Raw genomic sequence first — 71,855 nt, forward strand, 5'->3', positions numbered from 1 at the left:
GGCATGTTTTTCAATTAAAATGTATGTGCTGTGTACAGCATGCCTGTTGGGGAAAGTGTAGTGACACGGACCCACAACAGGCGGCGCAAATGAACGGTCAATAGATGAGCCAAAATATACAGACAATCTCAGAATCTGATAGCAGTCAATACACAAAGGTGACGTGTGGGCAGGCTCGAGGGTAGAAGACGTCTGTCCTGAGAAGAGCCGGAACCACACGATTTCCGCCGCCACCGAACCTGGTGAATACTGGAGCCGCCAAGTCCCGAATTCCCAGGTGATCACCGTCCCCGACTGTCGGATCTGGTACTGCTGGCGAGGAGCACAAACAGTGAGATGTGGGTGTGTGCACACCCAGTAACCAAAACAGTCAGAAGGTGGAAAATCACCTCCACCCCTAATCACACACTCGTGCAGCTCCTGTTAACCACTTATCTGGTTGGGGTATGAAGCGAAGCCGTCGCTGTTCACACCAAATGCCAATCCAGCAGATAAGGCTCACAACAGGAAAGCGGCTGCAAAAAGAGTTGACTATGACACAGTTTTCAGTACAGCAGAGAATTACCTTCACAGGTAGATGATATCTCGGCAGCGAGGTGGAGATGACATCCGGCTTTTATGGAGTGATGAAATGATGGGTGACAGCTGTCATGAGTTGATGTGTGACAGCTGTCACTCCCGGTTGTGTCCGTGGCGGCAGCGCCCTCTCGTGCCTGAAGCCCGCACTTCAGGTAGGGCGCCCTCTGGTGGTGGGCCAGCAGTACCTCCTCTTCTGGCGGCCCACACAACAATGCCAGAACATTGCAGTGATATGACATACTATCACCTTTTAGTCATCATTCATTTCAGTCTCATGAATGTCACTCAATGTAAATTAATGACATATAGACAATACAATGCAACTTACTATACCTTAACTAAAGTGACATGAAATATACAATGACATGGCTAAAATTCATCTCTATTACCCGTACGTAGAATGGGTAACTCAGCTAGTCTATAATAAACATAACTTTACAGATACATTAATTAACTCATAAGAAGGAATTAAAATGCAACTGTTTTAAAAATCCATTACAATATATAGTATAAATAATTACCTTTGAGACAAGATTCCATTCCAAATGCATTCTCCACCATACAAAGAGCATGAGACAACCTGTAGCTGCAGATAACTTCTCTGTGATTCTGGGACCGATGAGAGAATGGTTTCATCAGCCAAGTTCTGAGAGCAAATGATTCATTTGGTCCGAAATGATATGGCACAGGCTTTACTTGATATAGTGTGGCATCAAGTGGGACAAAGCAGGACACATTGGCACAGCGAATTGTGCGTCAGTCTGGGCATAAAAGTCATGCAATTGTCAAGGTGGCTTAAGAAAGGCTGACCTCTCTGTCACTGCCAAGATAACTGAATGTCCATACAAGTTCAACACGTTCACCATATACAGATATACTTCTGATGAATCAGTCCAGGAAGTCATTAAATGCCTGGGCCCATATTCACAAAGAATCTCAGAGTCCTCTCAGAGAGCTGTTTGGACGGCGTTTGGATGAAAACAGCAAAACAGCACAGAACAGTTCAAAATTAGCGCACAAAACATCGCGCACGAAACATTGCACCGACGGGCAGGCATGCACAAACCCGGTGCGAGAGTTCGTGCATGCGCCGGTGTCTGTCATACAGGAACAGTGCCTGGTGCACCACGTGGCGCCGCTTATGTGGAAGAAATAAAAACCAGCCGGTACCTGTGGGACTACATCATGCCGCTTATGTGGAATAAATAAAAAAAAAGAAAAGAAAAAAACACACCACCTAGGACGTGAACTCGCGTTTTTCAAAACACGCCTTTCGTGTGTACATCATACAGATAAAGTGAGGAATTTTGGGGTAATTTTTAATCCTATGTTGTCTTCTGACCTCCAACTTAGAGACATTACGAGGACTGCTTTCTTTCATTTGCGAAATACAGTGAAGATTCGTCCCATCCTGTTTATGGCTGATGCTGAGACTTTGATTCATGCATTTGTCTCTTCTAGATTGGACTATTGTAATGTTCTATTTTCTGGTTTACCGCAGTCCAAGATTAGGGGTCTTCATCTGGTTCAAAATGCTGCTGCCAGATGTTTGACACAAAGCAGAAAGTTTGACCACATTACGCCTGTTTTGGCATCCTTGCACTGGCTTAAGTCACTGCAAGATCGGATTTTAAGGTTCTGTTATTAGTTTATGAAATTGTTCATGGACTTGAGCCTCCCTATCTGGCTGACCTGGTAAGCCCCTATGTACCAGCTCGGCCCTGCGATCGCAGAGTGCAGGACTTTTATGTGTTCCCAGGGTGAATAAAAAGTCTGCCGGTCACAGAGCTTTCTCTTACCGTGCCCCTGCTCTGTGGAACGATCTCCCGGTACACATACAGTAGTCGGATACTGTGGAGACTTTTAAATCATGTTTAAAGACTCATTTGTTTTCCTTGTTTCATTATTAGTGTTATGATGTGTTTTTATTCTTGTATTCTTTTATGGTTTTGTCTTTTTATTGTGTTTTTAATTTTTTAATTGTTTTTCTGTTATTATTACGAGGTCTATTAGAAAAGTATCCGACCTTATTATTTTTTTCAAAAACCATATGGATTTGAATCACGTGTGATTACATCAGACATGCTTGAACCCTCGTGGGCATGCGAGAGTTTTTTCACGCCTGTCGGTTACGTCATTCGCCTGTGGGCAGTCTTTGAGTGAGGAGTCGTCCACCCGCTCGTCGATTTTTTCATTGTTTAGGAATAGCTCAGAGACTGCTGCTTTGTTTGATAAAATTTTTTTCAAAACTGTAAGGCACAACTGAGTGGACACCATTCAATAAATTCAGCTGGTTTTCGGTAAAAATTTTAACGGCTGATGAGAGATTTTGGTCTGGTAGTGTCGCTTTAAGGACGGTCCACGGCGCCTGACGGCGATCTGCGCTTCGAGGCGGCAGCGTCTCGCCGTTTCAAGTTGAAAACTTCCACATTTCAGGCTCTGTTGACGCAGTAAGTCGTCAGAGAACAGAGAACTTTCAGAAGAAGTCGGCATGAGGAGTTTATTCGGATATTCCATTGTTAACGGTCATTTTGTAATGAAAGAACGTGCGGGCAGAGTCGCATGTCGGGCTGGACCCGACCGCGGGGGGTCGCGGCAGGAAAAACACCTCCGTTGGAAATCTTAACGGGCAAGTTGGAACATGCCCAAGCTGTTAAACAATTTCTCAGTTACTCACTTGTTGAAAGCCATTAAAAGCCGCCTGAATTCTACAAATGGTTTTCAACACGGAGGTGTTTTTCCTGTCGCGGCGCACACAGATTTGCCGAGTCGTCACGGAAACGACTCGGCGAATTTGCGCGTACGTCTTTCATTAAAAAAATGTCCTTAAACAGTGGAATGTCCGCATAAATTCCTCATGCCGGCCTCTTCTGAATCTTCTCTGTTCTCTCACGATGTCCTGGGTGAATTAAGCCTTAAATTAGGATGTTTTCAGCTCGAAACAGGCCGACGACAGCGCCTGGAAACGCTGCAGGACGTCCAGCTCCGTGGGAAGTCCTTACACCAACAGAAACACCCCATAATCTCTCATCAGCCGTTAAACTTTTCACAGAAAACCAGCTTAATTTCTCGAATAGTGTCCACTCGGATATTCCTCACAGGTCCAGAAAAAATGTTGATAAAGCAACGCGCGCCGTCTCGAGCAGCGTGTGAAACAAAGGAATTCAGCCGAGAGGGCGGGACCACATCTCACTCAAGGCCTGCCCACAGGGAAATGACGTCACCGACACGCGTGAAAAAACTCACGCATGCGCACGAGGGTTCAAGCATGATTGGTGTAATCGCATGTCATTCAAATCCATATAGTTAAAAAAATAAATAAAAGGGTCGGTTTATTATGTAAGAGACCTCGTATGTTGTGTGAAGCGCCTTGAGATGATCTCATCGTGAATTGGTGCTATATAAATTAATAAATTTGAATTTGAATTTGAAAACCTCTGATTCGCAGGCAGAGACTTTACCACTGAGCTACGGAGCTGTTCTTTAAAAGCTGCCTCATATCAGGAAGGACATGGAAGTATTACCAAAAAAAAAAAAAAAATGCATTAAGAAATGTGTAATTGTGAAAATAATTTAACGTCATGATGATGAAACTTTGTAAAATTAAATGAACTGATACACAGCTTCAAAATGTTTGAACATACCTCATTCGCATGCAGGTTATTATATTGATTAGCTTATTGTTATGTTTACCCTCCATGCTGGTAATTATGTGAAAGCAACACGTGAGAAGCGCTGATACGTGCTGTAATCCAAAGTGAGAGCAGAGATTGCAGCACACAAGCGACATTCTTCTCAAACAGGTGAGTGTTGTAGGCTGCTATGGCTGCTGACATCACTTACTTTGATGTTAATAATTGTATGAATGTTATAGAATTTACATGCAATTTACATTTTTTCCCATAGCCAGGTATCGCAGTGTTGTGATGACCTTTTTCTCAGGTGTTATTACGTTACTGTGCTGGGTGGGAAAAGTAAGCTCATTCCTGATGAGGTCATCCACAAATATTATCTCTGCACCATCAAGCTGGCAGCATCTTACTGAATCACTGTCATTCAACATAAAGAGAATATCTCTCCTTCCTCCCTGTCTTTCTGCCATCCTGTCTGTTTAAGACACTCTTAGGCTTCTTAAAAGTCCTGCCCCTCCTCTTAATAATTTTTCACCTTAGGAGCTCTCTTAAGGCCTAAGATGCTTTGTGAATAACTTTTATCTTACCAAGGGAAAATTCTAAGAAATGTCTTAGAGTTTGAGAAATTTTAATATTTTTCTTGGAATGACATCACAAGGAGCTACTTTTAGCCTCAGGATGTTTTGTAAATGCGGGTCCTGGATCTTAGTCTTGTTCCAGGACCATCACAAACCCAAACACTCTGATTCTTCACTCAGCTTCTCAAGTCCTGCTAATAGAGCATCCATCAATTTCACAAAGATCACAGCATTGTCCATGAAGTCAAGATCAGTAAACTTTTCCTCACCAACAAAAGCACCTGAGCCACTGGTTTCCACAACCTTACCCAACACCCAGTTCTTTCAAGCACTGAACAATGTCAGAGCCAGAACATATCCCTGAGGAACACCAGTTTTCACTGGGTAAAACTCAGTCTCCGTCTCCGCTCATGCAAAAGTATCTGTGCATAGGCTAGCTATTATGTCCAGCAACTTCTTGGGGATCCCACAAAATCTGCAGGATGTACCAGAGAGCAGCCAGGTCAACTGAATCAAATGCTTTGCAAAAATCAACATAGGGTGTGAAGAAGCATAGTTGATCTTTTAAGAAACATTTAATCCAATGATTTTTTTTTTTTACATGTTATCATTAATAACACTATGTAACAAATTTTTATTTTTGTTTTGTTCCTGGGTACACAGTGTGTTTTCCGAACCTGTTATGCCTTAAATAAATAGAAAATAGCTGTTATTCCACAGAAACTTTGCTTCAGTGATCAGGACAATGATATTTTGAAATTTGTCTGTTTTCAAGAATATTCTCGATTCGCCTTCACTACTACTGAGTAGTCTTCTAGAATATTCTTTAACTGCTAGAACTGTCCAGAATTTTCTAGAAGTTTCCAGAATTATGTAGAAATTTCGAGAAACTTTTAGAACTTTCTAGAACGTAAAAAGAAAATAAAATCCAAGTTTGTGCTGAATGTAGTCATTTTTCCATAGACTTATGGAAACAATTATATATATATATATATATATATATATATATATATATATATATATATATATATATATATATATATATATATATATATATATATATATATATATATTATAAATAATTACCTGTGAGACAAGCTTTCAAACGTGTTCTCCACCGCACCACATACACGAGACAACCTGCAGCTGGAGATGATTTCTCTGTGATTGTGGGAGTGATTAGAGAATGGTTTCATCAACCAAATTCTGAGAGCAGATGCATCATTGGCTACGAAATTATTATTTTATATAATGTGGTGTCAAGCGGGACAAAGCATGGCATCCAGTGTCAAGGTGCCTTATTTTTTTAAAATATGAGAAACATATTGGATTTATACATAAATAAGCTGTTTTGAAGTATTTTCTGCCATGTTGGATTATTTTGTTTGAGAGAGCATGGTGACATCACCATGCATCTGTACTCTGATTGGCTGTCACCATTTCCTTCCCAGCATCCCTCGCACAAGTCAGGGGAAGCCCTCACGCGTTCTATGATATCACTATCATCGACTGTATGGGTGACTACCGAAAGTAGTTCAAGGTCCTCTGTTCTTTTGAAATTTTCCCCTTCAAGTGAACAATTTTTTTTCTTTTTTGAGACAACACAAATTTTAATCATATTGATAATGTGATATTATGAATCCCTTATTTAAAGCCTATTACAATAGTGTTCAGAATAATAGTAGTGCTATGTGACCAAACAGATTAATCCAGGTTTTGAGTATATTTCTTATTGTCACATGGGAAACAAGGTACCAGTAGATTCAGCAGATTCTCACAAATCCAACAAGACCAAGCATTCATGATATGCACACTCTTAAGGCTATGAAATTGGGCTATTAGCCTGCTTTCCCGGCTGCTCGGGATCTGCCAGCGGGGAACTAACTCAGTCAGTGAGTTCGTCAATTTTGTGGAACAAACAGGTGTGAATCAGGTGTCCCCTATTTAAGGATGAAGCCAGCACCTGTTGAACATGCTTTTCTCTTTGAAAGCATGAGTAAAATGGGACGTTCAAGACATTGTTCAGAAGAACAGCGTAGTTTGATTAAAACGTTGATTGGAGAGGGGAAAACTTATACGCAGGTGCAAAAACTTATAGGCTGTTCATCTACAATGATCTGCAATGCTTTAAAATGGACAAAAAAATTGTTCTTTTTGGGTCCAAGGGCGGCAGACAGTTTGTGAGACAACCCCCAAACTCTGAATTCAAGCCACAGTTCACAGTGAAGACAGTGAAGCATGGTGGTGCAAGCATCATGATATGGGCATGTTTCTCCTACTATGGTGTTGGGCCTATATATCTCATACCAGGTATCATGGATCAGTTTGGATATGTCAAGATACTTGAAGAGGTCATGTTGCCTTATGCTGAAGAGGACATGCCCTTGAAATGGGTGTTTCAACAAGACAATGACCCCAAGCACACTAGTAAACGAGCAAAATCTTGGTTCCAAACCAACAAAATTAATGCCTCGCAGATGTGAAGAAATCATGAAAAACTGTGGTATACAACTAAGTACTAGTTTAGTGATTCAGAGGATTGCTAAAAAAGCAGTTTGAACATAATACTTTTGAGTTTGTAGCATCAACAGCAGATGCTATTATTATTGTGAACACCCCTTTTCTACTTTTTTTTTTTTACTAATAGCCCAATTTCATAGCCTTAAGAGTGTGAATATCATGAATGCTTGGTCTTGTTGGATTTGTGAGAATCTACTGAATCTACTCGTACCTTGTTTCCCATGTAACAATAAGAAACATACTCAAAACCTGGATTAATCTTTTTAGTCACATAGCACTACTATTATTCTGAACACTACTGCAAATAAAGTTTTAGTGGTAACAAAGAAAAATGTTTTTTTGACTTAAATCATAAAAAACCCAAAGGCTGTACACTTTTAAATACTAAAAAATGTGGGATTTGAATGTTTATGTTAATTTGTATGTAGAAAATGAAGCTGTGTATATTCTGTTGTTAATTTGATTATTTTTTCACCAAAAAGTAATGATAAGAACATCGCTAAAGTACAGGACCAATAAGGAATACTGCTAAGAGTAGCTGTACAATTAAAATCCTAGCAATACCCAATCCTAATCATGACCAGCGACATCAAAATGGAAACTGCAACCTCATTATTAAATGATTGCGCTGAACTAAATTCTGATGCATCATAGCAAAGAGTCTGAAAATATGTGTGATAGTGTAGAATTTTACTTTTTTTTTATAATTTACAAGTCATCTTTTACCTGAGGCTATCAAATATGGCCATTGGGGATTGTGAAGTTTTTGCGTCTGTCCACCTGTCTGTACTCAGCATAAGTCCAGTCCTATTACTGCCACAGTGTTAAAATTAACAGGGAAAACTCTTGGGACAGACCTTGGACAAGTTCAAAGATCACTAACCTTGACCTATTTTAAGAGAAATTTTAAGAGGTTAAAAAGTCACATTCTGTTTCAATCTGTTCAGTTTAGCTTTTGAGTGGCGAGGGTGACAACCCATCAAAGTAGAGCTGCACTGTCATAGTCTGGTTGCTCCAACACAACACAAACTCCAACACTTCTAAAACTGAAACACTGTTTTTGGAAGCTAATAACACCTCTGAAGTGATTTAAAAAACATTTAGCAGACGTTAGTGTGCACGCTAACGTCTGCTAACTCAAAGCTAACTTCTGCTCTTTTCAAAAGCTCATGTTCATATATTATATAAAAGTTAGCTACAAATAAATACTTATAAAATAGAAATGATGTTTTGTAACCTTATAACACACCTATTTTAACTTATTTTAATACAGTAGCTATATATAGCGGCTGCACTCTGCCTTGTGTTGTTATGACTCCGCCCATTCACTCATCTTGGGATGCGAACTCACGATCCTTGGCACGGAAGTCTGACTTTCTAACCAGAAGGCTAAAACCTAGGGCTCTTGCCTTGTGACCATAAAATCCTTTTGAGCTGTTGGGAGTGAGGTTTTGCTAACTACATATGCACAGTGACACCTGCTGGCCACCGTTACACTCACGCCCCCCCCAAACTCACTCCCATTCGGGTTACGACACCACTGTAACAGCTGCACTCTACGTTGTGTTGTTATGACTCCACCCATTCGCTCCCCGCGGGCTGCGAACCCACGATACTTGGCATGGAAGTTGGACTGTCTAACCAGAAGGCTAAAACCCAGGACTCTGGCCTTGTGACCAGAGAATCCTTTTGAGCTGTTGGGAGTGAGGTTTACTAACTACATATGCACAGCGACACCTGCTATATATATGTATATATATATATATATATATATATATATATATATATATATATATATATATATATATATATATATATATATATATATATATGTAGAGAGAGAGAGAGAGAGAGGGGTTTCTGCATCATTATTGAACATGTACAAACTGTACATAAGACAATAGGATCTTAATAATTACTTAAACAACTGAAAATTATAAAGAACACAATGCTCATATGGTGGAGGGTATTTTAGCATTGCGTTATATCTTTTAGTTCTCTTGAATGTTATACAAATAATGAATGTTTATGAGTTCAGTGGTACAAATATTTCATGAGGTGAAGCCAAGTTGAATGGTTTGTTCCAGCTTTCACCGCATTAAATATTCATTCCATTGAAAGAATGTAAAAACATACATTATTTGTTTTATATAACAGCTAAAATAGATCCTTGTCGTTTGATATTTTATTAATTTATAAACCACAACAAAGCATCACTGGTGCTTTGACATCAACAGTCCAACACAAACTTTAAATAGGAGTCCAAAGTTCTTCTCAGTCAACATAGAAAAACAGTTAGATAGTTCAAAAATAGTCCTTGCACTAACTTAGTGTACTTCCAAAAAAAAAAAAAAGATTTTGTGTACTTCCTCAGTCCAGCAAAAAATCGCATCAGAAATTTGTCCAGTTTTTCATCGTAACTTCATCCTTTTCATCCTAACAGGTCTTCATGCCTCCATATGGCTTACAGCATCAATTAACATCGTCAATTAGCTTGTTCAAATCATTGTCCGTCAGCAAAATAAACTCCACCATGTTTAGCTAAACGCCACCACTAGTATGTGCATGGGCAGGGTTCACAACATGCAATGTTCCAAAACGTATGGAACCAAATTTGCACAGTAAATGCAACGCAAGACAAATGGGATGAATAATCCATGTCACATGACATACAAAGCACCAATCAAATGATAAGGATCCACTCAGCCATTATATAATACAGGGGTGGCCAAGTTCGGTCCTCGAGAGCCACCTTCCTGACCCTCTTAGTTGTCTCCCTGCTCCAACACACCTGAATCCAATGAAAGGCTCATTAAAGAGTCATTAAAGAGTACCGAGTCTTTCATTGGATTCAGGTGTGTTGAAGCAGGGAGACAACTAAGAGTGTCAAGAATGTGGTTCTTGAGGACCAAACTTGGCCACCCCTGATATAATAGTTTCTGGAAAGCAATCACTTGAATGGATTCAGATTAAATAAAATGTGACAAAACTGAAATGGTTCTGAAGTGTTCATCACACTGCCACTTCTTTAAAATGAAAGAAACGTTATGTCTGGAAAAAAAAATTCAATCTTAGGAAAGTATGACTTTTATTTCCCTTGATGGATGTGCTGTGTAATTTAAGTCGTCATAGGTGATGTGTTTAGGTTCTTTCGAAGTTCTAACTTTAACTTGCACTTCCCCATTTTATTGGTAAATAAAGGAAGCGGTTGCTCTTAGTCCTACACATTTTTCCCACCGACTTGTTTCCTGTAAAGACAAGCTGTTTACATTCATTCATAATATTTTGCTCTGTGTTGTAGGGCACAATCAGACTCATGAGTGGTGCCACAGAAGGGTTTGAGGGGTCACTGTTCTCGCTTGTCTTGTAAAACTTTTAACATGAGTTTTTGGTCAGTGTGAATATCATGTTTTATGTCACTTATCACAACAGACACATCACTCTTTTTAAAAATCAAGTCATGTAAGTGGCTTTGTTAAGTTCAGAGGTGGGTTAACACAAACAGTACTCAAGAAAAAGCATTGTTTCTTTATAATTACTCAAGTAAAAGTTGAAGTACGCTTAAAGTATAAATATTTGAGTAAGAGAAAAAAAAGTATTGCAACCCACATCTCCTGCAGGACAATGGGAATTCTGTTGTAAACAACCTTTGTTTTAAACTGCAAGATTGGTATAATCTCTACAGACTACATGGAAAAGTCATGCTATCCCACTCTGGAGTGGAAACACTGCTCACCTGGATTGCAACAGCTAGCAGGGTATGACACTGCTGTCTGTGTGCAGAAAGGTGCTTGCAAGTATTATTCTTCAAAGGATTTCTAGTTAGATGTTATTCAGTGAATGGAAGAGTCTGACTTTGCACCCAAGAACTCAAGAATTGATCTACGAATACTCGCTGATTGCAAGCGCAAATACCGGCAGTGCTTACAGCGCATTTGATTACGTTGATCAGGCTGCTCTCTGGGACATCCTAAAAATTTGTGTGACCCCAAGAAGTTGCCGGCACATCCCAACTTGACCTGTACACAAGTGCTGTGAGTGCTGTGTGCAGTGGAGACGGAATCTCTCTGACTGTTTCTCAGTGAGTGCTGGTGTTCATCAGTGGTGCTGCTGCTACATGGTTCAGTGCTTGCATGTTTGGGAGAGTTATGGAAACCTGTGGCTTTAGTGCCATTGTCAGGGAAGAAATGTTTACTGACCTTCACTTTGTAGACAATGCTGTGATCTTTGTGGACTCAATGAATGTGCTGATTGCAGCTCTTAAGAAGCTCAGTGAGGAGTTAGTGTCTTGTTTTGTGATCATCCTAGAATAAGAGGACTGTTATGTGCCGACGTGGGTTGAGGAGCGGACCTGCGTCTGACTGAACCCAGCGCTAAATAACCAGAAAGCGGTTCCAAAAACAAAACAATTTTATTTCCCCTCTTGTGCAATACTTGGTGTACAACATAAAAGTGCATTTGTCTGGTGGAGTGAAGGACGGCGCGCTCTCCAGCGCCCAAAGGGATCGAAGCCCAGCGCTTCTGGACTCAAATTCACCGCCAAACACCCCCCAGGTGGACACGACAAACTGACTCTCTGATGTGTGCTGACAGCATGTGTCCCTCACCCGTCCTCCTTCACAGGCACGATGTGTCAAACCCAGGCGCGGTCCTCAGCGTCTCACAAACGAACGTCACAAGGTCGAGTTCCCGGCAATTCTGCTTGAATCACTCATGGCTTAAATGCAGAATGCCATCTCATTATCTGCTTCAGCTGAAAGTCTTTAAGTCTGCACGTGAACATCCTCCACAAGTGCAGCCAATAATGTTGATGAGGGTGAAGGATTCTTCTGCCAGCACCTTCTCCACAGACAAAAACCAGTTTGCATACCACCTGGAGAGCAAAGAAAAGAAAACAACACAAAAACATCCAGCCAAACCCCCCAACACACAACAAGGACTATCTAGACTCAGCCATCATAAGTGATCTGCATGCAGTGAAAATGTAGAATTTACAGGGATTCACTTCTCTCTGTCGTGACATTCATGTCTCTGGGTCCTCTGCACATGAGATCGGGAGATGTCTGGGAAGAGCTTATGGAGACATGAGCTCACTGAACAGAGGTGGAGATTATATTTTTGTTAAAGTCTTTAGGGTCTTGATGCTTATTGTCTTACTGTGTGGTTGTGAGACTTAGATGCTCAGTGCTGTTGACAATCCATCATACTCTCATGTTTCCAAATTGACAATGATATATTCAGTGTACTTCATATATTATCAAAATATTTTTTATTTACATAAAGGCACAGGACATAGTACACGCCCCAAAATCCAGAGAAAAGAAGTACTGTGATATATTGTGATTGTCCAAAATGTGAGAAATACTGTGATAATTTAAGGTCATATTGCCCACCTGTAACAACACAAATAAAGGTATTCGATTTCAGCGTGAAGTAAATTTTGTCAATTTTGTGAAAAATCAAAGAGGATGGCACCTTTAATAGGGCCCTAAATTGACATTAGAGGCTTTTAACAGGTCTAATTGATCTCTATGTGGGGAAAAAAATCTGATGTATGTGGATTCTTGTCTGAGCATGTTCTACATCAGAGGTAATTTTAACCTTGTGTGAGTTTTACACATATTTCTAGAAAGTATCTGATTTGAATGGTGTTAGAAAAAAAATTAAAAAGCTATGCAGTGAGTACTGAGTACTACTGCTGTATTTTTTTATAAATGCAAAGGACAGAACTCACTGTGTACTAAATGCACATATGAGGAAATGATATTTCATGCATGCATGGCCAGACTGACAATGTAAACAGGGGACAGAAAAGCTTAGAGCACAGAGGGAGTTTTGCTTCATTCTCTGCACATGACGGCAAAATCTTTACTTCAAAAAGTTTTTGGCTGCTATATTAATGTTAACTATGCCATTTAGAAGACATTTTAAAAGGCTGGTAATTGTTCACCAACTATTAGATAAGATGATCTGAAATCCAAACAACAGTTTCAGAGAAGTGTGTGAGAATGTAATGAGAACAGTTAGATCTCTAATGTTTTATTACTTATACATATTGTTTGCTGATACTTTGTTTCGGAAAGTATGAATCCAGATTACACTTGGCTCATGTCCAAGGCAGGAAATAGCTCCCCCGTCTTTTATAGATTCCATTTCATCCAGTTTATTTTTAAGTCACTTCACAGAAGGTTCTCAGTCATCATGGTAGGAGTTATTGAGAAATTTACTCGTAAGCAGTTGGACTTCTTGTTTTCAAGATGTTTCATAAGTTTCCAATATTATTAAATATTACTTTTTTTTACAGCCTGTTGTCTAATTAGTGAGCATCCATACCCTAATCTGGGACACCAGAGTCTTGATCCCTTTGAGAGCACCCTAAACCGAATTGTGGTGACGGCCACATACACACAACTATCCACACACAGAGACCTAGATTACAGCTAAATATCCGATCACTACTATGGCTGGTGTGTTGGGCCAAGATAAAAGTACAGAACCTTACCATGTGACATGGACTACTCTGACACGTCAGAAGCCATACAGCCAACTGCACGCAACAGACGGAAATGGGTCCAAGATGCAAGGCCCCAGGAGAAACCAGGAGAAGAAGGGCAGCGGAATGGCACAGGGGCCAGGAAGGGCAGCCACCAGAGCCACCGGGGCAGTCTGACGAACCACCAGGGGGACGGCCGGCGGTATTACTTTATGTTGTCAACCTTATCATTGATTAGATAGAAATAACTAATCAACAGGAAGGATCTGGTGTGTGACTGACTGCCATACTAAGAAGTGTGAATGCATTCTTTGTGCGTTCTTAGTAACAAGAAAATCACCAGAACTTCCACAATGATTTCACATTAAAGATGAGCAAGGGCTGGAGTCCTCCTCTGTGCCTGTGTGGCCATCACAGAAGACCCACAACATCCTCCTGCTTCTTACAAACAAACAAACAAACAAACAAACAAACAAACAAACAAACAAACAAACAAACAGATCAACAATAAAATCTATGACAGGACTGTGATATCTTTAATTTAAAGCTTTGCAAACATAGAGAAAGAATGTCACTATGGCAGTATGTATGGTAAATTGTTGAATAAACAATTTTTAAAAAGTGAGTAAGTATTCAGAATAGTTTATATTATTTCTTCTAAATCTTCCTCCCACAGGTCTCTGCCCAGATCTGAATGTGGTCATACGAGGTCTGTCAATAAAGTAACGGTCCTTTTAATTTTTTTTTCAAAAACTATATGGATTTCATTCATATGTTTTTACGTCAGACATGCTTGAACCCTCGTGCGCATGCGTGAGTTTTTCCACGCCTGTCGGTTACGTCATTCGCCTGTGAGCATGCCTTGGGAAGGAGTGGTCCCGCCCCCTCGTCGGATTTTAATTGTCTGGAAATGGCGGAATGAAAAGGACTTTTTTTCCATCAGAATTTTTTCAGAAGTTGTTAGAAACTGGCACCTGGAAACCATTCGAAAAATTTATCTGGCTTTCGGTGAAAATTGTACGGGCTTCACAGAAAATAAGGACTGTTACTACAGCTTTATGGACCCCTTTAAGGATGCTCGGCGCGCTGCGCTCCAAGCTGCGACGACGAGGCACAAGCCACCGGACGATTTCTAAACGGATGGCTCTGTGGATACGAGACTGTCGTGTGCTCTTTCTCTGGTTATCACAAGAGCTGGACATCAGCCATTTTCCGGTAGATTTCACGTTTAACAAGAGATTTTGTCATGGAAAGCCGCTCGGAGGCTTCGCGCATAAAGATCGATTCGCTTTGGAAGCGAGACAACAGAACACCTCTGTTTCGGCATGTCAGAGGACAAGTTTGGACATGCCTATCTCAGCTTTCAATGCTTACCAGTCCAGTAAGTATCAGAGAAATTGTGGAGAGCTGGACATGTCCAAACTTGTCCTCTGACACGCCGAAACGGAGGCGTTCCGTTGTCTCGCTTCCAAAGCCAATCACAAAGACAATAAATACCAAAATGTTTGGCCTCTGTGATTCATCATCAGCTTTCAATGGAAGCTATACTCCCCCCATCTCATCCTCTATCCATCCATTCACTAGCCAGACAGTATTCACTAGCCACTCATTATTTTAATTGATGGAGACAAACAATGGGTAAGAAAGGAGATAACCAGAAGGTCACTGTCACATGCAGGTAAACTGTCATTAATTCACCTGCATGTGTTTGGAAGATCACTTGGGAAGAACACAAATCAGGTTTGAACTCACCATGTTCTTATTTGAGGTGACAGTGATAATAATATAATAAAATGTAGGATAATATAATATATCATATAAATAATGAGTTCAAAAAACAACCAGCCACAATAACCATTTCCTCCAACAGGCTGTCATCCTAATGACACATGTAGAGCAGCTGAGCTACACAGAGACGCTACAAACATGCACCTCACTCATCATTGTTATATGTACATTACTGTGAGTACTATATGTTGCTTTTTGCAAAACATCCAAATTTAATGTTTGCCAATAAAGTACAAGGACATCTGTGATAAACGTGAGACAAATTCCCTGTAAGTGCATACAGTGCATCCAGAAAGTATTCACAGTGCTGCAGTTCTTCCATTTTTTTTATGTTATGCCTGATTCCAAAATGAATTAAATTAAGTTTTTCCTCAAAATTCTACACACAGTATCCCATAATGACAGTGTGAAAATGGGTTTTTTGTTACATTTTTGCAAATTTATATAAAAAAAACATAAGGGCTTCTTCACACATACCATGAATACGTTGGAATAAGTTGGAATCAGGGCGAATCACGGTGAAACATCCCAAATGAGCAAACCACAAAAACATAGAGCAGACGTCAGACACAAATGGTCGGACAGGTGTGAACGATCCCACTGCGCAGCAGGAACACAGTGCGAGCAGATGGAGTGTGTGGAACGACATTGTGCAGCTGTGGAAAAAATAAAAATAAAAAATATATGCCACCTGCGGGATTCAAACCTGCAATTGACAAAAGCTTTGATTAACAGAGAGAAACTTTACCTGTTGTGTGGGCCGCTGAAGAGGAGGTACTGCTGGCCCACCACCACCAGAGGGCGCCCTGCCTGGAGTGCGGGCTCCAGGCACCAGAGGGCGCTGCCGCCTCACAGGAGCAGCCAGGGTGACAGCTGTCACCCATCACCTGAGACAGCTGACAGCAATCATCAGAGGGGTATATCAGCAGGACGGCATCTCCACCTCATTGCCGAGATATTGTTTCTACCGAGGAGGTAACGTATCCAGCCGACTATATCAACCTTGAATACTTTTTGCCTTTATACAGAGAGAGAGAAGAGCAGCAGGAGACAGTGTTGGATAAGTACTCACACTCCTGCACTTCAGTGTTTACTTGACGAGAGGGGGAGGTGGTGTTACCACCGTCCGTGTTGCTGGGTGCAGCACACCCACCTCTGACTGTTTTTGTTCCTCGCCAGCAGTACCAGATCCGACAAGCGGAGGCAGTGGTCACCTGGGAGTTCGGGACTTGGTGGCTCCAGTATTCCCGGGGTTCGGTGGCGGTGGAAATCGAGTGGTTCCGGTTCGACTTGGACAGACGTCTCCTACCTTCGAGCCTGCCCACACGACACCATTGGAATTCGGCTTGTTCCCGAAATTGTTATCTGTTGTGTTTGTTGTGCGAGTTTCACAACAGTAAAGCTTTGTTATTTGACTTACTCCATTGTCCGTTCATTTGCGCCCCCTGTTGTGGGTCTGTGTTCCTACACTTTCACAACAGGATATCTCGGCCAGCGTCATGGATCCCGAGGGGCGTCAACCGGCTGTTGAACGGCCAATGGAAGAACAGGGCGCACAGGCGTCCGCAGGAGGGGTGATCGGTGAGTTGCAGCGGATCCTCACCGCTTTCACGACTCGGTTGGATTTGATGACCAAGCAGAACGTCCTCCTGAACCGCAGGGTGGAGGCTCTCGCCGCGCAGGTGGAAGCGCGCCCTCCGGGCGCCGCTGCGGCTCTCCCTCCCGTCGACCCTGTGCGTAACAGTGACGTTCCACTGGTCGTTCAACGACCCCTCCTACCTTCCCCTGAAGCATACATAAGCCCCCCAGAGCTGTACGGAGGCTGTGTGGAGACGTGCGTGGATTTCCTTATGCAGTGTTCGCTCGTCTTCGCACAGCGTCCCGTCATGTACGCGACCGACGCTAGCAAAGTAGCTTATGTGATAAATCTGCTTCGTGGTGAGGCACGCGCTTGGGCTACAGCGCTCTGGGAGCAAAATTCACGGCTCCTTCAGACATATGATGGGTTTGTGAGGGAGTTCAGAACAGTGTTCGATCACCCTAATAGAGGAGAGACCGCTTCAGCCGTGCTGCTGTCAATGAGACAGGGGCGCCGGAGCGCAGCTGCCTATGCAGTCGACTTCCGCATTGCGGCTGCGAGGTCCGGCTGGAATAGCACTGCCCTCCGCGCCGCCTTTGTAAACGGACTGTCGTTGGTCCTCAAGGAGCACCTGGTGGCTAAGGACGAACCGCGGGATTTAGATGGGCTCATCGATCTTGTCATACGATTAGACAATCGGTTAGAAGAGCGCCGTCGGGAACGAGACGAAGGGCGTGGCCGGGCACGCGTCGTCCCTCTCCCTTCCGGTTCCGACCGCGTTCCGCCCTCCCCACGCTCCACGGCCCCTGCGCTCCGTGCGGTTACAGCCCCCCCTGCTGACGAAGCTATGGACACGAGTAGGGCAACATTTAGGGCACCGGTTACACAAAGGAGGCTGGTCCACGGGGCGTGTTTTGTTTGTGGCTCGATTGAGCATCAATTAAGAGACTGCCCCGAGCGGTTAAACACCAACGCCCGCCCCTAGAAACTGGGCTAGGGGTGGGCCGAGACATTCACGTGGGACACACCCACATCGCCACACGACTCCCAGTTACCATCCTGTATGAGGATTTAACCCTGAAGGCCCCAGCACTGGTGGACACGGGCTCAGAAGGGAATTTGCTAGACAGCAAATGGGCCAGGGAGATAGGGTTCCCTCTGGTGGCGCTTACCTCGCCTGTGCAGGTACGGGCGCTAGATGGCTCCCTACTCCCTCCAATCACTCACAAGACACCACCAGTAACTCTGGTGGTGTCAGGGAATCACCGGGAGGAGATCGAGTTTTTTGTGACTCCGGCCACCTCCCGTGTGATTTTAGGGTTCCCTTGGATGTTGAAACACAATCCCCGGATCGATTGGCCGTCCGGGGTAGTGGTTCAGTGGAGCGAGACCTGCCATCGGGTATGTTTAGGTTCCTCGGTTCCTCCCGGTTCCCAGGCCAGGGAGGAGGTCAGAGCCCCGCCCAATCTAGGGACGGTTCCGGTGCAGTACCATGACCTTGCGGAGGTGTTTAGCAAGGATCTGGCGCTCACCCTTCCCCCGCACCGCCCGTATGATTGTGCCATTGATTTGGTTCCAGGTGTTGAGTTCCCGTCCAGTAGGCTGTACAACTTCTCACGACCTGAACGCGAATCAATGGAGACCTACATCCGGGACTCTTTGGCTGCCGGGTTGATCCGGAATTCCACCTCCCCGATGGGTGCGGGTTTCTTTTTTGTTTGGAAAAAGGATGGCGGATTACGTCCATGCATCGATTACAGGGGGCTGAACGAAATCACGGTTCGTAACCGATACCCCTTACCCTTGTTGGATTCGGTGTTCACGCCCCTGCATGGAGCTAAGATATTCACCAAGCTTGATCTTAGGAATGCGTATCACCTGGTTCGGATCCGGAAGGGAGACGAGTGGAAGACGGCATTTAACACCCCGTTAGGTCATTTTGAGTACCTGGTCATGCCGTTCGGTCTTACAAACGCTCCTGCGACGTTCCAAGCATTGGTTAATGATGTCTTGCGGGACTTCCTGCACCGATTCGTCTTCGTATATCTTGACGACATACTCATCTTTTCTCCGGATCCTGAGACCCATTTTCGACATGTACGTCAGGTCCTGCAGCGGTTATTGGAGAACCGGCTGTTTGTTAAGGGCGAGAAGTGTGAGTTTCACCGCACCTCTTTGTCCTTCCTGGGGTTCATCATCTCCCCCAACTCCGTCGCTCCTGATCCGGCCAAGGTTGCGGCGGTGAGAGACTGGCCCCAACCCACAAGCCGTAGGAAGCTGCAACAGTTCCTCGGCTTTGCTAATTTCTACAGGAGGTTCATTAAGGGCTACAGTCAGGTAGTTAGCCCCCTGACAGCCCTGACCTCACCAAAAGTCCCCTTCACCTGGTCGGATCGTTGCGATGCCGCGTTCAAGGAGTTGAAACGGCGCTTCTCGTCTGCACCCGTTCTGGTGCAGCCCGATCCTAGTCGCCAGTTAGTGGTTGAAGTGGACGCCTCGGACTCAGGGATAGGAGCTGTGCTGTCCCAGAGCGGGAAGACCGATAAGGTCCTTCATCCGTGTGCCTATTTTTCCCGCAGGTTGACCCCGGCCGAACGGAACTATGACGTCGGCAATCGAGAGCTCCTTGCGGTGAAAGAGGCTCTTGAAGAGTGGAGACATCTGTTGGAGGGAACGTCTGTGCCATTCACGTTTTTCACTGACCACCGGAACCTGGAGTATATCAGGACCGCCAAGCGGCTGAATCCCAGGCAAGCCCGCTGGTCACTGTTCTTCGGACGTTTTGACTTCCGCATCACCTACCGGCCCGGGACCAAGAACCAGAGATCAGATGCCTTGTCCCGGGTACACGAAGACGAAGTCAAAACGGAGTTGTCGGATCCACCGGAACCCATCATCCCGGAGTCCACTATCGTGGCCACCCTCACCTGGGACGTAGAGAGAACCGTCCGGGAGGCCCTGGCACGAAGCCCGGACCCCGGGACTGGACCGAAGAACAGACTTTACGTCCCACCAGAAGCCAGGGCTGCAGTCCTGGACTTCTGTCATGGCTCTAAGCTCTCCTGTCATCCAGGGGTGCGAAGAACTGTGGCAGTTGTCCGGCAGCGCTTCTGGTGGGCGTCCCTGGAGGCCGACGTCCGGGATTATATCCAGGCCTGTACCACCTGCGCCAGGGGCAAGGCCGACCATCGCAAGGCTCCGGGACTGCTACAGCCGCTGCCCGTGCCTCATCGCCCCTGGTCCCACATCGGCCTGGATTTTGTCACGGGCCTCCCGCCGTCCCAGGGAAACACCGTCATCCTCACGATAGTGGACCGATTCTCCAAGGCGGCCCACTTCGTGGCCCTCCCGAAGCTCCCAACAGCCCAGGAGACGGCAGACCTCCTGGTCCGCCACGTCGTCCGGCTGCATGGGATTCCATCAGACATCGTCTCCGATCGCGGTCCCCAGTTCTCCTCGCATGTCTGGAGGAGCTTCTGCCGGGAATTGGGGGCCACGGTCAGTCTCTCGTCCGGATACCACCCCCAAACCAACGGGCAAGCAGAGCGGGCCAATCAAGAGATGGAGCAGACCCTGCGCTGCGTGACAGCCGCGCACCCGGCGGCCTGGAGTACCCATCTGGCCTGGATCGAGTACGCCCACAACAGCCAAGTGTCATCAGCCACCGGCCTCTCCCCCTTTGAGGTGTGTTTGGGGTTGTGTTTCCGGTGGTTGAGGGAGAGGTCGGTGTGCCCTCGGTCCAGGCCCACCTACGGAAGTGCCATCAGGTGTGGCGTGCCGCCCGCTCTGCTTTGCTGAAGGCCCGGATGAGGACAAAGGCCCATGCAGACCGTCGGCGAACCCTGGCCCCTACGTATCGTCCCGGGCAGGAAGTGTGGTTGTCCACCAAGGACATCCCACTACAAGTGGCCTCCCCGAAATTGCAAGATAGATACATAGGTCCTTTCAAGATCCTCAAGGTCATCAATCCAGCCGCAGTGAGGCTTCAGCTTCCGGCCTCACTGCGGATCCATCCAGTGTTCCACGTGTCGAAGATCAAGCCCCATCACACCTCGCCCCTATGTACACCCGGTCCGGCACCACCTCCTGCCCGGATCATCGACGGCGAGCCGGCTTGGACTGTGCGCCGGCTTTTGGATGTCTGACGGATGGGCCGGGGCTTTCAATATCTGGTGGACTGGGAGGGGTACGGTCCTGAAGAACGCTCCTGGGTGAAGAGGAGCTTCATCCTGGACCCGGCCCTCCTGGCCGACTTCTACCGCCGCCACCCGGACAAGCCCGGTCGAGCGCCAGGAGGCGCCTGTTGGGGGGGGGTCCTGTTGTGTGGGCCGCTGAAGAGGAGGTACTGCTGGCCCACCACCACCAGAGGGCGCCCTGCCTGGAGTGCGGGCTCCAGGCACCAGAGGGCGCTGCCGCCTCACAGGAGCAGCCAGGGTGATAGCTGTCACCCATCACCTGAGACAACTGACAACAATCATCAGAGGGGTATATCAGCAGGACGGCATCTCCACCTCATTGCCAAGATATCATTTCTACCGAGGAGGTAACGTATCCAGCCCACTATATCAACCTTGAATACTTTTTGCCTTTATACAGAGAGAGAGAAGAGCAGCAGGAGACAGTGTTGGATAAGTACTCACACTCCTGCACTTCAGTGTTTACTTGACGAGAGGGGGAGGTGGTGTTACCACCGTCCATGTTGCTGGGTGCAGCGCACCCACCTCTGACTGTTTTTGTTCCTCGCCAGCAGTACCAGATCCGACAAGCGGAGGCAGTGGTCACCTGGGAGTTCGGGACTTGGCGGCTCCAGTATTCCCGGGGTTCGGTGGAGGTGGAAATCGAGTGGTTCCGGTTCGACTTGGACAGACGTCTCCTACCTTCGAGCCTGCCCACACGACACCATTGGAATTCGGCTTGTTCCCGAAATTGTTATCTGTTGTGTTTGTTGTGTGAGTTTCACAACAGTAAAGCTTTGTTATTTGACTTACTCCATTGTCCGTTCATTTGCGCCCCCTGTTGTGGGTCCGTGTTCCTACACTTTCACAACATTACCACTACCATAGCTGTCCTGTAAAAGGTGTGTAAAATGCCTGAAATCAACAAGGAGATAAATGTATTTTTAAAAAGGAGAAATCAGACCATGGACACGAAGAGGAAGTCTTTAATTACGGTGAAAAAAGTGCTGCCCCTGTTGTGGAGAAAAAAAAAAGCAGCTGTATCATGTACCACATCGCACCTCTGCTGTGGAGGAAAAAATTAAAACCACACACCATAAAAAACACTGCGTTTTATTGAATCCCTCTTAACGAGCGGACATTACATGTATGAACTGTTTGTTCCTCTGTAGATGACCCATGGTCATAGACGTGCAGTCATGAAATGACATGAATGAAGCAGTGCACTCCTATCATGTCCACATGTGCTGGCCCAGCGTGTCCAGCCGGCCCTACGTGGGTGTCCGGCCCGACGTGCTTGTCCTGCAGGAGAGACACCGCATCATGTGGAACAGATCTGACGTGTGAGTGACGTGACATTCAGATTGCCCGCTGTGTGTTATGATCTGACAGTCCTTTTCACCTGGGACAGCCTGTCAGTGTGTGCGCCATGCGCTCACTGCAGCCCGTCACAATAGCGATATATGTTTTAATGTATGACCACATAAGCAGACACACGCGCATCACAGTGGACAATTGTAAGTTCATGTCCGTCAAAACACGGTACGTGTTTCCCAGCTGGGATGTCCAGAACCAGAGATCTCAACAACTGCTGCTGTTGGCAGCCACACCCCCTCTCCATCCAGCACACACACCAACGTGTCACTCTGTTTCTGTGTTATGTGATCCTTTTTTCGTTATTTGTTATGTAGGTAGTGCAGTACTTATTAATATACCTGTCCTGGTTGTGGTCTCTGTGCTTTTAATGTGACACGTTGTTTGCACTTAGCCCATCGTTTCCAGCTCTCAGTGTGCTGCGATCAGCTGAAAGGAGGCTCGTCGTGCTGTGTGTGCTCAGATGTGGCTGTCCGGCCCCCATATGATCATGTTTGTGCATACATATTAGCATTTTATGTAAGTGTGCCCCCCCCGGCATGCCACGTGTGTTGGGGGGAGCGGGGAGCGTGAAACACATGCATGCCAAATATGTGTTGCTTTTTGCAATGCCACATGCTTGGGGGCACTCAGACAAATTCCACATCCAGCTGGAAAGTGATCATCTGCTCACTGTTTTTGTGCTAACAGCGTGAATGGTCAAACATTTTCTAAGTGTCAAGAGAGTGGTGCTGGATGTTCGTGTGTCACCTGGAATTTGGCCAACACCTGCCGAGAGAGGGATCGAATGGGCTCTCACAGGGCACACTCTGTCTTTTAGCCGCTGGTGTGTGCAAATAAGAGTTGTAGCGACAGGTATATGAGCTGTTGGAGGCAGCTCCGATTTTTCATGAATGGCATGCAGTTCCTCCTTCGTGTGCTAGTCGGCTTCCCGTGTTATGTGTGAAGGGGCCCTAAGAAATCACGTGTACATAAGTATTCACAGCCTTTGCCATGAAGCTCAAAATTGAGCTCAGGTGCATCCTGTTTTCAGTTATCGTCTTTGAGATGTATCTACAGCTTAATTAGAATCCACCTTGTGTAAATTCAGTTGATTGGACATGATTTGGAAAGACACACACCTGTTTATGTTTACATATATGGTCCCACAGTTGACAGTGCATGTCAGAGCACAAACCAAGCATGAAGTCAAAGAAATTTTCTGTAGACCTACGAGACAAGATTGTCTTGAGGCACAAATCTGGGGAAGGGTACAGAAACAAGTCTGTTGCCTAATGAGCACAGTGGCCTCCATCATCCATAAATGGAAGAAGTTTGGAGCCACCAGGACTCTTCCTAGAGCTGGCCACCCGTCTAATCTCAGCGATCGGGGGGGGAAAGGCCTTAGTCAGGGAGGTGACCAAGAACCTGATGGTCGCTCTGTGAGAGCTGCAGCATTCCTCTGTGGACAACCATCTCTGCAGCAATCCACCAATCAGGTCTGTATAGTAGAGTGGCCAGACAGAAGCCACTCCTTATTATAAAGCACACGGCAGCCCACCTGGAGTTTGCCAAAAAGCACCTGAATTACAAATAACAAAATTCTCTGGTCAGATGAGACAAAGATTGAACTCTTTGGCATGAATGCCAGGGGCTATATTCACGAAGCACCCTAATGCTAAAAGTAGTTACTAGTGATGTCATTCTAAGAAAAATCTCAAAATTAGTTGAATTTGTAGACATTTCTTATGGCCCCTTCACACATAGTGCGAAGTCTGGACGGCATTTGAACGAAAACGGCGAAACAGTTCGAAATTAGCGCACAAAACATTGCACCGACAGGCAGGCGTGCACGAACTCTCGCAAAGAGTTCATGCACGCCTGCCCACTGGTGTCTTTCGAGCAGGAACAGTGCCAGGTGCGGCACATGGTGCCGCTTATGTGGTATAAATAAAAAATAAAAACTATCCGGTAGCTGTGCAACCACATCGCACCGCTTATGTGGAATAAAAAAAAAAATTATAAAAAACAGCCGGTACCTGTGTAACCACATCGTGCCGCTTATGTGGAATAATAAAAAAAGAAGAAGAGAAAAACACACTACCCACTGGACGCAAACTCGCACATTTCAAAAGCTCTGATTCCCAGTCAGCAACTTTACCACTGAGCTCCGGAGCTGTTCTTTGAAAGCTGCGGGAATCTGCCTCATATCAGGAAGGACATGGAAGTGTAACAAAAAAATAATTAAAATCATACTCCATATAAAAACACCCTATCTATCAAGCGAGCAATACAAATATGATTGGTCTGTTCCTCTGTAAATGATCCATGGTCACAGACATGCAGTCATGAAATGACATGAATGAGAAGCAGTTCACTCATCTCATTCATGTCCACATCTGCTGGCGCGTCTCCAACTGTCCGTGTGCGCGTCTTGTGGACAACACCGCTGGACACCGCATTGTGTGGAACAGAGCTCACGTGGGTGACATGACAGTGAGATCGCCTGCTGCGTGTTCTGATTTGACGGTCCATTACAACCTAGGAGCAGCATGTCCATGTGCGTGCCGTGCACATGCTCACTCGCTGCAGCACGTCACCACAATGATATATGTTTTTATTTATGTCCACCTGATAACAGAAAACAGACACACGTGCGTCACAGTGGGGAGTTGTTAGTCCATGTCTGTCCAAACACAGTACGTGGTGTCCAGCTGGACTGTCCAGATCCACAAATTTCCACAGCCACTTCAGTGGGAGGACACACCTCCTGTCATCTCAGCGCACACACCAACGCCACACTCGTGTGGGACTTAGACAAATTTCTCTGCGAGTACGAAGGTGATTGTCTGCAGTCTGTTATCGTGCTAAGAATGGGACTAGCCACACATTTTCTAAGTGCCATGTGAGTGGTGTTAGATGTTCATGTGTGACACCTGGAATTTGGCCGGCACTTGCCACGAGAGGGTGGGATGTGTTCGCACAGCGCAGACTTTGTCTTTCAGGCACTTGTGTGCGCAAATAGTTGTAGCAACAGGTGTACGAGGCGTTGGAGGCAGGGACGATGTTACACAGTTTGCACACGATTCCTGTGTAATTTTAGGCTAAGTTAGGAACTCTTTGAGAGGGCTTTGAGTTGCGCCGGGGATACAGGCCCAAGCATCATGTTTGGAGGAAACCAGGCACCATCCCCACAGTGAAGCATGGTGGTTTATATATATATATATATATAGGAACAGGTGGTCATATTGTTGATAACTAAGTTGAGCCATTCGTTTCACACTGACACTACAACTCCACCTGCTAAAGCTATCATCAAACAGAAGTGTTACATTTAACTTCCCTGTTTTAACTCTTTGTGTTCCACATTTTCACAGTATGCTTCACAGTAAGTATAGTCAGTACAGACGTAATACACAACCCAGTCTCACGGCAAATCGTGATTCAACAGCACGAAATATACATTAATCTATTATTTTGTGATATTCTGACAAAAAGCACGTCATTTTCCTCACAGCAGCACAAATTCATTCTAATTCATTCCATGATGGCTGCACGAAATTAAAAGTGAAGCGGAGGGTCGGGTGGTTATGGTTAGGGTTTGAGGGTAGGAATAGGGTTAGTAATAGTGAGTTAAAAAAAAAAAACCCTGTCACAAAAATTTGAATCATTTCGTAACGGGAGCACGAAAAAAAAAGTGAAATTAGGCTGTAATATGAGGTACGCTGCTGTGGGCCCTGTGATGTTCTGAGAATGACACAAAAGTTGTACTGAGCTGAATGTAGGATGCGGACATGAGTAATACATATTCCTGTAATGTATGAAGTGCCCACTGAATGCTGCTTACTGTACTGATCATGTTGATTACAGCAGGACACAGAAACATGTTTTTTGAGAAACTTCTTCCTTCCAGGGAAAGGGCCTGGGAAAGTAATTAGGGCAGAAACTCAGCAGAAAGAGTGTTTAGCCAGAGAGCAGCAGAGACACTCACTGAGCTCATGCACTGTGCAAGTATATGTCAATGTCATGAAGCAGTCTACCAGAGAACAGACTTGTCTGTCCCGTCCACTTAAGAGCATAGGATACCTAAATATTTGGGAATGTTTTCTCAAAGGTAAACACTGGTGTGCCAGCAGTCGTGCATGAGGCTTTATTCTAGCACTCAGTTCATTCTTCATCAGAGCTCACTGCACACCATTATTCTGGAACATGTACAGATAAACACAAAAAAAGCACTGGAAAGAATATGATGTGACAAAACCTCAGTGCCTTCACTATGCATGTGCACTTTGTATTTTCTGAAGTATTTTAATTATTTCTGCAACAGTTTAGCAATTACTTAATCAACAGGAAATGTAAATTTCAGTATTTTTGTTCTGCAACAGTTTAGCAATTACTTAATCAACAGGAAATGTAAATTTCAGTATTTTTGTTCTCATTCATCAAGCAATGATAAAAACTATATGGTTGTATATGTAGGACAGCACTCTGAGAGTGCATATTTTTACCACCAAACCAAATGTCACCTGTTCTGAGATATTAGCACTGTGCATATGCCTAATTTTATTTATGCGTTTGTTAGCAGGATTACGTAAAAAGTCCAGGACCAACCTTGCTGAAACTTGGTGATGGGGTGTTGTATGGTCCTTTAGGGCCCCTTCATACATAATGCGAATTTGGTCGATTTGTGCATAAAGTGCGCACGAAGCAGGAATCGTGTGCACAACGTGTAAAATTGTAGCTGCATCCAATGCCTCGTACACCAGTTGCTAGACAGAGTATGTGCTGTGCAAGCCCATCGAAACCCTCTCAAGGCAAGTGTCGGACAAATTCCAGGTGACACACACGAACATCTAACACCGCTCACATGGCACTTAGAAAATGTGTGGCCATTCGTACTATCATCACGAAAACAGTCTGCAGATAATCACTGTCGAGCAGGATGTGAAATTTGTCTAAGTTCCTCATGAGTGTGGCTTTGGAAACAGTCACAGTGACACGTTGGTGTTTGCGCTGAACTGACAGGAGGTGTGGCTGCCGACAGGAGCAGCTGTAGGGAGCTGTGGATCTGGACGTCACAGCTGGGGATGGTTGTCCTGCGGAGCGCTGTCCACAAGACACGTGTGTCGGGTGGGCCATGCACGCGGGGCTGGCTGCACACGCTAACAGCAGATGTGGACATAAGAGTGCCCTGCTTCATCATTCATGTCATTTCTTGACTGTATGTCTGTGGCCATGGGTCATCTACAGAGGAACAACGGATCATACTTGTATTGTCCACTTGATAAGAGGGATTCAATACAATGCAGTGTTTTTATGTGGTGTGTGGTTTTATTTTTTAAAAATATGTCCATGTCCTTCCTGATATCAGGCAGTTTCCCGCACCTTTCACAGGACAGTGATGGTAGCTCAGTGGTAAATTTCTGACTGGCAATCAGAGCTTTTGGAAAGTGTGGGTTTGATTCCCGTGGGTGGCATGTAATTTTTTTTTTTTTAATTTTCACAGCAGCTGCATGATGTGGTTACACATCGCCCAGCTGCTGTGAAAAGCTGCTGTGGAAAGCTGCTATGTTCCCACATGCACAGAACCGTCACAGCATGTTTTTTTTTATTTTTTTATTTATTGTTCCACCACAGTGCCAGCTGTGTGGATACCAATCTATCACAGGTTAGTTCCTCAGACAAGGCTGGTGCACATTTACAGGTTGGTGGACTGAGACAACGCATGCAGTTGAAGTGGCCCTTCCAAAGACAGAGGAAATGTGATGAGGAATCAAACCCAGTTCAAAATATCAGGTGATGGGCTAGTGGTTAAGCGTTGGGCTTGAGACCAGAGGATCCTCGGTTCAAATCCCAGCATGACCGGAAAATCACTAAGGGCCCTTGGGCAAGGTCTTTAATTCCTTATTGCCCTGGTGTGTCAAATCAAGTCGGGGTAAATGTGAGACATTAATGTGTAAAGCGCTTTGACCGTCTGATGCAGATGGAAAAGCGCTATATAAATATATAAAAGTCCATTCACCATTTAACAAAATGGATGGAACTGCACACAAGTCAATGTTCACTGCAGGTCTCAAGTGCACAGTGCAGCTGCACAGTGCAGTGCAGGCAAGTCCATGTCAATAGCATTTTCATGTGCCCCTTTATTCATGTCTGCACTTTCTTGTGTGCGATGCAACCAAAAAGTACAAGATAAATCATTTGTAGGGCTTTGTGGATGAGAAAATAAATGGCTCATAACTTTTAATGTTCACACAAAAGTAAACCTTTAGGAGAACCACTGCACAGTCCCCAGAAAATAGGACCTAAACACCTGAACCGAGGTTAGCCTTAGCTTAGGTGGTTTGGACTCAAAGAGAAGAGCATGTTCAGGCTTCTTTCATCACACACAGAGCCACCTACATGCCACCACTTTATGCATTATAGAGGAGTAGCAGACAGCCAAAAAGGGCTCTATTTTTCGAGATACCCCTCCCGGAGTTATAACAAGATGTATTTGGTATCAAAATTTCCGGTAGAACCTTTACTTTTCAGATCTGAGGTTGAACTTTGAGAAAGTTTATTACAACATGGTCAATTAACCCCTTTTTTAGAATTGAGACCGTCATAGGCCCACAAAACATTTCGCCCTATTGATACAAAAATGTGTTAAACGCCCAACTAAACATGTTTCCACATCAGCAAGGGTCTGTAGACATCACTCTGACACATTCAGGGGTATCCAAGGTTCAGGGGGTGGTCTTCAGGCCCCCCAAAATAAGATTTTTAACCCCTTTTCTTCATTTTGGGGAGTTTGAGACCTAATTTAGCATGAGTAAAGGGTATTCCATAATCATATGAAGGCAGAGGGGTCCCTTGCAAGCAAAAATTGATTTGTGTGCCACAGATAACAAATTCAGCCAGTTTAACCCTTTCACATTGGAACTAAAGCACCATCCAGAATTTGATGTTTGAGCGCATGATGGTTTTTCATATGAAGATCTTTCCTAGATCCTTTCCTTTGTCCAAAAGGCTTGTAATGAATAACTGACTGATTGGTTGATTGATTGTAAAGATGTCCTCTGGGTGTAGGAGTGGGTGCCATTTTGGTGTCCAGGACTATGATTAGGGTCATCCAGCAATCATTAAGTGGTCGTGCCTCAGCCTCTAGGCCATTAGGCTTTTCAAGAATCTCTTAGGTTTGGAATCTTATCAAAAAGAGGAAAGTTCTCCATCACCATCTGCACTATCCTGCTCAATGTGGAGATTATTTGGGCAGTCACTGCATTTGCATGCATCAATGCCTGGAAGGCCAACCTGGAGGCAGGGGCATTTAGCCCCGTCAATGCTTCCAAGTTACCCGAGACCCGTCAGCGGTAATTTCCTTCACAGTCTCTGGGTTTGGGTAACCGCCAGCAATGACCAGTGTTTTATCAGGTGCGATCCACTGTGGTGCTTTCATCTCCAGGTACTGACTTAGGAAATAAACCAGTGCCGTCTTGTTCTGTGCAGACTTCAGGAACAGCTTGCAATTGGGAACCTTCCTGTTTCCTATGACCTTATGAGAAGCTCCGTTTGTATTGATTTCACCACGGTGCTGCCTCTCACTCCCTTTGATGTTCAAACTTGCTTCTACATCATAGCGGTCGAACACCAATGTTTCAACTTCATTATCTAAGACAGGATTTTTGAACACTCTGATCAGTCTTTTCGAAATAATCTGTCCAAGATCATCAAATGCTTGGAAATGTGCCTCATTAACACCCTGGACAAGACTCATTCCATCAATAATGAATGCAGTGGGTGTGTAGGCTGCTGTTTCCAGTGTGGTCTCCTTTTGAACACATTCTTCAAGTTTGGTAGCAAGATCCGACTTGGTGACCTTTCGCATAGAGCCATCATCATGGAACAATGCTGGGGGAACTGCCGTCAGCTCGTGAGAGAGGACTTCCTTCAGGTTGATTTCCCTATGTCTTGCGACACAAAGCAAGCGGCGAAACAACACCTCCGGATCAAGGACAAGCTCCTTGTCTTTGTCAAATGAAAGGGCTTTCTTCATGCTTTCAAATGTAGTTGCAACAGACTTGGGTATCATATCCCAGAAGTCTCCCTCCTTCCACAAGTCTTTCAGAGATGAAATTGTCAAGGAGCTCCTTGCACTTTTCAGGGACAGATGTAAGTGACTGCTTAACTGGTGTGGCGCAGTCTGTCCGCTGGATATGTTTACCAGCTCCCTTGGAACGCTATCCACGTCAAATGGATTCTCACAATCTTCAGTTATGAACTCAGTGATGGACTGGACATCACTTCTGTCCCTGGCAAGTCTTGCCTGGCCTAGATCATCATGCTTCCTACCCTGCAACTTTCCATTGCACAGCTGCTCGAAACTCTTGGAATATTGGGCCGTGGAGTGGCTTACAAGCCACTCCACGTTACAAGCCATGGGAGGAGTGCAGCCTTTCGTCTGGTGAACCCAATGATTCCGCCTGTAGTCTTTGTGTCTCTGTTAATGGATTGCTCCAAAGCTTGATCTATAGGGACACTGTTGAACTTTGTCTCACTTGATCGCCTCACGACAAATCCACCCTGCTCTAGAAATTTTAACATTTCTGGTTCTTTGGTTTCCAACTGTCGCATCTCTGAAACATACACTGGAGTGTACCGTGCATAGTTCTCTCTCCCTGCCAATATGAAGTACAGAACAGCCTCCATTGCTGCATCAAGGTGTAGCTGGAAGTCTGCTTCCTTGTCAGCCCTGATAAGGTGAAGGAGAACATTGCCAGCCTGCAGGAAACTGCACCAATACCTGAACGTTGCCGACTGCTCACTACCAGCTGACTGGAAATGGGACAAAGTCTCTGTTACTTGACTGAGCTTTTCCTGAAGTTGCTGGCACTTTTCATGGCTTGGCTCTTCCTGGAGACATATCACGAGGCTATTGAGCTCTTTGTCAATCCAAGGCAAATCCTTTTATATTTTGGGGGGCTTAAGACCACCCCCTGAATGTTGGATACCCCTGAATGTGTCAAAATGATGTCTACAGACCTTTTCTGATGTGGAAATGTTTAGATGGGCATTTAACACATTTTTATATCAATAAGGCAAAATATTTTGTGGGCCTATGATGGTCTCAATTCTTTGCGTGATTCGGCAAAAAAAAGGGTTAATTGACCACGTTGTAATAAACCTTCTCAAAGTACAACCTCAGATCTGAAAAGTAGAGGTTCTATTGGAAATTTTGATACCAAATACATCTTGTTATAACTCCGGGAGGGGTTTGGTGATTTTTCATCCCTGCTGCTACTCCTCTATAATGAGTTAGGCATGCCGCTGCTGTGAACATGACAACACCCAGACAATGGCCCAGACATGGGCTTCATATTGGCTGTTCCGGTGTCACAGTTTTTCCAGTCAGTGAAAAGGTTTTTAAAAATTGTATGTATATTTTTTCATGGCTGTGAGTGATTTCCCAGTCACAGAAAGTGAACGTTGCCAGTATGACGTCAAAATGACTGTCTACAGATCATCTTTCTGTTGATTTCTGCTGCGCGCTCACACAGTGTGTGTGAAAAAAAATCAGCACCAGGAAGGTCACAGAGGTGTAGCTGTTAAACAGTTTAATAAATGTGTAGTTGAAGAAAACTGTGTGAAAGGTTTTAGTCAAGATGTATATAAACGTATGACCACAGTAAAACTATGTGTGAAAGTCTAATGGGAGCCTTTAATTCAGATGGCTGTCTGTCCATTTAATTAATGCATGTCATATATATTTTTAGTTGGAAAAAATTATACACTTTAAATGCTGTCAATATTAAAAAAGATTCTTCACATTATCTCACTTTTAAAATGCCCTGTTTGAATGTCTGTGAGATTACGTAAGCTGTGCTTTTATACACAGAAAGAAAAGAAGTCCTGGGTTTGCATTCAGCCTTTCCCGGCAGTACGCTCCTTAGTATTCAAAGCCACAGTGTACTGTGCCTCTGCCGGGTAGGGCTGGGGGCTGTGGAACAAGGTCTGGCATGGTGCCAACCACCCGAACCAAATGTACTAATGCCACATCTGCCACGGTTTCATCATTTTGATGTGAAAAATCACACTAAGTATAATTTATTGTTTGTTTATATATTGTAAATACCTCATTTTAACATGGATTTACAATCATAACAGCAAAGGCAAAATAATCCAATATTTTCAGACATAATGTGGCTGATACTTTAAGCACTTCATACCAGAGTATAAAGTCAGACGGATTTGTGGAAAGTGAGCGTAAAAGAAGCTGCTAATGCTTTGTGATGAGTTTGGATCTCCTGAGTCACCCACTTAGCTGTCGTGCCACTTACTTCCATAAAGGCCCGACCAGGCTTCTCAGCTATGCACTGCATCCATGATGTCATCCATAAATGTGGTTCTGCGCTCATCAATTCTTAATGGTGGGACTGCGCCAAACTTCAGTCTGAGTCAGGAATGCTCCAAATGGGACCAAGACGGCCTAAAAATGTCTCTTCTGTTACAATTTTCCACTCTTTTTTTTTTATCTTTCCTCTTATATCTTCTATTAATTGTAACATGTACACAAATAAACTTTAAGATTTGTTGTGCACCACACGAAGTGAATAATCAGAAAATCCAAACTTCCCAAAGAAAAAATATATAATATGAAGTAAACCATTCAAAAACCTTCAGAAACAAACAAACAAAAAAACTTTATGAATGAAAACTTGCAAAAATTTTAAATCAACATTTCAGTTCCTGTGGTAAAACAATTGGATCAGTTTTCAACTGAGAAAGAATTATGTACTTAAAGAAAAGAACATTCTCACCAAGATAAGTCCATTTTTTTTACCTTAATCTTTTTGTTATTTATATCTTCATCCACCAAGAATCATTTTTAAAGATTAAATTCTGTCTCCAAGGAAATGAGTTCATAAATACACAAAATTATTTACTGAATGTAGGAAAGTTTTCTTGTATGAAGAGGTTATTCCTTTGTATTGACAGTGATTTATGCTGAAATTAAGAATTACTGCATGAATAAATCAATTTTTAGAATGTACCTGCTTTTTTTTAAGGCCAGAATTGTAAAGTCCTATTTAATCAGGGTTTCTCCCACTGGATATTTAAAAATTTGAACTGTTGAATATCCAATTATGATGTTTGAGAAGGAAAGAGCAATCTTCTCTTGTCTCACTCATGTGAACAAAGCGCAGGGCTGTAGTACAAGCACAGGCACAACGCATGTGAGTGCAGTTTAAATGCACCTCCAATACTGGGCTACTGAATAGGATTTAAAAACTTCATTCACCTCATTTATGCACCAAATGCAAGTACAGGCTAAACATTGTCTTGAGACTGTTTATTTATTATTGTTACCAGCAGGACACACAACTCCTACTGAACGTGAGTGATACACAATGGCAAAATTTACCATTTCTTTCACTCTCTTCTAGGACCTTCTGTGGTCCTTGATTAAAGAACTGCTGTATATCCATCTTTTAGTTCAGCAGTTTTTTCATTTCTCACTCTCTTCCACAGCTTGGTCCTCAGTGGCGGTCCTAGAGTGATTTACTCCCCGGGCGAAACCCCCTGCGTGCCCCCCCCCGCACACTAACATGGCCACCACCTCCGCCCCACCACCCATGAAAACACTAACTTCGTCCAGAACACCCACAATCCCACAAATTAACTCACAACAGCTATTTTCAAGAACAAATTTCCAGTTTTAATGACTACTGCAATAACAAACACAAAGAAATTGGCACAGTCTGTGTCATCATCCATGGACTTATCTGCAATGATCATCTCAAAGGTTTGCAGGAGGCATCATAGTTGTTTGCCACAGTGCTCACTATCCGTGATGTGAAATTCCATCGAGTAGGAGCATTTCTGGGCAACCTTGAGCAGCCTGCAGACTCAAGAAAAGACATCCTCTTTGTGGATTTTGAGAAAAATGTGGCAAACCCAGAGAGTGATGCAAAAAATATTCTGCACTCAGATAAGCATTTAGCCCCCTGAGACAGAACCAGATTCAGTCTGTGTGCATAGCAATGCACAAACATTGCACTGGGGGCTATTACTTTAACTTTGGCCTGCAAACAATTGAGAGCTGAAGCCATGACAGCAGCCATGGCTTCTTCGTAAGGAAGACTATCAAATGGCTTCGCCAAAATCCGGTCCACAACATTCAAATTGTCTGCCATTATGTGCAGCTTGCTACCTAGCTAGGTCGCTAGCTTGGTCTGGCGTGAGGCTAGTGTGAAGTTTGTCCACCTGTGAGTGCTTTGTGACGGTGGAGGAGCTCAGCAGCACCCGCTGCTCAGTCGGGACAGAAACTGCGATAGAAGTCAGAAAGAGAGATAGAAGTCAGTCTCCAAACACAAGCAGCTACAAAAAAACCCCACCAGAAATAGAAGCTCGATTTGTCGCTAGTCATTTTTAATAAAGAAAATGCCGCTAAGAGGATTAGGAAAGTCTCCGGTTAAACTCAGAACAGAATGAAAATTAAAAAAATGCTCCCACGAATGTTTACACCAAAAGATCGCTGATTCGCTCATTTCGCTGTCAATCAAAAAGGGATTCAGTCTCAGACAGATCATCCAATCATCATGCAGAAGCTGAGCGTCCGGGCCAGCCGAGGCCAGCCCACTGCCCCATAGACCCCAGACACGCTGAGCGTCCAATGGGCGGGACAAAGCCCAGCATTTATCCAATGACTCGTCTCGTTTCGCTGCATGCTTTGTGTCGCTATTGAACTTCGTGGACCGTTTAAAGCACTGTGAAGCTGCGGGAATGAGTGAGGGGAAAGCCGCGTCGTTACCAGTGATAAGAAGCTGATTCTGAAAAAAAGTTGAGCGCATTGTAACCACAAACCTCCCCCGTCAGGACAACCCCCCCCACCCTGTTTTTTTATTTTTTTTTTTTTTTGGACACGGTTTTTTTTTTGTTTCCCCCGCACGGTTGTGCCGCCCCCCCCCCCCCCCCCCCCCGCAATGCTGCCCTAGGCGGCTGCCCAGTCGGCCCGCCCCCAGGACCGCCCCTGTTGGTCCTGCAGTCAACACTACATGTTTCTGTTTTACCCAGACCATTTCTTGAGCCAATCGAATCATTCATTTTAGTAAAAATCAGATAAAGCACAGTGTGTTTATCAATATTATGATCACTAAATCACTTATATTGGAAATTTGTACAACTTGTAATCGTGCTAGCCTGCAATATTTTATGTTATTTTATTTTTTGTGGTTGGCGGGTGACTGACAGGCTCATCCGTCCAGGGTGGGCCCAACTGACTCCAAAGGCGAGGAAGGCACCCTAAGGCCTGCCCATGATGCTGGGTATGCTAAAAGTTGACCTCTGACCTCGGCCTGTGTCTGAGCACTGTTCATTTTACATCCAGCTGCAGAAACTGTGCTCTTTGTACTTACTGCCGTGTTCACTGATTTCCAACACATGGATGTGAAGAAAAACCACTTACATTTCTCCACCTGAGTCATCACATTGCTTTAAAAAATCATCAGCCCTCACAAACATGAGGTTTTTGATGACTTCACAGTGAATAGGTCATGCAGAGTTCTATCAGTGAGCTTCTGTTCTGGCATCAGCTACGTAGAACTTTAAATCAGCATTTTTAGGATTTCACTTGTGATCATTTGTTCGATAAATAACCTATTGTTGTTTTCTGAATATACTCCCATTGTGAGTTCACTGTTCCAATAACTCTAAGTGTATATTTAGATTTAATATTATGAAACCATAAATACTAATGTGGATGATTTTGATCATTGCATTTTCTATTAATGTTTTATTCAAACTATTTTGATCAATTTACTTATGTTCATATTGTGACTCATTTATCAGCTTTGTGACACGCAGTGTTCTGTTACACTTGTCTACAACCCCTGGCAAAAATTATGGAATCACCGGCCTCGGAGGATGTTCATTCAGTTGTTTAATTTTGTAGAAAAAAAGCAGATCACAGACATGACACAAAACAAAAGTCATTTCAAATAGCAACTTCCTGGCTTTAAGAAACACTATAAGAAATCGGGGAAAAAATTGTGGCAGTCAGTAACGGTTACTTTTTTAGACCAAGCAGAGGGAAAAAAATATGGACTCACTCAATTCTGAGGAATAAATTATGGAATCACCCTGTAAATTTTCATCCCCAAAACTAACACCTGCATCAAATTAGATCTGCTCGTTAGTCTGCATCTAAAAAGGAGTGATCACAACACGAGAGATGTCAACTGAAACAAAGGAGAGGATTATCAAACGCTTAAAAGAGGGTAAATCATCACGCAGTGTTGCAAAAGATGCTGGTTGTTCACAGTCAGCTGTGCCTAAACTCTGGACCAAATACAAACAACATGGGAAGGTTGTTAAAGGCAAACATACTGGCAGACCAAGGAAGACATCAAAGCATCAATACAGAAAACTTAAAGCAATATGTCTCAAAAATCGAAAATACACAACAAAACAAATGAGGAACGAATGGGAGGAAACTGAAGTCAACGTCTGTGACCGAACTGTAAGAAACCTCCTAAAGGAAATGGGATTTACATACAGAAAAGCCAGACAAAAGCCATCATTAACACCTAAACAGAAAAAAACAAGGTTACAATGGGCTAAGGAAAAGCAATCGTGGACTGTGGATGACTGAATGAAAGTCATATTCAGTGATGAATCTTGAATCTGCATTGGGCAAGGTGATGATGCTGGAACTTTTGTTTGGTGCCGTTCCAATGAGATTTATAAAGATGACTGCCTGAAGAGAACATATAAATTTCCACAGTCATTGATGATATGGGGCTGCATGTCAGGTAAAGGCACTGGGGAGATGGCTGTCATTATATCATCAATAAATGCACAAGTTTACGTTGATATTTTGGACACTTTTCTTATCCCATCAATTGAAAGGATGTTTGGGGATGATGAAATCATTTTTCAAGATGATAATGCATGTTGCCATAGAGCAAAAACTGTGAAAACATTCCTTGCAAAAAGACACATAGGGTCAATGTCATGGCCAAAATTAAACAACTGAATGAACATCCTCCGAGGCTGGTGATTCCATAATTTTTGCCAGGGGTTGTATAATTTTTTGTTTCCATAATATCAACAGCAACAACATTAACAACAACAATAACCACAAAGTACTACTGCTAAGAAGTAAGCTAGTAAGGCATCTCAATGTACAAGTATTTTTATTATTATCACTGGCGGAGGTTAGGTTTTTGCCCGTTTCTTTGTCTGTTTGCTTGTTTGTTAACAGCCTGGAGCCCATTTTTCAAATATTGTTATGAGACTTTTACTGAAAATTCACATCCTGATAGGCAAGAACTGAATAAGTTTTCAATGTCAAAGGGCAAAGTCAGGAAAAACTCAGAAAAGTGGAAAAATCCCTATGTTTAACTTTGAATTAATTTTCAAAAATTCATAACTCTGTCAAAAAAAGATTTCATTTCTTTCATATTTGACAGCATTATGTAGGATGGTACCCTTTATTGACTAACAAAGTTTGATCCAGATCAGATCCAAATTACAGATTTTGTGGCCATTTAAATTTGACATTGAAAACCCCATTTAATGTATATTTTTACATTATATGTTAATCAAACATGCCCCAGTCGCTTTGATATTTGAAAGTGAGGTGTAGAATGGCACTCATTATCACCTGACAAAGTTTGATCCAGATCTGATCCGGTGTCGACGACTGAACGGTCTCCCCCCAAAAAATCAGTCTGCTCTGACGTCACTGCACATGCGTCACCATTCTGAGCATCACCAGCAATTCACTGATTGTCACCTTGTTTCTGCTTATATCTGACTTTAGAATGATTTAAGAGGTTTTACTTTGTCATCTGATGGTTAATAATCACATTATTCCCTTTGATCGCTTTGGGTGTAGAGAGTCCATCTCAGAAGTGCTGCTGTGGTCCCAAATGATGCATGCGCAGTGAAGGCAGGACGGACCAATTGTCAGGGAAGGACCATTTGGTTGACGACACCGGATTGTGGATTTTGTGGACATTTGAATTTAATATTGAAAAGCCCAATTTGGTGTACATTTTGCATTATGTCTCAATCAGAAGTGCCTTAGTCACTCTCATGTGTGACCATGCGGTGCAAATGGGCACTATCAATGAACAGACTAAGGTTGATGTGCATCTGATCTGTATTGTATTGGGGATTTAGCAGATAATTGCTTTTAACATTGAAAAGCCTTTTTGATCTATATTTTGTAGTATATTTTAGCTTATGAAAAGCCACTTCTAACAGGACTTTGACTTTGCAATTTTTTTTTCCAAGGTAAAAATTTGTGGAAAGTGTCGGTGGAGATTTGCGCTCTACAAGCACGATGCGCCAGTTATTACTATTACTACTACTACTACTACCAATAATAATAATAATAATAATAATATGAATAAAGCATTATTATTGAATACTACTGGTATTACAATATCACTACTACTACTACTGCTGCTATTATTATTACTACTACTAATAATAATAATAATAAAAATAATAATAATAATAGTGTGAATAAATAATTATTATTGAATATTTGCACTGGTACTACACTTGCAGTGGAACTACACTACTACTATTACAACTACTATAACCTTTATTTAACCATATAAAAAACCCCACTGAGATTGAAACCTCTTTTACAAGGATGACCTGGCCAAGAAAACATGAAGAAAACATTAAAACAAATCAAATACAAGCAATTTTTACAGATAAAACAATCAACTTGGTCACAGTAAAAGTATATAAGTAAAAACTGTTTAAAATGTAAAAACACAGGTACTACAAATAAGAAAAAGAAGAACAACAACATTGTTTTGTTGTATCATAAATATATTTAGGTATATTTTACTGCATGTGTGTCACATCTGGTATATCAGATGAGTCTGTCTATGGAGTTTAGGGTTCACTGAGATTTCGTCTGGGCTGCTGGAAAAAGTTTTTTTTTTTCTTAAGTTCTGACAGCAGGGAAACTGTATATGATAAAAGAGTGCCGTAAATGATTTTTTTTAGCTTTGACAAATGCGCAACAGAACAATACAACAACACAATGCAACAACAGAATACGACTTTACAAACCGACAAACATAATGCACAATATGACAGTAAAGTTAAAAAGTAAAATTCACTGTACAGCAGACGAGCAGTGTAAGAAAAAGAATAATAAATAATAAAATAAAATAATAAACTATTTGATAATTAAACAAAATTGAAAGTAAGTAAATAAGTAGAAGTGCAGGCGAAGACTGAAACAGCATATGGTTAGTTTATAGGCTGGAGGTGGAAAAATATCATGTACTTCCAAAAACTTAATTACTTTTTTCCTTAGTAGAGTGAGCATGTTTCTCTTTCTCTTTTAAGGGGCTACTGTATGACGTAAGCACCACAGGCACGCGCAGCCTCACGGAGCAGTCACTGGTATGAAAACGCTGTGGTGACGTCGCCGGCGGACGCTCCTTATATGGGCATGAGTGGCGCGGTGATATTGTATTAAGCAGCGGTCGGAGGCAGTGAGAACACAGAGTGGATTAACCGGACACAGAGCTCGAACCCGAACCCGAAATCAGCATGCCGAGCAGCAGACTGCCAGCAGCCTTTGTGGCTGTGTTGTTTGTGTGTTCACAGTCAGTCTCAGGTGGGTCCGTCTACACTCCAACATTTCACTGCACAAATCCACGGCCGTGGGTACACAATATACAGGTATACCACTGAAAACTGAGGGGAAATGCAGCGTGCAGTCTGTGGGGGATGATATTCCCACTAATAAATTATTTTTCATTCTTTTGTTTATCCAAACTTGTGTCTGGTTGTGAGCACTTTAGTGATGTCATCATGCATGCAGAGCGCGCGGGCATCTTTTTCACAATAGTCTCTATGGAGCCGGTAAGAGCAGAGATCTGGGCCGGATTATCCATGTCCGGGAACGGAAAGTGTCCAGGGACACCAGCCAGTGGGGACACAAACATTTAAGACTACACATTTAAAGTATTTGTCATATCTTTCTATATTACTGACTGAGATGCAAATAGGTAGAACATTCACAGGCAATATTATTTTTATGTCAGTATATTTACAAAGAAAATAAGTGCAAATGTCCATGAGCACCTCAGCCTCAATAACAGGGTAGTGCAGCGGGTCTATCGGACAGACATCAGCTACTGCGCTAAACAACGACAGAAAAGGATTACTTTTGTAATCGATTGCTCTTGTTGTTGTTCATCTAATTACTCTAACAATTTTTTTAGTAGTCTATTGTTATTTTTTAATTTGTCAATTGTCTTTTGGTTAATTTACCAGTAAATCATAACCATGATAAATTTCACCATTAACTTTGAACCTTGCATTCAGTTTAATGTTTAATTTAATGTTTTGTATTTATTGTAATTGTTGTTTGTTGTTGTGTGTCTGAGGACTACAGATGGAAAGTAGCTTTTAGCTAAATCTGGCATATTTACACTGTGTAATGAAAATGTACAAAGTATTCATTAATGTGCATTGTCCTCATCAAATAAAGCAAGAAAAAAAAAGAAAAACGTTTGTCATGAAAGTAGTTATTTTAGAAATCTTTTAAAATCCCAACATACATAGGATATAAAGAACAAAAAATTAATAAGTTAAAACAGAGACACAAAAAGACAGAAATATATATTTCATGTGGCTGCAGCTATCATTTGGTTTCTTTATCAGTTAATCTCTTGATTATTTTCTGTATTAGTTATTTGAATTAGTTATTTGATCCATACAATGTCAAGAAATGATAAAGAATATTGACCAATGTTTCTCAAAGGTCAAGATGACATCCTCAGATGTGTTCTCTCCAACCCAAAGATATTCAGTTTAATGTCAGAGAGGAGTAAAGAAAACACAAAATATTCACATTTAAGAAGCTGAAATCCCAGAAAAAACAAAACAATTAGTTAATTCCTAGAATAGCTGGTGGTTAATTTAATAATCAGTTAATAATCAAGTAATTTGGAGTTGCACGGCATTTTGTTTGGAAAGAAGCAATGACACCCCAGCAGGAGGCACGAGCAACAAAGTTAACATTTCTGCTAGTGACACTTCATATTCAAACAATACCAGAGATTTTTATTTTGCATTTGAAAACACATTTTTTATTATTATTACCCAGAAATGAGCCTTTTTTATTTGTTACTTTACATTGTACTGATTTTATAGAGCTGTAAATTCTAACTAAATCGTTTTGATCAAACACTGCTCCTTGTGGTTGGATTATGTCTGACTGTAATTAGGGTTATTTTAAATGCAGAGGAAAAAATTCATTATATACAGTATCCATAGATGTACAATGACAATAAAGGCTCTGCTTCTTCTTCTAATTACAATTAATCAGTTGTTCCATTAGTAGGTCATTTACTTTACATACTTCAAAACAAGTTTTACAAAAATTTCAGAGTTGAATTTTCCTCCCCCAAATTTTAATTTATTAAATTGTTACATATGAGGACATGTACACAGTGTAAAACACTGTAGGAAAAATGGACTGAGATTGTACAAAATAAATATGATTAAATATAATTATTTTTAAATGTTTTTAACCATTGCTGCCTTTGGGTGACACATGCTGTTTTTCTTATGAAGATTTCTGTGTGTAAATGCAAGACAGACTAATTGACCTTAGTTGACCTGGATATGCACGTGTTTCATTCAGGCTTCATGCAGGTGTGTCTGTGTTATAATGTGTCTTGGTGCCTCATACAGCGCGTACTTCTTGATTACTGTGTGGACTTTACATCTAATGAAAACAGTCACATTTTCAGCAAAATAAAACTTCTTTTTTTTTTTTGCCTTTTCTGCTGGAATTCCAAAGCAGGTCTAACTTGACATGATCTGACTCTGAGTTTTGGTACATTCGTGTTGCAGGCTCGTATCCCAAAGCTCAGAATGTCACATGGGAATCCACCAACTTCAAAACTCTGCTGACCTGGGAACCCAAACCCTCAAAGGATTACTCCTACACTGTGGAGTTCTCTGCGTAAGTGTCAGCACACAGACCTGAAACAACACGCACGCCCTTTATGATGTGGATGTTAACCTGTAACAAACTCTTGGCAAAGTTTGTCAGAGTTCTTCTCAGTCACATTGTAAGAAGATTCTTTGCTGCAGTGCGTGCTAAGAATTCACGATTGTTCCACAAAAAGCCTTTGCTGGAATGTTAGTTTTAGGCCAGGAGTCTTTAATCAAAAGAGATTACTGAAAGGTGCATTCATGACTGAATGAGAGGAAAAAAGGGAAAGAAAATTAGTGGCTCTTCTCTAAAATACATTTTCAGTTATAAAAGTTCAAAAGCTGTGAAATAGCTTATATTTACAACATTTTGAAATATTTGTAAAATGTGTACAAAGATTCACCTTTAAAAACACATCATTTCTTTTCATTGATAAAATTACATTTTTATTTACCTGGTCTAATTCAAATTCTCATAAAAATCTGTTTGTATTTAATCAGGTTTACATGAATTTTATTACTGAGTGATTATCAATAGCTGTCATTGTGTCATTTTGTACCAGAGAGTACACCAAGAAAGAAATTCAGGTTTGTTTTTGTCCCTTAAATGAATAATTTATTTACTGAAGTAAAAAAAACAACAACAAAACTTAAATTTAAGTTTTATTGTAATTTTAACATTTCAGGATGTTTTCTGTCAAACTCTGACCTGGTCTTCCTGTTTTTGTGTGTTAAATGTGGTTTGTTGTAAATACATCTACCTCCTTCAGGGTGTTCTTGACTTGGTGACATGCTATGAAGGCATTTTTCTTCACCAAGAAAATACTTTTGCCATCATCTGCTTTAGTTTTCTGAGGTCTTCCAGACCTTTTGATGTTGCTGAGCACGCCTGTGCATTCCTTCTTCTTAAGAATGTACCAAATTGTTGATTTGGTCACTCCTAAAGTTTCTGCTGTCTCTCTGATAGGGTTTATTTGTTTACAGAGAGGAATTTTAACCATGTCAGTGTACATTTCATGTCAGTTTAGTTAAGGTGTAGTAAGTTGCATTACATTGTGTGCATGTCGTCATCATTAAATTTCATAGAGCAATTTGTGAAATTCATGAGGCTGAAGTGAATGATGATAACAGGTGACAGCATGTCATGTCACTGCAATGCAGCAGGTACATTTTAATTGGAAAACGTGTGCTTTAACTGGCACATGGCACGCGCTGGCCCGTTTGGATTGTGATTAAAGTGCACCCTAGCCACCCGCTACTACATAGTAAGTAAAGTCTGAGGCTTGTTACCTGACCTGACATGAACTGTGAAAATAAGGGCTGCAGTGAGCAGGTCGTGATCTAATATATAAGGCTGACGGTGTGTGTGTGTGTGTGTGTGTGTGTTCACGCACGTACACTTTCAACCTAACAGCCCCAGTGACCTCCCCCTTGGTGCCCCCAGTCACCATAGCAAGTTTGGTGTGGATTGCTTGATTACTGTGGCTATGCATAGTGAGCACACACACACACGGTCAGCTTTATGTATTAGATTTATTTATTTATTGTAGTCTAATTATGGCCTGTTTCTTTTGTATCAACACCTTTGGACCTCACATTGAGTGTTTCAGTGAACAGCTACCGAATGTAAATTCTGCATTTGTAATAAACAACAGATCTTTTATCTGCTTAATTTGCCATAATGAGGCAACGAGCCACACCAGGCCAACTGGCCAGCTGCGTATGGACTCTGAAAAGGTCTGTAGTTCCCAAATGGTTACACCCTTTGAAACTGAAAATCAACATAACAAGCACATCTTGCGTGCTTCATTTAGAATCCAACTCTTAAGGCAAAAAAATGTGTCACAGTCCACATGCGTATGTACACAAGTACATTAATATATTATATGTAGGTGTGTGCTTGTGCTTTTGCTTGCTAGACTTGCAGTTTTAATTCAGGGGAGTTGGCAAAATTATGGCATTAACTGCTTGGGAATGTAGTGCCTACATTTTGAGAGCACATAACTAATTGGAAAAACTAAATATTCGGAATATAAATCATCACTTAGCCAGTTTACTTTAGACAACCCAGGGGATGGATATGTTAACAAGTCACTGAATATATCTTGGACCTAATTTACATCAAAGATTAAGAAATACAAACATTATGGTAATGGATTGTAAAGCTGTTTGGAATAGGCAGTTCTCAAAAACAGAATGACCGTGAAAGAAGGAGACTAGTGAGGGAAGCCCCCAAGACACACAGCCCACTCTGAAGTAGTTAAAGGCTTCTGTGGCTGTGATTAGAAAAAACTCTACCTTGTACAGCTTTTGTCTGTTGTATACCCAGTTATACAGCTTCATATTGGGCCGGTGTTGCCGACTGAACGGTCCCCCCTAAAAATTGGTCTGCCCTGCCTTCACTGCACATGCGTCATTTCAGAGCTCAGCAGCAATTATTCACTGATTATCACCTCGTTTCTGCTTTAAACTGCACTCCAGTCATCATCTGTGTTGGCGACAGATATCTGAAGCTTTTGTACAACAATCATTTCCACATAAATTCAGCATTATCTCATCATAAAAGATGGCGGACTGATCAGTGCGTCACAGCTGCAGCTTTGCCTACATCATTTCCGAGCCTCAGTAGTGACTCACCAATTATCTCCTCGTTTCTGCTTAAAATAGCCTCATTTCTGCTTAAAACTGATTTTGCAATGATTTAAGAGGTTTTACTTTGTCATCTAATGATTAATAATCACATTATTCCCTTTGATCGCTCTGGGTGTAGAAAATCAGACTTAGAGAGTCAGACTCAGATGTGCTGCTGTGGTCCCAAATGATGCATACGCTGTGAAGGCAGGGCGGGACCAGTTTTTAGGGGTGGGGGGTGGGGGGACCGTTCGGTCTGTGACATTGGCACAAAGAGCCATATTTCCAAAATGGTTAATGTGCTGTTTCTCTTGAATTAAATTAAAGTTAACATGCTGCACAGCAAGCATATGTTGATTGTTTTTCAGTTCCATTGTGATTGCGTACCAATACAAAATTACAAAAATGGTTACTGCCCATTCTGTTGTGTTTTTATGCATTGAGGAATGACGTGTCTTTGTTTGTTGATGCAGCATTGGTGAGAACAGACACAGAAATCCACACTGCATCCGAACCCCTGAGACGAGTTGCGACCTGACCAGGTCCCTCACTGACCTAAAGGCAGTGTATTCAGCTGACGTGTTGTCTGAACCCCCGCTGGGGGTGACCTCTGACCTCATCGAGTTTCCTCACACCAGCTCACCAAAATTCTGCCCCTATGAAGACAGTAAGTCTATTTTAATGTCACCTTCAGCAGCCTGTCAGAATAAAGTGTTGTGGTCAGCCCTGTTTCTTGCACACAGTCACAGTCGTGTCATTTCTAAAGCACTCTGCACAGTTTGTAGTGTCCAGACACGTTAACCTTAATAACCCCGCCTCCTTATCCATCAGCTGTTATCGGCAAACCTGATTTCAAACTGGACGTGAGCGAAGACAAAAAGAAGACCACCCTGTACGTGTCTGACCCGGTCACAGCGCTGTTTAAGGACGGACGCCAGCTGACCATCAGGGACATCTTCTCTGAAGAGCTGCAGTACAAAGTGACCTATCGGAAAGCTAAGAGCTCTGGCAGGGTGAGCCGTGCTGCACGTCCCAATATGAGCCACAAGCACGATGTAAGATATCTAAACCTCTAACCTTCTGTTGTCCTCAGAAAGAGTACTTCTCCAAGAACAGCACCATAGAGCTGACCAATCTGGACCAAAGAGAGAGCTACTGCTTCTATGTCCAGGCCTACATCCCGAGCCGCAGAGCTGACAAACAGCTGGGAGACTTCAGCCAAACCCAGTGTTCCCGTAACGAAGACGCCTCCATCTTTGAAAGTGAGCCCCAGCTGATGCATGTTTAGACACAATGCAATAGAAACACTTTACCGACAGTGGCATTTTATAAATATACTTGTCAAAGTAAGGATGGCACTGAGGGCAACACACTGATTAAAGAGGGGGAACTGACAATAAAATGTTTGAATTTTATGCCTCAAACATGTTAAAAATATAACAGCACAGCAAACCAGGCTCAGCAAAGTCACGGCCACGCTGATCTGTGCACATCTGATCAGTTCTCTGAAGTGAACAAAAGTAGGTTCTGTCTTGGAAAGACCAAGAGCTCTGAGTGTGTTTCTCCAAGTAGAAATGGAGTTGCATCAGGAAGGGCATTTGATCCCAATGTGAATCTCTAATGGATCCAGTTTGACAACTGCCACCGCACTGTCAACAGTTTTCAAAGAGTAAAACCCTCATTTGTAAGTAACAAGCAATTAATTTGATGACAGAGCAGGTGGCTCAGTGGGACAAGAGTTAAACTACCAACATACAGATGAGGGTTTGATTTCAGGTGTGTACTTTAGGCTACTTTTCTGTGCTCTTGGGCACAACTCTTCATCTTTATTGTCTCAGTCCACACAGCTGTAAACAGATTCCCGGTCTTGGTTGGGGAAGTAACCTGTGATGGACTGGCATCCTGTTCAGGGCAGTTGTCAACTCATGTCTGTTTCACGCTATGGAATTCAGGGATAAGCACCAGACCTTCGGGGCCTGCACAGGACTTAGTTCTCCTTATTATTCATAATCAACAGTGATTTCACAAGTTAGAATTTTGCGGTGGGTCAGGGATGTCTTCTTGCTCCAAATGGGTGTTGGGTAGGATCCTGGACTCCAGTGACTTTGGTGCCTTTGTTGGTGAGAAAAGGTTTGTTGACCTTCATTTCTTGGATGATGATACTGTTATATTTGTGGAATAGATGTCCCAGTTGCAGCACTCGAGAAGCTGAGCGAGTAGTCGGCATGTCTGGGTTTGTAACTGTCCTGAATTCAGGCTAAGATCCAGGCTTTCAGTGACTTCCTGGATTCATTCATCAACAGGACACCTGCATGTAGTGAAAGTGTCAAACCAGTTGAGAGATTCACTTGCTGTATCCTTGAAATAAACGTTTTCTGACAGTAAGCCAGACGGTGACAGAAAATATAGAGCTGCAGACTGCTGTTGCTTATGTAGGAAACATCTAAAACTGCTTCACGAGTTTAAAGTTTTCTAACATTTTATAAACATGTCACCATATGTGTAAATTTGAATGCAGTCTGTGTCAAAAGGACAAAACAACGGAAACAGTGGATTGCTGCAGGTTGTTTTTACCCGTTGTGGCATTCTGTGTTATTGAGCAGTTGAATGAGCTGACTGAAAACTGATGGTGTGTGTGTGTTGCGTGAGCATCCAGCACCGAGCAGCTCCCTTGTGGTATTTGTAGTACTGACAGTATCCACATTGTGTTGTGCTGCTGCTTTGTTGTTGTGCGGGCACAGACCGTATGTACATGTGGTCAGTCAGCTGGAATGCTGCTCTGGATTTGTGCTGTTTAAGTGCAAAATCAGACACCACAACTTTTAGTTTTTGTCAACAGGACGTCTTTGTCAGCTTGCTGTGTCACAGCCTAAATGTGATGTCCCCGTCTTGCACAGCCAGGTTCAGAAGTATTTGAACAGTGCCACTTTTTTGTATTAGTGTATCTGTACACTGCCACCAGTGTTGTTTCATTGTTGTAGTATTGTCATTTTATTATTGCATTGTGTTGGTATTGTTTTGTTGTGTTGTTGTAAGTGTTGCTGTATTGTTGAAGTGTTATTGTATTGTGGTGTTGTGTTGTTGTCTTGCGTTGCTGGTACTTTATGGTGCAGCCATAATTACTGAGGTTTTTTTTTTCTTTCTCTTCTTGGTTTTCAGTGACATGTGATGTGCTTGTCCAGATGTTTGCGTTGTCACAGACACACATCCAGCCTGTCCTGCTGTTTGCAGTGACAGCTGTAGTCCTATTTAATTTGTGGCGATAACAAAAGTCAAAATCAGTGTTATGATGAGGGCTCAGTCCTGCTCTATTTTGGGAGTCGAGCTTCACCGCTGTTTATGTGAAGATATTAAACAGATGGGGTTTGGTGCCAGCCACAGGAGCCTACAGTCAGCGGACTCATGTGCTAAAAGTCCTTTCATTGCATGTCTCATTGTGATGGGCAGCAGGACTCTAAAGCCTCGGTCCCACCGAATAATAAGCCATGAATAATGAGCCACGCATGGGTGTGTCAGCGATTATTCAAAGAATGATCCACATTTTAAGCCATCACGTATCCGCTACTAAGGCGCCTCTGTGTGCCTCTCTGTACCTCACATGTGCCAGGTATCAGCCTCTAGTGAGCACCGTCCAGTCTCGAATGGCTCGTGTCACCGCATATGATCCACGTCAAGCCACATATGATCCATGTAGCGCCATATAACACCATGTTGGCACACGTTTAGGCATGGGTTTGGTCCAAACCTCCAGCCCTCCCACACTTGGTCCCTTTAAAGTGTGGGTTTTCACTTCACAGCATCCATTCGAGATGTCACATTTTTTAAACGCAGTCCAAAAAAACACGCCCCTGTACAGTCTGGCCTGTGTGCGCATCCGTGCGTCAGGCTGCTGTCATTAAATGCAGCAGTTCACGCAGCTCTCTGTGACCAAAAAAAAAAGGACACCACAATGAGGTGGCCGCTTTAATTATATACACCCACAACTGTGTGGATCACCCCTCCGTCCCCCAAAAAAACCCACAACACAAATCACATCCATAACCAGACCAGCTCGAACGAAACCTTGGGTTCCTGGACAGTTGCCTCTACGTTTCTTCTCACTAGCTTTATTTCTTTTGCGGCTTACAGTAATTTGGACACCAGTGATCCAACTTTTAACTTTGTGTTCATCCGTTTTATTGTCTGCAAAATCACTCGTTTGCGTTCTGTATAAATGCCGGTCTTGAGTGAGAGTCATTGCATCAGCGCGCACAGAGTGTACCTTATCTGATCCATTATAACAAGATGTTAAATCTATCATACATACTTTTACAGCTGCTTATAAAGAAGGAATGAACATGCAACTGTTTTACCAAGCTATTACAATATAAACATTACAAATAATTACCTTTTAGGCTGTTCCAAATATGTTCTCCACCTCAGCGCATGAGAGAGAGAGGAAAAAAAGCTCCAAATGTCCTCTGTGATTCCAGAAGTGATTAGAGGTGTTTTCAACAACCAAACTGTGACAGAAAATGATGACTCTGCTACAAAATAATTATTTTATAAGCAGGTGGGATTGTAGTGCACAAGAGGGCTGAGCCAAAATAGCCTGTCCAAAATAGCCTGTCCCGTCCTCGTAGCCACCAGGTGCTCAGATAATGGGATTTTAACAGCATTGTACTCACCACAAACATACCTGTAAATTCCTCGTTTATCCTCACAGACAACACAGACTGCCCCACACTGTTGCTAAATTTTGAACTTCTTGAAATTAGCGGCATGCTCAGAGATGAGCCTCGTTAGCTGAATATTCTGCCTCTAAGAGCCACTATTCTCCCACGATTGTTGAATAACTGGACTCGTACCAAAAAAAAAAACATCCTACGTGGCTCATTATTCATCTTTCATTATTCGGTAGGACCAGGGCTTAACCTCAGTGTGAATCTTCTTCAGATTTTTGTTTTTTGAAACCCATCATCACCATCTTGAGGATGACTGGAGAACAGCAATCTAATTCAGCGCTCTGGTGAACAAAACAGGTTCAGGCACCTGCTGCTAGATTTAATGTGGTTTTATTTAATCAAAGTTAGAGTGAATTTGGTCTTGTTTTCGTCTGGCAACTTTTTGTGGAATGTTGTGAAATTTTAGTTTGAGTCTTTTTTTAAAATGTCTCATTGATTTATGTTTATTATATAAACCTTTACAATTGCATTTTATCTCATACTAATACAATGTGAATTTGAATTCATTTGCACTCTGACGAACATTTAGCAGCAGAATAAATATGCATTATGTATTAAATTTGTATGGGAGGTGATGGTCTAGTGCAGGGGTGCTCAAATTCGGTCCTCGAGAGCTAACTTCCTGATACTCTTAGTTGTCTCCCTGCTCCAACACACCTGAATCCAACAAGCTTTTCATTGGATTCAGGTGTGTTGGAGCAGGGAGACAACTAAGACTATCAGGAAGGTAGCTCTCGAGGACCGAACTTGAGCACCCCTGGTCTAGTGGTTAAGCATTGGGCTTGAGACCAGAGGATCTTTGGTTCAAATTCCAGCCTGACCAGGAAATCACTAAGGGCCCTTGGGCAAGGTCCTTAATCCCCTAGTTGCTCCCGGTGTGTAGCGAGCACCTTCAGCAGCATCCTGACATCGGGGTGAATGTGAGGCATTATTGTAAAGTGCTTTGAGTGTCTGATGCAGATGGAAAAGTGCTATATAAATGCAGTCCATTTACCAAATAAAATATCCCTCAGAAAGGCTGAAAACCTTATGGGCTTTTTCTGTGCAGTACTTTCTGATTGTGTTGTGGTACTCAAGATCAGTTTTCAGACCACCTTTTGAAGATTCCAGTCTCTTCTTGGACTTGGTCGCATTTTTATTCATTATTGACATGGCAGAAAGGACTCAGGAGGACTTTATTTCAAGAATATAACAGCAGGATTTCGCTAACTTACGTGAATGTAAATCACAGCTAATTTTGACAGTATATTTTGGTTTAGTTTTAGTCATATTCAACTAAAATATCATTTAGTTTCAGTCATAATTTAGTCATCTGAATGGTTTTAGTTTTAGTCTACTTGTAGTCGATTATCATATGATATTAGTCAACTGAGAATTAGTTTGAAAACGTAAAGACTGGGATATTCAAAATCAGGCTTAAGAGCTTTTTGCCTCGAATAATAACATTAGTTAGCCCATTACTTTCTCTTTGCCAACAGTGTTTTCATTATACAAAAAGTGAGTGAAAAGATGACTTGCAAACATCTCAGCTAGGTTGTAGTTGGGTGCAATTCTCTCCATGCCCAGGACATGCCTGTCTGTCTGAGTGGTGTCCAAAAAATGAGGTGGGCTTCATAGATAATTGGCAAAGCTTCTGGGGAAAACCTGGTCTTGTTAGGAGAGATGGCATCCATCCCACTTTGGATGGAGCAGCTGTCATTTCTAGAAATCTGGCCAATTTTATTAAACCCTCCAAATCGTGACTATCCAGGGTTGGGACCAGGAAGCAGAGTTGTAGTCTTACACACCTCTCTGCAGCTTCTCTCCCCCTGCCATCCCCTCATTACCCCATCCCCGTAGAGACGGTGCCTGCTCCCAGACCACCAACAACCAGTAAAAATCTATTTAAGCATAAAAATTCAAAAAGAAAAAATAATATAGCACCTTCAACTGCACCACAGACTAAAACAGTTAAATGTGGTCTATTAAACATTAGGTCTCTCTCTTCTAAGTCCCTGTTAGTAAATGATATAATAATTGATCAACATATTGATTTATTCTGCCTTACAGAAACTTGGTTACAGCAGGATGAATATGTTAGTTTAAATGAGTCAACACCCCCGAGTCACACTAACTGCCAGAATGCTCGAAGCACGGGTCGAGGAGGAGGAGTAGCAGCAATCTTCCACTCCAGCTTATTAATTAATCAAAGACCCAGACAGAGCTTTAATTCATTTGAAAGCTTTACTCTAAGTCTTGTCCATCCAAATTGGAAGTCTCAAAAACCGGTTTTATTTGTTATTATCTATCATCCACCTGGTCGTTACTGTGAGTTTCTTTGTGATTTTTCTGACCTTTTGTCTGACTTAGTGCTTAGCTCAGATAAGATAATTATAGTGGGTGATTTTAACATCCACATAGATGCTGAGAATGACACTGCATTTAATCTATTATTAGACTCAGTTGGCTTCACTCAAAATGTGAATGAGCCCATCCACCACCTTAGCCACACTTTAGATCTTGTTCTGACATATGGCATAGAAGTTGAAGACTTAACAGTATTCCCTGAAAACCCCTTTTTGTCTCATCATTTCTTAATAACATTTACATTTACTGTAATGGACTACCCAGCAGTGGGGAATAAGTTTCATTACAGTAGAAGTCTTTCTGAAAGCGCTGTAACTAGGTTTATGGATATGATTCCTTCTTTGTTATGTTCTTCAATGCCATATACCAACACATTGCAGAGTAGCTACCTAAACTCTGTGAGTGAGATAGATTATCTCGTCAATAGCTTTACATCCTCATTGAGCACAACTTTGGATGCTGTAGCTCCTCTGAAAAAGAGAGCCTTAAATCAGAAGTGCCTGACTCCGTGGTTTAACGCACAAACTCGCAGCGTAAAGCAGATAACCTGTAAGCTGGAAAGGAAATGGCGTCTCACTAATTTAGAAGATCTTCATTTAGCCTGGAAAAAGAGTCTGTTGCTCTATAGAAAAGCCCTCCGTAAAGCTAGGACATCTTACTATTCATCACTAATTGAAGAAAATAAGAACAACCCCAGGTTTCTTTTCAGCACTGTAGCCAGGCTGACAAAGAGTCAGAGCTCTATTGAGCCGAGTATTCCTTTAACTTTAACTAGTAATGACTTCATGACTTTCTTTGCAAATAAAATTTTAACTATTAGAGAAAAAATTATTCATAACCATCACAAAGACATATCTTTATGTTCGACTGCTTTCAGTAATGCTGGTATTTGGTTAGACTCTTTCTCTCCGATTGTTCTGTCTGAGTTACTTTCATTAGTCACTTCCTCCAAACCATCAACATGTCTATTAGACCCCATTCCTACCAGGCTGCTCAAGGAAGCCCTACCGTTAATTAATGCTTTGATCTTAAATATGATCAATCTATCTTTATTAGTTGGCTATGTACCACAGGTTTTTAAGGTGGCAGTAATTAAACCATTACTTAAAAAGCCATCACTTGACCCAGCTATCTTAGCTAATTATAGGCCAATCTCCAACCTTCCTTTTCTCTCAGAAATTCTTGAAAGGGTAGTTGTAAAACTTCTTATGGCCTCAGACAGTGGACTCATCTCTGTGCTCGTCCTGTTAGACCTCAGTGCAGCTTTTGATACTGTTGACCATAAAATTTTATTACAGAGATTAGAGCATGCCATAGGTATTAAAGGCACTGCGCTGCAGTTGTTTGAATCATATTTATCTAATAGATTACAATTTGTTCATGTAAATGGGGAATCTTCTTCACGGACTAAGGTTAATTATGGAGTTCCACAACGTTCTGTGCTAGGACCGATTTTATTCACTTTATACATGCTTCCCTTAGGCGGTATTATTAGAAAGCATTGCTTAAAGTTTCATTGTTACGCAGATGATACCCAGCTTTATCTATCCATGAAGCCAGAGGACACACACCAATTAGTTAAACTGCAGGAATGTCTTTCAGACATAAAGACATGGATGACCTCTAATTTCCTGCTTTTAAATTCAGATAAAACTGAAGTTATTGTACTTGGCCCCACAAATCTTAGAAACATGGTGTCTAACCAGATCCTTACTCTGGATGGCATTACCCTGACCTCCAGTAATACTGTGAGAAATCTTGGAGTCATTTTTGATCAGGATATGTCATTCAATGCGCATATTAAGCAAATATGTAGGACTGCTTTTTTGCATTTGCGCAATATCTCTAAAATTAGAAAGGTCTTGTCTCAGAGTGATGCTGAAAAGCTAATTCATGCATTTATTTCTTCTAGGCTGGACTATTGTAATTCATTATTATCAGGTTGTCCTAAAAGTTCCCTGAAAAGCCTTCAGTTAATTCAAAATGCTGCAGCTAGAGTACTGACGGACTAGAAGGAGAGAGCATATTTCACCCATATTGGCTTCTCTTCATTGGCTCCCTGTTAATTCCAGAATAGAATTTAAAATTCTTCTTCTTACTTATAAGGTTTTGAATAATCAGGTCCCATCTTATTTTAGGGACCTCATAGTACCATATCACCCCAATAGAGCGCTTCGCTCTCAGACTGCAGGCTTACTTGTAGTTCCTAGGGTTTGTAAGAGTATAGAATGGGAGGCAGAGCCTTCAGCTTTCAGGCTCCTCTCCTGTGGAACCAGCTCCCAATTCGGATTAGGGAGACAGACACCCTCTCTGCTTTTAAGATTAGGCTTAAAACTTTCCTTTTTGAAAAAGCTTATAGTTAGGGCTGGATCAGGTGACCCTGAACCATCCCTTAGTTATGCTGCTATAGACTTAGACTGCTGGGGGGTTCCCATGATGCACCCAGTGTTTCTTTTTATTCACCTCTTTTTGCTCAGTATGCACCACTCTGCTTTTAATCATTGGTGATTGATCTCTGCTCTCTTCCACAGCATGTCTTTTTCCTGATTCTCTCCCCTCAGCCCCAACCAGTCCCAGCAGAAGACTGCCCCTCCCTGAGCCTGGTTCTGCTGGAGGTTTCTTCCTGTTAAAAGGGAGTTTTTCCTTCCCACTGTCGCCAAGTGCTTGCTCATAGGGGGTCGTTTTGACCATTGGGGTTTTTCTGTAATTATTGTATGGCTTTTGCCTTACAATATAAAGCGCCTTGGGGCGACTGTTTGTTGTGATTTGGCGCTATATAAATAAAATTGATTTGATTTGATTTGATTTGACACTGCCAAGGACATGAATATAAATGATTTTGCTGGCAGGCCTTGTTGTATGAAGCGATAGCACTATGTTTCAAAAATATATGTGATTGATGGGCCAATGTAACATTGGGTCATTGTGGACCCATATAGACACGTCAGTGTTAATTTAACACTGATTTTGCTGTGTGGGTAGAACATGCACACTCCACACAGAAAGGTCCAGACGGGAAGTGACCCCAGGACCTTCTTGCTGTGACTCAGCAGTGCTAATCACTAATCCACCATGCCTCCCTCATTTCGAGAAACAAGTTCAGATATTTTATTGTTAGTAAGCTTAACAGTTTAAATGCTTGTGTAACATTTTCTCTACGTACTTGACAGCTTTCAAATGTGGGTAAGGCTTTTCTGTGTTCTCTGAGTACTATGGACCAAGTTTTAGTTTTCATTCTGTGCTGAAAACTGCAACAAATTGTGATTTGGGTCACTTCATGAAAAGGGGGCTCACCATTACACAAGCCAGCATTATTGGTCAGTCAAAACTGAGCAGCCTTATGTGCAGGAAAAAATATGAAATGATTGCCTCTCTGTATATTGATTAAATAACTGTGATAACATAGAGGACATAATTATCTTGGAATTTCTCTTTTTTGAGTTTTTATCTGAAAAGGGGGACACCAAACAGCAAAAAAATTATGACACACAGCACCTAGCTATTATGTTGATAAAAATAAAGAGAAATGACTTCAACTAATTTACTTCTGATTTGATGGGCACACGGTAAAATTAATTTCCCTCCATAGACCAGTGTCTTAATCACTTGGTATGGCTGCAGAGTGCATGCCAAAAATGTGTTGTCGAATGTAACCCGTAGTGTCCCGGTCTGTTACATGTAAAACCCATGTTCCGAAACTGCTAATTTATTCAATAAACAAAACTCCATTTGTGTTGTTTGAAAGCGCCACTCTTGAGAGCCTTAAACCCATGGGGAGATCAAATTTAGTTGAACCATAAAGTAACAATCATCAGTTATTCCCTTTATGTTTGTTTCACACTCAAGTCCTAATATAGCCACCAATAATAGCACTCTGGGGCTTTCCTGCGAGCCCATCCAAAAATGTATAACCTGACTTATCTCAAGAGTGTATTTTTATGTATTCCCCAGGGTCTATATATTCATATCTTACAGTCTATAGCACCTTGCTAGGAAATTTAAAAACTGACCTTCATGTCACATATTGGTGACCCCTTTTCATGAACTGACCCATTTAGTTTTTGTTTACAATGATTCATTTTTTTGTCTTGTTTCCTGGGAAGATGGATGTTGATGAACACACTTGTCTCTGACGTCATTGACACTGAGGTGCTTGTACAGTGTGTGTTTGCATAATGCTTTGTAATCTGGCTCCTGCATGGCTCTGTGATCAAGACGTGTCAGAGGCTGATGGGAGGTTGTGAAGTCGCTGAATCACATGAATGCTTGGGCAGTGAGAAGTGCAACTCAGCACCACTCCTTGTGAGTGGGACGTCTGATGATACTTAAACATCATCTGACACACAGGAAGAGTCCTCCGTACAACCTGGGATGTTTGTGGTTCTGACCAGTCCTTATGGTTTTGGTGACCTCATAAACCCTCCAAGTAACGCCACCATCATGCCGAATACGGCATTACTGGGGGCAAATTAAAATCTAATCATCAGATAAGTGTGAACCTGAATGTCAAAGTTAACAAAGAGAATGTGATGTTTTTGTCAGGAGAAACAGAAGCCCAGTAAACACTGAATAAATTAAATGAGGGGTGATGCATATCTTGAATTTTTTGGGGAAACTTTTGTGTCATTATTAGGATATCACTGAAATCATGTAATGATAAATGATTGGCTGACTGATTATAAGCTTTGGATCTCGTCCTGTTTGTGTTTTTCAGACAATGATGTTTTTGTGATGTTATCAATGTTACTTATACCATTCGAGTACAAATTATTTACTGATTGATGAAAACGTCACATAGTCTCTCTTGCCCTGCTGATGCTGGTGATAACCCAGGAAATACTTTTCCCACTTTAGTTTTGAGGCCTTTGATCTTGATAGTTTAATAATTTAGTGGAAAACTTTAGCATCTGAAGACACTTCAACAAGGAAAATTCTTGCCAAGTTTGGTGAAAATCTGTTCACCCTTTAAGAGTTATTTTGTATGAAGTCAGACACACAAAACTGTGCTTTGAATGCCAACTTAATTCTTTAGATTTTTTTTCCTGCCCTCTAATGCAAGAAGGCACATAATTTGCAGTTAGGCCTTTAAATACAGCTAAAGGGTCTGCAAGTAACCCCACATTATGTCAATAAGTCATTCAGAAGGCTTTTTAAAGTAAATAAATCACCTTCTGTAATAATGCATGCTGTTTAAAGAGGTATTCTTCTTGGTGTATGAAAACTGATGACCTGCTGAAAATCTGATAATGACTAAAAAATGACTATCTTCTAACTTATTTTAAATGAAAATTAACTTGACATTCCAAGTGACACATATTTAGTAACATGAAGTGTGGCGTGTGAGAAAATGTTTTTTCCATTGTGTATATAAGCCTATAACCTCAGCTGCACACAGCGCTCCCAATGATGAAGCTGCAGCCTCTGAATTCACTTAGTCTTTGCACAAGAACTACATGACTTTTGCTGCAACTTCAGTTGAAACTTATTGAAAGAAATATTAGACATTTTAGTTCACGTATGCCCTAATTACCGTTTATCTGTTTTCCTGTATTATGGATCACCGCTTTGCATAGAAATGTCCTCAAGCGGAAAAATTGTTAACTTTTAAATTAGTTTTTTTGCCACTTTCAGGCCAAAATAAACATTACACACAGAGTCTTAATGACTGTAAATAATGTTGAATTAAATCAGGTGATTACATTGATGAGCTCATCTACCTGCATGAAGAGTTTTAACTAATTAGTGTCAGCTGGTTTAGTGGGTGGATAGAATAAATAAGTGGACTGTTAAAGTGGGGTTACCCACCTCTGGTGGTCAGCCGATGCACTCTGCGTCTGCGTCTTCAGCCAGAAGTGATGTGATCAGTGCTGTTTGTTGTGATGTGAATTCTGTCTGCTCCCCTCACATTATCATTCTATTGTCTGTACCGTGTGTTCTCTCAGTGCCCTTCTGCTTTGTGTCTGGTTTATTCTTTGACAGACTTAAGTTCAGGATGGTGGTTTTACCCAACAGTCACTGAAGTATCCATGTTGTTGTCTGTTTCTTCCACAGTGTACTCAGTGGGTGTGATTATCGGTGCCATCTTTTTCATCCTGCTGCTCATCAGCATCATCGTCGCCGTAACAGTTAGCTGCTATAAATGCCGAAAGAACGCTCAAAAACGTGGAAAAGACAGCGTGCCACTCAACAGCGTAATCCCGTGAGCCAAGAGGGTTATGACATCACCTCAACACTGGATGTAACAGTTTTTAGTTTCTGTGAAACTGCCCGTTATTATGTTAGACGTATTGTTTGTCTTTAACACCTGATGCTGCACAGAGATTTTAGGAAAATGATGTTTGTAAATACTTGTTTTGGGTGATTGGTACTTTCTGGTGATGCCTTTGGATAAACACTACCAACTGCTTTTATTTATTCACTTTATAGTGTGTGTTCTAACTTGAATAATAACTTTGGGAGATCAGGGGAACTTTATGAGAAATCAAACTTTAAATTTTATTTTTGTATCAGATTCTTAATTTATTATGTTTAACTGAAATTAACTTTTATGTATATGATGCTGTGTTTTAGTGTTTATACTTAAAAGTGTAAAAGATCATTTTGCTACATGAAAAATAAATATTTTATGGAACAGAATCAGCTTGTACATTTCAAATGGTGTGTGTGTGTGTGTGTATCCAACCTTTACACACCTGGACACCTGGAACCTTCCACACTGAAACCAAGCACACTAACCACTTGGTCACCACCCCTACCGTGAGCCTATATGTCCATGATTGTTTGAAACATGCTGGGAACATGACTTAAATGACCAAATAATCACTTAAAGTTTGCAACAAAACATGCCAGCAAATTGAACAAATGTCAAAACCGGAGGTTCCAAATTCATCAGAGCAAAAAAAATGGTGATGCAATGGAGAAACCAGAAAATCACAGTGGGTAGGGATTTAAAAATATGAACTTTGACCTCTCAAGTCAGTGCTTAGTGCCCACCTCACTGGTCGGGTGTGTCTTAATTGGCTGAACACACCTCACTGACATCTGACAAGAGCAGAGAAACAGGCAGGACTTGACTACTGCAATTGCATTGATCAGCTTAGTTGTGAAGTGGATCTACAGCTCCATGCTGCCATCTAGTAAGCAGAATATATTCACACGCGCACACACACAGCCAGTCAAAAGTTTGAACACACTTGTGTGTATTCTGCTCTACTGACTTTAGAAATTAATTCATTTTATATGAGAATTGATCCTAGACCAGGAAACATTGGGATTGGGAAATACCAGTATTTGTGGATCGAGCTGCACATCAAAAATGGTAGATTAATATGGAAAAGTACACTGAAATTTTAGAGCAACACATGCTGCTTTCATGATGACATATTTTCCAGTGATACTGATGCATTTTTCAAAAAGATAAAAGCACATTCTGCATAGTCCAGCGGTTAAGGGACATATTTTGGCAAAATCGGTCACATTGTGATAAAAGTGACAGATTTGGTACAGAAGTAGCTTAGGGTATTAGGTTTCATATAAAATCGAGACCCCAGCTGGATCTTGCTTGTGAGGGCAATTATATGTATTTTAATACATACCGCTAATTTTTGCCAAAATATAATATTATAATGCATTTCTCATATATATATTCAACAAAAATATAAACGCAACACTTTTGGTTTTGCTCCCATTTTGTATGAGATGAACTCAAAGATCTAAAACTTTTTCCACATACACAATATCACCATTTCCCTCAAATATTGTTCACAAACCAGTCTAAATCTGTGATTGTGAGCACTTCTCCTTTGCTGAGATAATCCATCCCACCTCACAGGTGTGCCATATCAAGATGCTGATTAGACACCATGATTAGTGCACAGGTGTGCCTTAGACTGCCCACAATAAAAGGCCACTCTGAAAGATGCAGTTTTATCACACAGCACAATGCCACAGATGTCACAAGATTTGAGGGAGCGTGCAATTGGCATGCTGACAGCAGGAATGTCAACCAGAGCTGTTGCTCGTGTATTGAATGTTCATTTCTCTACCATAAGCCGTCTCCAAAGGCGTTTCAGAGAATTTTGCAGTACATCCAACCAGCCTCACAACCGCAGACCACGTGTAACCACACCAACCCAGGACCTCCACATCCAGCATGTTCACCTCCAAGATCGTCTGAGACCAGCCACTCGGACAGCTGCTGGAACAATCGGTTTGCATAACCAAAGAATTTCTGCACAAACTGTCAGAAACCGTCTCAGGGAAGCTCATCTGCATGCACGTCGTCTTCATTGGGGTCTCGACCTGACTCCAGTTCATCATCGTAACCGACTTGAGTGGGCAAATGCTCACATTCGCTGGCGTTTGGCACGTTGGAGAGGTGTTCTCTTCATGGATGATGCGAAGGAGATGTGTTGCACTGCATGAGGCAAATGGTGGTCACACCAGATACTGACTGGTATCCCCCTGGTCTGTCAACGTGTCCTGAGTTAATACAAGGTGATAATCTATCTTTGGTGGAAAGATTCGTAGTCCTTCTGTACAAGAGGACCAGCCCTGATACCAGTATAACAAGGCCCGACAAACATTTGCACATGATGCCCGGACCATTGAGAACATACCACCAACTCAAGATGCTCTTCAGGAACACCTGAAGAGAGCTGCATATCAAGGTGGGCATATCTGGGGACAGTGCCTACAATTACTACAGCAGCTACCGAGCCCACAAGACTGGGGATGGCAACTCACTGATGGAAGATGGACTCCAAAGTGGATCACATTACAAGAAGCTTCAAAAGCTTGCCAGGAGCTGATTAAATGTGGATGCAAGAAAGCATGCAGGGGCCTCTGCAAATGCTATAGAGCAAGTTTACCATGCACTGCTCTTTGCTTCTGTAGTGGTAGCTGCCATCAGGACTAAATTACTATAATATCACCATTGCTGTTTGACAGTTGACCCTCCACAACTGAGTTGGTATCATCCTCTGATGTTTATCAATGGAAGAGTTAAAAATGTTTGAAAAAGCAGTTCAATGCTTGAATGACCAGAGTGGTCACTTGGATATGTGCCCCTTGTATTATTTCTTGACAAGCCCATAAGCCTAGTTTTGCTGAATTTAGCAGAATTGACTTAACAGTTTAGAAATCAGCATTAATAATTTATGTAATAAACATACATAATCTCAGTATTCATTTGATATGTCATTTGTTCAGAAATATTTATACATGTTCATTCAGAACAGGATTATATCACCCCTACCCCTTAATTACAGTGACACATGGCACTTTTTAGGTAGTTTTATAGTTGTTATAGATGGCTGTTATTATACTCAACAAAAATATAAACGCAACACTTTTGGTTTTGCGCCCATTTTCTATGAGATGAACTCAAAGATCTAAACCTTTTTCCACATACACAATATCACCATTTCCCTCAAATATTGTTCACAAACCAGTCTAAATCTGTGATAGTGAGCACTTCTCCTTTGCTGAGATAATCCATCCCACCTCACAGGTGTGCCATATCAAGATGCTGATTAGACACCATGATTAGTGCACAGGTGTGCCTTAGACTGCCCACAATAAAAGGCCACTCTGAAAGGGGCAGTTTTGTTTTATTGGGGGGGGATACCAGTCAGTATCTGGTGTGACCACCATTTGCCTCATGCAGTGCAACACATCTCCTTCGCATCATCTGTGAAGAGAACACCTCTCCAACGTGCCAAACGCCAGTGAATGTGAGCATTTGCCCACTCAAGTCGGTTACGACGACGAACTGGAGTCAGGTCGAGACCCCGATGAGGACGACGAGCATGCAGATGAGCTTCCCTGAGACGGTTTCTGACAGTTTGTGCAGAAAGTCTTTGGTTATGCAAACCGATTGTTTCAGCAGCTGTCCGAGTGGCTGGTCTCAGACGATCTTGGAGGTGAACATGCTGGATGTGGAGGTCCTGGGCTGGTGTGGTTACACGTGGTCTGCGGTTGTGAGGCTGGTTGGATGTACTGCCAAATTCTCTGAAACACCTTTGGAGACGGCTTATGGTAGAGAAAGGAACATTCAATACACGAGCAACAGCTCTGGTTGACATTCCTGCTGTCAGCATGCCAACTGCACGCTCCCTCAAATCTTGCGACATCTGTGGCATTGTGCTGTGTGATAAAACTGCACCTTTCAGAGTAGCCTTTTATTGTGGGCAGTCTAAGGCACACCTGTGCACTAATCATGGTGTCTAATCAGCATCTTGATATGGCACACCTGTGAGGTGGGATGGATTATCTCAGCAAAGGAGAAGTGCTCACTATCACAGATTTAGACTGGTTTGAGAACAATATTTGAGGGAAATGGTGATATTGTGTATGTGGAAAAAGTTTTAGATCTTTGAGTTCATCTCATACAAAATGGGAGCAAAACCAAAAATGTTGCTTTTATATTTTTGTTGAGTGTATTACTGTAAAAAGAGGTAGAAAAATTATTAGGTACTTTCTGGGATTACACACAATTATCTGGTCACAACATGAACTTTTGAAATGCAATCCACTCAATCATAAAATCTTTTCCTATACCCTTTATCAAACCCAGCATACCGCTTATCCAAGGCTTAATGGAAAATTAGTTGGTATATTTTTGTATATTTGGATATTTTTGACACAAATAGCAAATTTGGACACTTCATTTGGCTATAACAGTCAGTTACAAGTTATTGTTGAAACCTGTCCACCTCCTGAAATTTGCACGATTTTCACAATTTTGCTATTTTATGCCTAAAATTGTTTTTCTCTGGTCTGACTAACCAAGGTAGATTTTGATGTGGGTCCCTGGCTTAAATTAATCTCCATACCTTAAAGAACATCTCTACCAATATTGGTGCTTTTATCACATTTTGAATGATTTTTCCCTTATCCGCTGGACTAGCCCACATTACAAAGGCACGGCTGTTGAAGAAGTAAATATGGATACTGAACTGGCCTTCCTGCAGTCCTGACATGTCCACAGTAACAAATGTGTGGAGAATTTTGAAATGAAATGAATGATGCAACAATGATGACCCCATAACGTTACACACTTTTAACACATGATGCAGGAAGAATGGAACAAAAAGCCACCTGAAACGCTTAGTAGCTTGATATCCTTAATGCCAAAATGTCTTGAGTGTTGTTAGAAGAAAAGGCAAAATTACTAAGTGGTAAATGGTTTAGCATCCCAACTTTTTTTTTTTTTTTTAATGTGTTCATTCCTTCTGTATACTTGCTTACTCCCATTAAGGGTCAAGGGGGGGTCCCAGCAGTCATAGGGCAACAGGCAGGGTACACCCTCAACAGAATGGCAGTCTATCGCAGGGCCACTTATAGACAGACACACAACCACACTCTCATCTACTGTCAGTTTTTAAAGCTTCCAGTTCACCTAACCTGAATGTCTTTGGAAGTGGGAGGAAGCCGGAGCACTCAGACATACCCACGCAAACACGGGGACAACATGCAAACTCCACACAGAAAGGACCAGGCAAGAAGCGATCCCATGACCTTGTTGCTCTGAGGGAGCAGTGCTAACCACTATCCACTAACTACCGTGCTGCCCTTGGAATGTGTTGCTGGGCTTAAATAGAGAAAATGGATGGATATTAACAAATGATTCAAAGTTGACTAGACAAAACATGAAATATTAAAGGATTATTATCCAACTGTGAGGTCTGTACGGGGAAATATCAGACCAACATGTTGTCAGTATGAAGCGAGTATCAGCAAAGTCTGTGCGAAAAATGCGGAGGTCTGATATTACCCCATGCAGACCCAGGCAAGCGAGGTTAATAATTAATTTATATTTATTATATGGCTATTTTATATATATATATATATATATATATATATATATATATATATATATATATATATATATATATATATATATATATATATACGAGGTCTGTCAATAAAGTAACGGTCCTTTTTATTTTTTTCAAAAACTACATGGATTTCATTCATATGTTTTTACGTCAGACATGCTTGAACCCTCGTGCGCATGCGTGAGTTTTTCCACGCCTGTCGGTGACGTCATTCGCCTGTGAGCACTCCTTGTGGGAGGAGTCGTCCAGCCCCTCGTCGGAATTCCTTTGTCTGAGAAGTTGCTGAGAGACTGGCGCGTTGTTTGATCAAAATTTTTTCTAAACTTGTGAGACACATCGAAGTGGACACGGTTCGAAAAATTAAGCTGGTTTTCAGTGAAAATTTTAACGGCTGATGAGAGATTTTGAGGTGATTCTGTCGCTTTAAGGACTTCCCACGGTGCGAGACGTCGCTCAGCGCTCTCAGCCGCCGTCGTCAGCCTGTTCAAGCTGAAAACCTCCACATTTCAGGCTCTATTGATCCAGGACGTCGTGAGAGAACAGAGACGTTTCAGAAGAAGTCGGTTTCAGCATTTTATCCAGATATTCCACTGTTAAAGGAGATTTTTTTAATGAAAGACGTGCGGACGGGTCCGCGAGTCGGGACGCAGCCGACGCGGTGCGGCGGTACAGGAAAAACACCTCCGTGTTGATAACCATTTGTAAAATCCAGGCGGCTTTTGATGGCTTTCAGTGGAGTGAGTATATGAGAAATTGTTTAACAGCAGGACATGTTCCAACTTGTCCTTAAGGCTTTCAACAGAGGTGTTTTTCCTGTGGCGGAGCCGACGCGCGGACCCGTCCGCACGTCTTTCATTAAAAAAAATCTCCTTTAACAGTGGAATATCCGGATAAAATGCTGAAACCGACTTCTTCTGAAACTTCTCTGTTCTCTCACGACGTCCTGGATCAATAGAGCCTGAAATGTGGAGGTTTTCAGCTTGAACAGGCTGACGACGGTGGCTGAGAGCACTGAGTGACATCTTGCACCGTGGGAAGTCCTTAAAGCGACAGAATCACCTCAAAATCTCTCATCAGCCATTAAAATTTTCACTGAAAACCAGCTTAATTTTTCGAACCGTGTCCACTTTGATGTGTCTCACAGGTTTAGAAAAAATTTTGATCAAACAACGCGCCAGTCTCTCAGCAACTTCTCAGACAAAGGAATTCCGACGATGGGCTGGACGACTCCTCCCACAAGGAGTGCTCACAGGCGAATGACGTCACCGACAGGCGTGGAAAAACTCACGCATGCGCACGAGGGTTCAAGCATGTCTGACGTAAAAACATATGAATGAAATCCATATAGTTTTTAAAAAAAATAAAAAGGACCGTTACTTTATTGACAGCCCTCGTATATACAGTGAGGAAAATAAGTATTTGAACACCCTGCAATTTTGCAAGTTCTCCCACTTAGAAATCATGGAGGGGTCTGAAATTTTCATCTTAGGTGCATGTCCACTGTGAGAGACATAATCTAAAAAAAAAAAATCCGGAAATCACAATGTATGATTTTTTTAATAATTTATTTGTATGTTACTGCTGCAAATAAGTTTTTGAACACATGTGAAAATCAATGTTAATATTTGTTACAGTAGCCTTTGTTTGCAATTTCAGAGGTCAAACGTTTCCTGTAGTTTTTCACCAGGTTTGCACACATTGCAGCAGGGGTTTTGGTCCACTCCTCCATACAGATCTTCTCTAAATCTTTGAGGTTTAGAGTTTCAGCTCCCTCCCAAGATTTTCTAATGAGTTCAGCTCTGGAGACTGGCCAGGCCACTCCAGAACCTTGAAATGCTTCTTACGGAGCCCCTCCTTAGTTGCCCTGGCTGTGTGTTTGGGGTCATTGTCATGCTGGAAGACCCAGCCATGACCCATCTTCAATGCTCTTACTGAGGGAAGGAGGTTGTTTGTCAAAATCTTGCAATACATGACCCCATCCATCCTCCCTTCAATACGGTGCAGTCGTCCTGTCCCCTTTGCAGAAGAGCACCCCCAGAGTATGATGTTTCCACCCCCATGCTTCACGGTTGGGATGGTTTTCTTGGGGTTGTTCTCATCCTCTAAACATGGTAAGTGGAGTTGATTTCAAAAAGCTCTATTCTGGTCTCATCTGACCACATGACCTTCTCCCATGCCTCCTCTGGATCATCCAGATGGTCACTGGTGAACTTCAAATGGGCCTGGACATGTGCTGGCTTGAGCAGGGGGACCTTGCTGCCCTGCAGAATTTTAAACCATGACAGCATCATGTGTTACTAATGTAATCTTTGTGACTGTGGTCCCAGCTCTCTCCTGGTCACTGACCAGGTCCTCCTGTGTAGTTCTGAGCTTTCTCAGAATCATCCTTACCCCACAAAGTGAGATCTTGCATGGAATCCCAGACCGAGGGAGACTGACAGTCATCTTGTGTTTCTTCCACTTTCTAATAAATAATCATAACAGTTGTTGTCTTCTACCAAGCTGCTTGCCTGTTGTCCTGTAGTCCATCCCAGCCTTGTGCAGGTCTACAGTTTTGTCCCTGGTGTCCTTAGACAGCTCTTTGGTCTTGGCTATGGTGGACAGGTTGGAGTGTGATTGATTGAGTGTGTGAACAGGTGTCTTTTATACAGGTAACAAGTTCAAACAGGTGCAGTTAATACAGGTAAAGAGTGCAGAATAAGAGGGCTTCTTAAAGAAAAATTAACAGGTCTGTGTGAGCCAGAATTCTTGCTGGTTGGTAGGGGATCAAATACTTATTTACAGCAGTAACATACAAATAAATTATTAAAAAATCATACATTGTGATTTCCAGACCTTTTTTTTTTTTTTAGATTATGTCTCTCACAGTGGACATGCACCTAAGATGAAAATTTCACACCCCTCCATGATTTCTAAGTGGGATAACTTGCAAAATCGCAGGTGTTCAAATACTTATTTTCCTCACTGTACATATATATATACATATATATATATATATATATACATATATATATACATATACATACATACATATATATATACATATACATACATACATATATATACACATATACATACATACATATATATACATATACATATATATACATATACATACATATACATATACATATATATACACATACATATATACATATACATATATATACATATATAAACACACAAACTTACAGAATTGCCCGAACATGAAAGCTGCTGACTGCTCATAGTCAGACCTGTTTGCTTTCTTCACCTCCATGAACAACTTGCTAACAGATGGTGCAGTCTTTAGCTGGTAAGCTTTCAATCTGTGTGTTTTTTCCCATGCCGTTTTGATATTTATGGAATATGTTCATCTCCGACTTAGTTTTTCTAATTGTGTTTTTAGCTTCCTGGTTTGTAATGAAAATACACATTGTGGACCGGTTCTCATGATATCATCTACCTGTGAAGGTAATATCCTCAGCCAGAAACTAACTGTGTCCTAGTCTGAATTCATTTTGCAGCTGCTTTCCTGTGGAGTGCCTTATCAGTGAGGTTGGTGTAATCCGCGACGGCTTCGCTTCACACCCCAACCAGATAAGTGTTTGACAGGAGCTGCACGAGTGTGTATTAGAGGTGGAGATGACTTTCCACTGTTGTGTGGGCCGCTGAAGAGGAGGTACTGCTGGCCCACCGCCACTAGAGGGCGCCCTGCCTGGAGTGCGGGCTCCAGGCACCGGAGGGCGCTGCCGCCTTACAGGAGCAGCCAGGATGACAGCTGCCACCCATCACTGGAGACAGCTGATCCCAATTAACAAGGAGGTATATCAACAGGACGGCATCTCCACCTCATTTGCCGAGATATCGCCTTACCAAAGAGGTAACCATCTCAGCCTGCACACACGTGTGACTTTAACTGTATTCTCGTTTGATTATCTGTAGGACAGCTGACTACTAGACAACATTCGGATAAGTACTCACCTTCCTACATTGTTGTTGACGAGAGGTGGAGGTGGACTCTCCACCCTCCGTGTTGCTGGGTGCAGCCGCATCCACACCTGACTGTTTCTGTTTCTTGCCAGCAGTACCGGATCCGACGAGCGGAGGCAGTGGCCACCTGGGAATTCGGGACTTGGCGGCTCCAGTATTCCCGGGGTTCGGTGGCAGAGGAAATCGGGTTGGTTCCGGTTCGACTTGGACAGACGTCTCCTATCGTCGAGCCTGCCCACACGACACCGTTGTAATTGGACTCCATTTCAATATTGTAATCGGTTGTATTTGTTGTGCCTGTTTCACAGCAGTAAAAGCAGTGTTATTCGACTCCTCCATTGTCCGTTCATTTGCGCCCCCTGTTGTGGGTCCGTGTTCCTACACTTTCACAACAGGATATCTCGGCCAGCGTCATGGATCCCGAGGGGCGTCAACCGGCTGTTGAACGGCCAATGGAAGAACAGGACGCGCAGGCGTCCGCAGGAGGGGTAATCGGTGAGTTGCAGCGGATCCTCTCCGCTTTCACGACTCTGTTAGATTTGATGACCGAGCAGAACGTCCTCCTGAACCGCAGGGTGGGGGCTCTCGCCGCGCAGGTGGAAGCGCGCCCTCCGGGCGCCGCTGCGGCTCTCCCTCCCGTAGACCCTGTGCGTAACATTGACGTTCCACTGGTCGTTCAACGACCCCTCCCACCTTCCCCGGAAGCATACATAAGCCCCCCAGAGCCGTACGGAGGCTGTGTGGAGACGTGCGCGGATTTTCTTATGCAGTGTTCGCTCGTCTTCGCACAGCGTCCAGTCATGTACGCGACCGATGCTAGCAAGGTAGCTTATGTAATAAACCTGCTTCGCAGCGAGGCACGCGCTTGGGCTACAGCACTCTGGGAGCAAAAGTCACGGCTCCTTCAGACATATGATGGGTTTGTGAGGGAGTTCAGAACCGTGTTCGATCACCCCAATAGAGGAGAAACTGCTTCAACCGTGCTACTGTCGATGAGACAGGGGCGTCGGCGCGCAGCTGCCTATGCAGTCGACTTCCGCATCGCGGCTGCGAGGTCCGGCTGGAATAGCACTGCCCTCCGCGCCGCCTTTGTAAACGGACTGTCGTTGGTTCTCAAGGAGCACCTGGTGGCTAAGGACGAACCGCGGGATTTAGACGGGCTCATCGATCTTGTCATACGGTTGGACAACCGGTTAGAAGAACGTCGGCAGGAACGAGACGAAGGGCGTGGCCAGGCACGCGCCGTCCCTCTCCCTTCCGGATCCGACCGCGCTCCGCCTTCCCCACGCTCCATGGCCCCTGCGCTCCGTGGGGCCACGGCTCCCCCTGCTGACGAAGCTAAACACACGAGTAGGGCAACATTTAGGGCACCAGATGCACAGAGGAGGCAGGCCCACGGAGCTTGTTTTGTTTGTGGCTCGACAGAGCACCACGTAAGAGACTGCCCCGAGCGGTCAAACTCCAAACGCCCGCTCCTAGAGACTGGGCTAGGGGTGGGTCGAGACATTCACGTGGGACACACCCACATTGCTACACGACTCCCAGTCACGATCCTGTATGAGGACTCAACCCTGAAGGCCCCAGCACTGGTGGACACGGGCTCTGAGGGGAATCTGTTGGATAGCAGATGGGCTAGGGAGATAGGGCTCCCTCTGGTGGCGCTTACCTCGCCTGTACAGGTTCGGGCACTAGATGGCTCCCTTCTCCCTCCGATCACGCATAAGACACCACCTGTAACTCTGGTGGTGTCAGGGAATCACCGTGAGGTGATCGAGTTTTTTGTGACTCAGGCCACCTCCCGTGTGGTTTTAGGATTTCCCTGGATGTTGAAGCACAATCCCCGGATTGATTGGCCGTCCGGGGTAGTGGTTCAGTGGAGCGAGACCTGCCATCGGGTGTGTCTAGGTTCCTCGGTTCCTCCCGGCTCCCGAGCTAAGGAGGAGGTCAGAGTCCCGCCCAATCTGGGGGCGGTGCCGGTGGAGTACCATGACCTTGTCGACGTGTTCAGCAAGGATCTGGCGCTCACTCTTCCTCCCCACCGTCCTTATGATTGTGCCATTGATTTGGTTCCGGGCAGTGAGTTCCCGTCCAGCAGGCTGTACAACCTCTCACGGCCTGAGCGCGAATCAATGGAGACCTACATCCGGGACTCGTTAGCTGCCGGGTTGATCCGGAATTCCACCTCCCCGATGGGTGCAGGTTTCTTTTTTGTGGGTAAAAAAGACGGCGGTCTTCGTCCATGCATTGATTATAGGGGGCTGAACGAGATCACGGTTCGCAATCGATACCCGTTGCCCCTGTTGGATTCAGTGTTCACGCCCCTGCATGGAGCCCAAATATTCACTAAGCTCGATCTTAGAAATGCGTATCACCTGGTTCGGATCCAGAATGGAGACGAGTGGAAGACGGCATTTAACACCCCCTTGGGGCACTTTGAGTACCTGGTCATGCCGTTCGGTCTCACAAACGCTCCCGCGACTTTCCAAGCGTTGGTTAACGATGTCTTGCGGGATTTCCTGCACCGGTTCGTCTTCGTATATCTGGACGATATTCTCATCTTTTCTCCGGATCCTGAGACCCATGTCCTGCATGTACGTCAGGTCCTGCAGCGGTTGTTGGAGAACCGGCTGTTTGTGAAGGGCGAGAAGTGTGAGTTCCACCGCACGTCTTTGTCCTTCTTGGGGTTCATTATCTCCTCCAACTCCGTCGCTCCTGATCCGGCCAAGGTCGCGGCGGTGAGAGACTGGCCCCAACCCACAAGCCGTAGGAAGTTGCAACAGTTCCTAGGCTTTGCCAATTTCTACAGGAGGTTCATTAAGGGCTACAGTCAGGTAGTTAGCCCCCTGACAGCCCTGAACTCTCCAAAAGTCCCCTTCACCTGGTCGGATCGTTGCGATGCCGCGTTCAAGGAGTTGAAACGGCGCTTCTCGTCTGCACCTGTTCTGGTGCAGCCCGATCCTAGTCGCCAGTTAGTGGTTGAAGTGGACGCCTCGGACTCAGGGATAGGAGCCGTGCTATCCCAGAGCGGAAAGACCGATAAGGTCCTTCACCCGTGTGCCTATTTTTCCCGCAGGTTGACCCCAGCCGAACGGAACTATGACGTCGGCAATCGAGAGCTCCTTGCGGTGAAAGAGGCTCTTGAGGAGTGGAGACATCTGTTGGAGGGAACGTCAGTGCCGTTCACGGTTTTCACTGACCACCGGAACCTGGAGTATATCAGGACCGCCAAGCGGCTGAATCCCAGGCAAGCCCGCTGGTCACTGTTCTTCGGCCGTTTTGACTTCCGGATCACCTACCGTCCCGGGACCAAAAATCAAAGATCGGATGCCTTGTCCCGGGTACATGAAGATGAGGTCAAAACGGAGTCGTCGGATCCCCCGGATCCCATCATCCCGGAGTCCGCTATCGTGGCTGCCCTTACCTGGGACGTGGAGAAGACCGTCCGGGAGGCCCTGACACGAGACCCGGACCCCGGAACCGGACCGAAGAACAGACTCTACGTCCCACCAGAGGCTAGGGCTGCGGTCCTGGACTTCTGTCACGGTTCTAAGCTCTCCTGTCATCCTGGGGTGCGAAGAACCGTGGCAGTCGTCCGGCAGCGCTTCTGGTGGGCGTCCCTGGAGGCCGACGTCCGGGGTTACATCCAGGCCTGTACCACCTGCACCAGGGGCAAGGCC

At 43.1% G+C, this 71,855-nt stretch overlaps 1 protein-coding gene and 1 long non-coding RNA gene across 2 annotated transcripts; one reads left to right on the plus strand and one right to left on the minus strand.

The window, feature by feature from the left end:
• Positions 1-30,271: 30,271 nt before the first annotated feature.
• LOC117512527 lies at positions 30,272-58,593 on the minus strand. Its single transcript, XR_004561320.1, has 4 exons — positions 57,825-58,593; positions 49,274-49,279; positions 34,856-34,866; positions 30,272-30,283 (listed from the first exon to the last, which is right to left on the minus strand). It is a non-coding gene; the product is annotated as an uncharacterized LOC117512527 (long non-coding RNA).
• f3a (coagulation factor IIIa) lies at positions 40,176-59,002 on the plus strand. Its single transcript, XM_034172626.1, has 6 exons — positions 40,176-40,332; positions 42,582-42,693; positions 45,770-45,963; positions 46,128-46,309; positions 46,390-46,558; positions 58,418-59,002. The coding sequence occupies exons 1-6, from the start codon at positions 40,266-40,268 to the stop codon at positions 58,567-58,569; spliced, it is 876 nt and encodes a 291-aa protein (XP_034028517.1). The 5' UTR covers positions 40,176-40,265; the 3' UTR covers positions 58,570-59,002.
• The last annotated feature ends 12,853 nt before the right edge of the window (positions 59,003-71,855 follow it).

The sequence above is a fragment of the Thalassophryne amazonica genome, chromosome 1 (assembly GCF_902500255.1).
Source record: "Thalassophryne amazonica chromosome 1, fThaAma1.1, whole genome shotgun sequence".
Classification (NCBI taxonomy): domain Eukaryota; kingdom Metazoa; phylum Chordata; class Actinopteri; order Batrachoidiformes; family Batrachoididae; genus Thalassophryne; species Thalassophryne amazonica.

What these genes read in the sequence shown, in the direction of transcription:
- f3a (XM_034172626.1), top strand. Translation starts at nt 40,266, where the DNA reads ATGCCGAGCAGCAGACTGCCAGCAGCCTTTGTGGCTGTGTTGTTTGTG. An exon ending in TACACTGTGGAGTTCTCTGC is followed by an intron (nt 42,694 to 45,769) that starts GTAAGTGTCAGC and finishes TTGTTGATGCAG; the next exon opens with CATTGGTGAGAACAGACACA. An exon ending in ATTCTGCCCCTATGAAGACA is followed by an intron (nt 45,964 to 46,127) that starts GTAAGTCTATTT and finishes CTTATCCATCAG; the next exon opens with CTGTTATCGGCAAACCTGAT.